Genomic DNA, 71,387 nt, shown 5'->3' on the forward strand with positions numbered 1-71,387 from the left:
TGGAACTGAATATGGAAGGAAGGGGTGAAAGAAAGGGAAGAAAATGGATGGGGGGCACTGGGGAGGGAGGAGGCAGAGACTCGGGCACGAAGGGGGGCGGGTAGTCAGGTGGGGAAGGGGCCTGGGTGTGGGGGGGGGGAGAAGGATAGGGTTTGGAATTAGAATGGAAGTAAGATCAACAAAGACGGGTAGGATGGGAAATCATGAACTGGGAATTAGAATAGTAACGTACTAGACAGAATAAGGGAATGGAAAACAGAAGTGAAGGAAAGTAGTGAACACTAGGCACTAGAATTAGAATGGTAGATGGGTAGAACAAGGAAATAGAAATGAGAAGGAAAGGAGTTACAGGAAATTAGGAATTAAATAAAGAAATTAAGACAAAAGTGTGCTGTGAAATGTGTACTGTGAAAAAAGGCACTGAGAAAAGTGTACTGGGAAATGTGTACTGTGAACAAATAAACAAAGAAGTGGCCATGGGTAGAAAGGGAAATGTGCATGGAGGGACGGTCTCACCCGGCAGGGTCCTCCGGACACAGACGGTGGCAGGGGGGGAGTTCTTAAGAAGCCACACCAGGTGTAGAATATCCTGCGGTGTGGCGGAGAAACGGATCACCTGTAAGTAACTCCTGGCTTTATGCAATAAAGCTGCTGCGCATAGTGACTTGCACCTTGACAACTGGTCTGGCCTCTGTATTCCGAGGAACCTCCTGGAGGTGGATTGGGGGAAGGGGGGTATGAATGTGGTAAGGGTGCCAGCGTCCGGTGAGAAGCAGCTGTGGGATGTCCCCCGTTAAGAGGTTTTGCTTCCCTCAGGGTCCAAAAAGGTGACAAACCGAATACCACTGCAGTTCAGGGAGCTCCACGCATAATGGCCCTAAACATCTACTTCACTATGCCCCAGATGCATTACCAGTCCTTCTGCGCCTTGATCTTATCACGCCTTTGTGTCCATTTCCTGCCTGTTTCCAGTCACGGAGGGCACCTCTTGACCAATAGCAAATAGGGGGTGCTTTGCCTGCGGCTCATTTTCATGCAAACCTAAGTATCGGTTCGATACTTAAGTTTGCATAACAGTGTCCTCGAGGCAAAGCACCCTTTATTTGCTGCCGCCGGGGGTGGGTGTGGGGGGGGTGAGGGGCGTCTACTTGTGCGTGCGCACCCCTTGAGCCGGCGCTGTATAGTCAGGTGGCCAGAAGAAAGGAAGACGTGAGTACGTCATTTTATTTTTTAAATCAGACTGGGCGAGCACACAGTGGGGCTCGTGGCCGGCCCCCGCTTTGGGCAGGCACTGCCAGGTAGGCGGGTCCGGCCAGAGCCCTTGGTAGGGGGGGGGGGGGGGGGGGGGGGGAGGGAAGGGCATCATCTCTACTGGTGGGGGTTTCCTCTTGGGCAGTGCTTTGAGTAGGGTGAGAAATACGGGGGGGGCTGTATCGAGGGGGTGTGGACTAAGTGATGGGTGTGGCCTGAAGTGTGCTGTGAATTTCATTGCAATTTTAAAAAAAATGTAATACTCACCAGCAGTGATCTGCACACATGACCAATTAACTAACAAAACAGCATAAGTGTTAAGCTATATTGAAACCTCGCAAAACAAACAAGTTAGTGCCCAAATCTAGATTTGGGTGCTAGCTCCGATGTTTTTCCATTTCTTTTGTGTTGCTGCACTCCCGTCACCTGCAGGCTATCCGAAGTGGTCAGTGTATATAAAAAAAAAGTAGTGGAACTAACTGCAAGAATGTGTTCATATGACATGCAGTTTTATGCAGCCTCCCATGTGGGGAACAAGCGCACACTAATGGTGGTCATTTCAATGCATAGTCTATTGAATGAAACAAAAGAAATCCAGCGCCTACCAAATAGCTCAGTGCAATGTGACCATGGGTTGTGACTGGCAGGGCTCAGGACAGTGAAGTGGGAAATATACAAAGTGAAAACAATTATTCATTGCTGTTTGGAGTGGAGGGAGCCCTGGCAGGTCCCCAGCCCGATGGACGTTTTGGGAGACTGCTGGGGCTGAGCACCAGCCCACTTAAAGCTGTGCTCTTGGGTGCTGAAGGGAGGAATGGGGGCGTGCGTTCAGTGTTTTTGTAGTGTTTCAGTGCGTTGGAGAGCACAGTGGTTTGGTGTGAGAGGCACGCAGCTGCTTCTGCTAGGTGTTTTGAGCAGGCATTAGGGAGGATTGGCCTGTCTGGTACTTTTGGGGTTTGGTGCCCCCTTTCAGAAACGCTGCCTGTTTGTGGGAGGGGCATCCCTGTGCCCACTGCTGGGTGCTTCTGAAAGTGGTGGGTGAAGGTGCCAGGTTTTCCCAAATTGACTGGAGAAAAATGCTTGTATGGTACATTTGACCGAATTCGGCCAGTACCATTAAAACGAAGTCCAAAATAACGAACATGAGGAGTCTTTCTCCTCCCTTTCTGACCGTGCTGCTTGGAATCTCGGGATTGCTCGTCTGCAAACATAGACTATGGACTTGATCGCTGTTGCATTCCGCTAAGGGATGTAAAACGGGAAATGGATTGATTTGGAGAGTTGGCAGAGATTTTTCTTCCAATGGCTCGGGTGTTTTAAAGCCCTTAGGGTTGGAAATGGTGTTCTCCCTGCCACAGGGTATCACCATTCTCCCGAGTGTAAAAGTGACCTTACCTGTCAAGGATGATGTAGGGATTGTAGCATCATGGTTTCTTGTTGCTATTGGGAAGAAGGTCTCTCTAGATTTTAGGAATTGGGAGGGTTGTTTTTTTCTAATAAGGACTTGCATTTCACCACTACTTCTGGGGAACAAAAGAAAGTTCTGGTATTTGGCACCACTGGGAGTTTTCTATGGGTTACTGCCCTCTCCTATGGTTTTGGAGGGTCCATAGCGTCTCATAAATTGGGTGTCCCACCAACTCCCCCCTGCTAAGCTGAATTGGTCTGTATGCGAGATTAAGGAGGATAAAAGTTATCTCGCCTCCAGAGGCTAGGAGCGGGGTAGTATTATTAGGTGTCTCCCACTGTCTGTTCCCCTAGGGTGCATTATATAGACACATGAGTTGATGGAGACTTCAATCCTGAGTTCTAGGGTTATGACCATTTGATCTCTACTGGGAACCCGATACTCGTAGGGAGAAGACAAATTGTAAGTGTTCACCTCCACATTCTTCCTAGCTGCTAAAATGGCTTAAATTAAGTCGAGGGGAAAATCCTGATTGCCACCCACTGTCCCGGATGGCAAATGGGTTCTTGTGGGACTGGAACTAGTCTTGGTCGTGTTGAAAAATGTTGGGGTCCCCCAGTTTGTATCAGCTCAGCCAGATCCCACTTTTAACACCATATGTGAGGAACCAGGAATGAAACTCTGGCACAGAAGACTTATGTTTCTGGATACAAACCTTTATTGAAATAATAACGGGGGTTGGGAAAGGCCTCATTGTCCCTATGTATTTCCTTACCTCAACCAAAAAACGAAGGGTCTGTCTGTTGTCAAGATGTCCAAAGCAAAAATGTCCTGTGTCTGAAAACCTATCCTCGCCCTCTCACACTAAAAATAACTATAAGGTGCTAAGGGTAATGTCTTTAAATTGAAGAGTGCACAAATATTCAAGTTCAACAAAAGATGAAAATTCAACAGAAATCTCCAATTGATAGTGTTCACGCTCCCTTTTCCAGGTTTCTCTTCACCAAAGTAAAATGTTCACAAAGAATAACCACGTTCCTGTAGCCCAAGGGGGCGACTCCCTTCTCTTGGTGTTGTAATTCCCTCCTGGGGAAATTAGTCCCATCCCCAGACTTTCCCCTCATGCAATGCAGTTCAAACTCCTTAGGGTTTTGTCGTGGCCAAGAGCGGGCCCCTTCCCAAGGGGCAGCCTCAGCCTGTAGCATCTAAGCAATATAAGCAAAAAAGGGGAGGGCCACAGACTGATGGTAAATCAAGCGTCTTGTATTAGGCAGCCAATACACAGCATACCGAGACATTATCAGTGGAGAAGTAGGAACAGAGCATGCAAGTGTGTCACACAAAGCTCTCTCTCTAGGCCCCCACCCTAGAGTGCCGGTTTATATAACACATCAAAGGCAAACACTAACATGTTTCTGTATTTTCACAATGGTGGTGTTACTTGGCATGATATTACAGACGTTTAGCAAGAACTGTCGACATCTTACTTGTGACCTTGTGACGCAGCCTTGCGGGGACATCGTGTTGTATTATGAATAAGCGACATTGGCAGAAACCCCTTCTGTTATCTCCCATGTATGGTGCTAATGCTAAACATATAGAGAATAAGCAGAAGGGAAGGTCTGACGTGTCTGCTGCCTTAGGAGGGGGTTGGGCCTGTCCGGTGTGCTGCGTGTAGAGCAGGCACAGGGAGGTGACATGGAGGGTCTGGGGCCTAACTGTATGGGCGAGCCAAATGTAGCATAACAATAGCATAAGAAGAATCCAACATAATCCTGCCACATCAGTAGAAGTCCTCCTTTGGATTCCCTCTTTAGAATGTCACAGCTTGCTTGCAGGTTTCAGACTGCCACAACACCTGGTATACTCCCCTGCCAGGTCGGCTGTACAGTGATTTCCAAGAAGGGGTATTGCTCTTCCTTTCTGTTTCGTTTAATTTCTCTAGCTTGCCTGCTATATGCTCCTGCCAGGACTTACAATTTCAAGTTTATGGGTGAGAGGCCTAGACTCGCCGTTTGCCTGCTGTACTCTCCTTCCAGGGCTTTCAACACGTCATTCCACGGCTTCAGCACCAAGGGGGGTATTTAGCTTCCCCAAGAACCCCTTTCCATTTGGGGTACTTGTATTTTCCTCCCCCCCCCCCCAAGTATTGGGCCTATGAGGATTAGCCACGCAGCAAGCCATTGGGATTCGCCTTCTATTTGTGCTTAGGAGTGTCGTCTCCCACTCTCACCCGGTGCTCCAGCCTTTTGCCATGGGCTCACCAGTGCTTGAATGGCTTCCGTAGCTCCGCTGACACCCGTTTGATCTTTCTCTCTCTCCTTCTCTCCCACCCATTTCTCTCTCTCCCACCCCTTTCTCTCTCTGCCACCCCCCATTTTGGACGGCTCAGCTCGGCGGCAGATGGCATTTGCATGTCGCCCCAGCTTCTCTAGCAGGCACAAAGCTTCCTCTCTGCGTTGCATCTCTTGTCAGTGCATTGCCAACACAGACGCTGCCTTGCCTGCTCTCTGCTTTGCTCGCTTCCTCCTTTTCCTCTGTGATTCTTTTATGCCTCCGTGCTCGTCTGGCCTCCTGACTAGCCAGTCGGATCTCTCTCCCTCTCCTCCCACAGTAAGAAAGTGAGATGTTCAGAGCCAATCGGATTTTTTCAACTACTGAACTGCTCGATTTGCTTCATTTGAGCAATCTTCATTACTATTTGGCCTTCATATAGCGCACTATATATGATTGGTATGATCTCAAAGTGCTTGTGGGTTGAACGTCTATGGGGACCGTAGTCCAGGTCAGTCGACTGAGTTGGGTGCTTTCAATATCTGAGCATCTGATGTGTTTGCTTAATGGTAGCTGCATCCTAACATTGGGTGCGGTGGTAGTGGGAGATCAATTGAATGTGTGCAGTCTCGTGGTTTTTCTCCAAGACTGCATTCTGGAGACATTCGGCTTGAGTAGGACGTTTCTGTGTGTTTTCCTTTTTAATTATGTTTTAATTTATTTTTTGTGGGGTATAGCTGCATTCTAGCAGGATGTTGGGGTGTCCATGGAGTATGACCAGCAAGGCTGAAATTGATCGAGGGGTATAGCTGCGCTCTATCGTGTGTTGGTGTAAAGTAGAGAGTGAGCATAGTGGTAAGAGAGGTGAGTGTCTGTAGTGGATGTTGTATTCATACGAGCCCAATGTTCCAGGATGACATTCTGGATCTGGATGAGTTGGTAGTGGTCGTCTTCGTGTTTCACGGTAGCTGCACTCTGAGGTAGATCGACAACTAGGAGCAGGGTAAGGTATCTTTGCTCGGTCAGAGGGTTATTATTCTTAGACCCAGCACTATGCATCTCAGGCTTCCGGTTTCCGGTTCACTGGTTGTGGTTTATGGTGGGTTGCAGGATAGGATTAGGCAGGTTATTTGGTTAAAGGGCCGGAGCTATCTTGCAACAATGTAGTCACATTGAGCTCATTTTCCCGGTCTCTGGTTGTCGGTAAATGTGGGTTACAGGGTAGGTCTACGCAGGATATTTTTTTATAGGACAGGAGTCCTTTCACACCAACGTAGTAACATCGAGGCAATGACGCTAAAGGATAGGCTGGACCGAGGCAGTGTAGAGTCTGGGTCTTCTAGCTCTTAGGAGGGATCATATCTTAAGTATATAATTTGGACAAGGTATGGAGCGAAAGGCTATTGGCTAGATGGCGCAAGAGGCTGCTAGGCCTGTGTTGTAGACTCAGGAAGCAGAGAGTCAGCAATTACATATCTTAGCGCCTGCAGGACACTACGGTTGCCATCTGTGGTATCCATTTCCTAATTCTGTCTTGGTGACTTGTTGGTGACTTTCTGTGGTCTCTTTGCTCGGTATCTCTTCGAACATTCGTCCGCAGGCTGTGATTACTTTCCAATGTAGTGTAATTGAAGTCGCAGTCCATGATGTTGTTGGGTTTCAGCGGCCTAGATGGTCCTAGTCAGGTTTTCGGAAAGAGCCAGGTTTTTAGAGCTTTGCAGAAGGCCATGTTTTCTTGGATGTGTCGAATGTGCGGAGGGAGTGAGTTCCACGGAGTTGGAGCCAAGGTTGAGAAGGCGGACCCTCCAATCCTGGCTGAATTAGAGGCTGGAATCACTAGTTAGAGGGCCGTGCTTGATCTTACGGTTCGTGATGGGATGTAGAGTTTAGTCTTCTCTTGTAGGTATTTGTATTTTGTTTACTTGTAACGCGCACCATCCGGCCCAGGGGCATCCATCTTGTGCACTGCTCGGTGGGTAATGCATAGGGTTTTAGTGAAGGGTGCGTAGAGCGGGGGAGCTGTGATCCCTGTGTCCCAGAGCAAGAAGGAGTTTGGCGGCAGCGTTTTGGGATCTTTGGAGTTTAAGTAGGTATGCCGGTGCTCCCAGGTATCAGCAGTTGGCATCATCCAATCTCGACATAACAATGGACATAATAGCGGCAAGTCTATTGGGATGGTTTTGGCCAAAAAGACCGAGTTGAAAAGATCTACAAAACAAAAAGTCCCAAAGAAGGTACCACCAAATGTTCGACCTTCTAAAAGGTCGACTTTTGGTTGGGTAGGTCTTTTCAATTTGTCTAGGGCTGTGAGCGGGGGTTGCCCCCGCAACTGTCCCAAAAATGAAAAGGGCTGCGGGTGTGTCCCCGCGACCCCTGCTCATTATACTGTGAGCGTGGGTTGCGGGGGAGGTGTCCCCTGCAGCTGACACGACAAAAATAAAAAAAGGAAGTATCCTGCAGCGCCTGTTCCCAATCACAGACAGAGTGAGACGGAATGCAAGGTAAGTAGGGGATGTGAGGGGTGGATTGCGGTGTGTTGGGGAGGTGGGTAGGGGTTTGGGTAAGTCAGCAATGTTCAGGGGAGAAAAGACCGAAGATTATTTCGAAAAAATGATCTTCTGTCTTGTCTCCCTCGAACATTTCCACTTTGGGCATTCAACCCTGAATCGTTGGGATAGGTGAGTAAGGGAAAATGCATTTTAGGAGTTGGAGGTGATAGTGACAGGATTTTGATACATTATTGATCTGACGGGAGAGGGTTAGGCCCAAGTCCATAGTGCAGCCAAGGTTTTTGACTTTTGGAGGGGGGGCCGCCAAGAGATGGGTGCCATGGGAGAGGTTGCGGGAGAAGGGAAGTATTAATGCAGACCATGTTCTCAGTTTTATCTGGGTTCAGAAGGAGGTCATCCATCCGTCCATATCACTGAGGCAGCTTCAAGGTCGCGACGTGGGTTGGAGCTTGTTTTGGGAATTCTTAGGATAATTTGGGTATCGTCAGCGTTGTTATAGCAGGTGAGGTTTTGCACGCATATGATTCCTGGTAGAGTGGTTAGATAGAGGTTGAAAAGGAGAGGAGAGAGGCAGGTACCCAAGTATTGACGCTGCAAGCGTTTGAGACACAAGGGGGGAGGAAAGCGATTTGCTTCCTGTTGCTGAGGAAGGAGGCAATCCATGTGAGTGCCGAGCCTCGGATTCCTAGGGAGTGTAGACGTTCAAGGAGGATAGAATGGTTAACAGTGTCAAAGGCTGCTGACAGATCAAGGAGAATCAGTGCTGTGCAACCTTCTGAGTCTGACAAGGCCTTGAGATCATCCCAGATCGAGATCAGAGTGGTTTCTGTTCCATGGCGCGGCCTGAAGCCTGATTGCATGGGGTCGAGTAGTTTGTTGGATTCTACGAAGCGGTTGAGCTGAGAGTACGCAGCACGGTCAATGAGTTTCACGAAAGAATAGGGTGTTGGGGATCGGCCTGTAATTCTAAGGGTCAAGGGGGTAGAGGGATGCCTTTTTAGAAGCGGTTTGCCATGCGCTATTTTGAAGGCCTCTGGAAAGGTGCCAGAGGTGACGTAGTCATTCAGGATGGACTTGCTTGTTCTCCTGCGCAAGTAGAGGAGAATATTTCTTTCAGAAGAGAGGCGCGACGGGGCTCAATGGGGGATGTAGATGGTCTGCTGCTGGATAGTAGATCTAGGATCTCATCTCTCGAGATGGGGTGGAAAGAGTCGAAGGTTGGCATTGCGGGAGGCGGGGCAACGGAATCAGGAGGGGCAAGTGTGGGGCAGGGGGTGAGGATGGAGAGTTTGGCAGGGGTGTTGGTAGGTCTGGAAAAGCCCTGGGCTACGCTAATGTCGGATCTGTCGGGACTGGGGGCTAGCTAGACTTTTGAGTGTAGCTCCCAAGATTCTACCCGGGGCTACAACCAAAAGGCCAGGGTCTATAGCCCCATTAGCCCCCACCTAGCAATGACTCTGGAGTTTGGTATTAAGGTTTACCATCCTGTCTAGTGCTGTGCTGTAGAAATGCAGCGAGGGGAAGTCGCAGAGTGATTGTGTGGGCGTGGTTTGGGCAGAGGTGCAGGTGGGTTTCACGAATTCTGAGATTATCCTGTGGAGTTCTTTGATGCTGCTGCAACAGTTCAGGATTAGTTTATTTTTAATAGGCCTTTTTGGCTTTTCAGACCTCAGATTTGTAATTACGGTGGTGGTGGGCGAACATAGATCTGCTGAGGGTGGTTTTAGATGGTCGCCATTTGTGCGTAAGAGAGTTATTTTGACTTTTGAAAGACTTCAGGCGGGTGTGAACCATTTGGGCGATGGTCCTTTGTGAGAGGCTACAGGGCGTGAGGGTGTCAGAGGAAGTAGTGATTCATTAAGCCAGGGGTCAAAGGATTCAATGGTTAAGGGTCTATCAGAGGTCAGCGTTGCTGGGAGACTGAATAGCAGGGCTTTGGCTAGGTCGGGGAGTATCTTGACTTTGTTCCAGCATTTGTGATCATGTGTGAGGGCAGGGAGAGCCATGGATGGAGGGGCTGGTGTGTGGACAGAGAAAGGGATGGCAGAGTGGTCTGTCCAGATATGGGGTTTGGGACTAGATATAGAGACATGGTCATAGGAGCAGAAGATCGTATTGAGGGTGTGACCACCATAGTGGGTTGGACCTGTGGTATGTTGGGAGGGGTTGAGTGCATGAAGACTGCCGACCAGGGGTTGGGTCATGGGGTTGTTGGGCACATCAAACCAGATATTGAAATGTCCAAGTAGTGTGAGTGTTGGGTGATTTACCTGAACGGTAGCTATTGAGTCAGAGAGATTGTTGGCAAAATGTCTGGCATATTTAGGGGTTCTGTATATGAGTAGGAAGCTGTGACTGAGTGTTGATGGTAACAAGAGTTTTACTAGAAGGGATTCACAGTTAGCATTGCATATCTGGGTTTCGGTGGGTGAGATGGAGAAATGAGGTTTGTAGAGGATTGCCACTCCGCCACCTCTGGAAGGTCTGTTGTGGGAGATAAGCAAGTAGCCGGGGTGGAAGGCCTCATGCGTGACTGGTACAAAATCGTCTGAGAACCAAGTTTCAGTGATAAAAATGAGGTCAGGATTGTCAGAGGATAGGAGGTCAATGATGCTGTCTTTCTCGCCAGGGAGTGGGCATTGAAAATGAGGCATGTGACTTCATGAGGCGAGGTGATTTTCTTGCCGCTCGTGGCTGGGAGTGCTCGGTGCACATAGGTACCCTTTGCCATGCAAGGTGTGGTTGGATCAGTCTGGCTGGGTGAGAGTGACTGAGGGGTGGTAGTGGGGTGTCGAGACGCATGTATTCTTTGGGGGGTGTGAGTGGGTTAGGGCGACGGGGAGCAGGAAGAGTAGGCGGGTGGTGGTAGGTATGCAAGAGATGTGGTGGGGAGGATCAGTGGAGGGGGAGGGTGGTGAGTGGCGTACGTGTGATGTCCGGCAAGTTGTTTGTTGTTTGTGTCTGCAGGGTGCTGGGGGTTTAGGTGTACTGGGTGAGAGGTCGAGCTCAAGGGGGTGGAGATGGGGAGAGAGGGCCTGATGGCATGGGTGGGGAAGGATGGGAGGTTGGACTTCTGAAGATGTGGTGAGGTATGGAGAGTCGAGGTAGAGGGCCGGTCACCTTTTCTGCGTTTTCTGGGTCTGTCTGCCAAATGGGTGTGAAAGGGGGGAGGAGGGTCAGAGGGGAAAGAGGATGAAGCGACAGTTTTAGAAAGGGCAAGACATGCTACTTTGAGAGCGAAGGGAAAGGGTTTGAAGGGGGAGGTCTGTGGGCGGGGGTCGAGTATGAGCGGAGGGTGGGGGAGATGGTGGTGTAGGAGGTAGGGTTTCACAGGTGAAGAGGGAAGGGCTCGAGCTGTGCAGAGTTTGTGGGGTGCGGTTGTCTTTGTGGGACCACTCTTTCAAGGGGAGCTGCGTTTTCGAGGGAGAGGTGTTGGGGTGAGGAAGTGTGGGGACTGATGTGGGGGCGTGGATGGGAGTGCATGTTGGTAGAGTGTTGACGATATTGGTATGATGTGGAGCTTTACACAAGTGGGTGTGTGCTAGTGCAGGTGTCAAAGGGGGTTTGGCAGGGGCTGGGAGGGCTGAGGTGGGGGGGTCTGTCTGGGGGTAGGGGGGGTTCCTGAGTGAGCAAACCGATGCCATGGTATGGGCGAGGGACTTGTGATGTTTTTAGCACCAGAGAGCTCCTCTGGCTTGAGAGTTGGAAATTGCGTGCAGTGTATGGACGGGCAGTCGGGGGTCGGTCTCAATAGATGCCTAGTGAGAGATGGAGAGATGGAGGGCTGGATGGGCTGAACTGTGTGGGATGAGGGTATGAGGTGCATTGTGTTTGGCGAGCCAGAGCGCTCCTTTGATCTCAGAGTTAGAGGCGGAATGGTGATTAGGAGTGTCTGAGGGGGTTGGAGTGTATCAGTGTTTGAGTGCAGGGGTCGGAGGTTGCGAGCTGATGTGGGATGTAGGGGGTTCCTAAAAGGTGCTAGTACGGCGGGCATGCAGCAGGAGGGGTGCATTATGGGCGAAGGGTGTGGTGCAGAAGGAGCAGGGTTGTGGGGGCGGAGCAGCTGTCTTTGTTGTTGAGGTTTCTCCATCAGGGAGGGGAAGTCGGTCATGGTTGTGGGATGGAGCAGTCCGCAGCTGAGCAATGTGGGGGTCAGAGAGTAGCTACACAACCAGAGCGCTAGGAAAGAAGGTATCCGGGTGGAGGCACGAAGACGAAGATGGCAGGAAGTGTAGTGAGCTATAATGCAATAGCAGCACCTACAATTGGAACACCTGGGTAGAGGGAGAAAGGGCCTAACACAGGGGGACAACAGTAAGTGCAATCGCAGCACCTAGGTTAGGGACACCTGTATAGAGGGAGAAAGGGCCTAACACGGGGAAATAACAGTAAGTACAATAGCAGTAGTAACGGTAACACAAAAGGCAGGTAGCAATCAGAAAGACTACGTTTTAGATTCCTGAATAGTGGTAGCTAAACACAAACCCTACAGGCCACACCGCGGATGGCAAAGGATGAAGCCTGGGACACCTGCACCTCGAGCCACAGGATGGAAAAGAGGCATGTGGCGCAGCTGCAGCACGCTGCAGACCCACACAACAACAGTAGCGAGGATAGCCAATTAGGGGCTGTGGAGGGTCAGGGAGGAGGGAACAAGGAGGAAGAGGGAACGAAGTCTGCAGCGCTCCGAGTGCAGGCAGGTAAAAAAAATAATATTAAAAACAAACCCCACAGGCCACACCACGGATAGCAAAGGATGAAGCCTGAGACAACAGCTCCTCGAGCCACAGGATATTAAAGAGGCAAGGGGAGCCTCTGTAGCTCACTACAGACCCACACAACAGTATCAAGGATGGCCAATCGGGGGCGGGGAGGCTCAGGGAGGGGCGAACAAGGAGGGAGAGGGAGCAGGCGATGAAGTCTACAGCGCTCCGAGTGCTGATCGTAAAAAATAACAATATAAAACACAAACCCCACAGGCCTCACCATGGATGGCAAAGGATGAAGCCTGGGTCACCTGCAGCCTCGAGCCACATGTCAGTGTTTGTCAAAATGTTGGTCCCAGAATATTAAAGGATATTGTCAAGATGCTTTGTGGGTTGCTGAGGGGGATTGCAATATGACATCAAAGCATGTGGAATGGAGGGGATATGCCTAAAAGGGAAAGGGGGATACCAGGTCTTACCTGGTGATGATCACCACCCACCACCCACAGGTTGCCCCTCCCCAACCCCCCAGTGATCCTCTCTCAAATAGCCATCTCCAGGGTCAGGATCGGGTATTGGCCGCTGTCCCTTAGCCACATGAGTCGAGGCCATCATCTGATTCATCACAATGCCCTTCACCAGCAATTCTGATGCCCCCAGGGCTTGTTCCTCGCGCCGCATAAAACCACTTGCTGACATGCTAGAGCCCTACGATAATCCTCCGAGCTGGACGACAATGACGCATACATTTCCCTCAAGTTGAGAAAATGAGCCAACTCTTTACAGGATAACACCAAGGGCCTGGTTTTGCTCAGGATTGGATTATGTATAGCCCTCTGTGCTTGAATGCTGCACAAGCTGAGATCCTTTCTCTTAGCAGGAGTGCTCCTTGCCCCTCCCCTTTGCCTGGCCTCTCTCCATGAGGCCTATCCGTACGCCTGTCCTTCAAGCTAGAAAGCCTTGGCATCTTCTTTGACTGCAAACTCTCCTTTGGCAGGAAGTTCAGGGAACTTCCTCCGTCTTCTCAATTCCATCTGCTCCCAACAATTTCTGATCTTCTCAAATGTGCATCACAAAAGGGTGGTTACCATGGTAATGGTCTTAGCCAGGCTTTACTATAGCAAAAGCTTATACCTGGTCCCCCCAAAACAAATACCCACACCCTTCAACCTATCCCCAGGAAAGCAACCAGAGTCATCCTAAACTTTAAAGCGCATGATCGTATCCAACCAGCCCTGAAGGCCTTGCATTGACTTTTTCCAGAAAGAAATAACTAACTTTAGATATCTGTGTCTGATCAAGAAAGCATTGAATGGAAAGGTGCTAAAGTACAAAACTGCTTGCATCTGAAGACAACTATCACTCAAGAAATTCCAAGTCCTCTGCTTCAAGGAATTGACCTCTGCCTTCTACAAAGGTCTGGCCAGTGCTCCGTTAGCATGGGAGGCACCTGTTTGCGGATATCCCCTCCTGTTAACATACAGCAAGAAGCAGTGGCCTTGTGTGAGTTCTGCTGGGGAGGGCCACCGTCCAAAATCCTGAAATCAGCAAGGCCGTGCCACAGCCGCCCAGGCCGGCCTACGACTACACATGCACAACGCGCATGATGATCATACGGACACAGGGGTACGCCAGGCACTGCTCTAGGTGAAGAGGTATGATTTTTTTTTAAAAAATCAAGTCTTACATCTTTCATTTATTAAAGAAATAGGGGGTGAGGTCTGTCCCTGGCACCCAAATGTACACGCTGCCACTGTGTGTGGCCGGTAATAATATAGACGAATGCCAGTGGTGGAGGCAGCTTTTGGTGCTAGGGAGTGGGTGGCTCCTCGCGGGGCCCTTGCATTGTACACAAGTTATGTGGCAGCATAGCAATCTTTTGGTGTAGGTGCATTAGGATCCACCACAAAATAGTGTGAGCGACCGAGCATATGGAGGTACCCCTAGGTAATACAAAGGGAAACGGGGGGTGGGGGGGTCTAACCCTCTTCCGAAAAGGTTTTGAAATGATGGCATTGTGCAGCACAATTCTTGAAAAGAATTGGCTAAAATGCCAAAGAATTTACAGTGGTTCTCTGAAAAAAAGAGCCATAAACACCATTGCGCCAAAAGTGCACAGGAGCAATTTGCAACGTGTTCATGATGCCCAAGTCACTTTCCTGAATCTGGGTCCACAGTATGGTCACTGGGAATCACTTTCATGAAGCTGCAGTCCCAATCAATCCACACCCTTGCCCACACCAAACACATGAACTGCTGCTGCATGCATTACAGTCAGCAGTCTCTCTCTCTCTCTCTCTCTCTCTCTCTCTCTCTCTCTCTCTCTCTCTCTCTCTCTCTCTCTCTCTCTCTCTCTTCTCTCTCTCTCTCTCTCTCTCTCTCTCTCTCTCTCTCTCTCTCTCTCTCTCTCTCTCTCTCTCTCTCTCTCTCTCTCTCTCTCTCTCTCTCTCTCTCTCTCTCTCTCTCTCTCTCTCTCTCTCTCTCTCTCTCTCTCTCTCTCTCTCTCTCTCTCTCTCTCTCTCTCTCTCTCTCTCTCTCTCTCTCTCTCTCTCTCTCTCTCTTTCTCTCTTCCCCCCACCCCTCTCCTCCATACCTTCTAAAAATGCAAGCATACAAACCTTTTTCCGTTAACTTGCTTTGCAGAGGAATATGAGTGTGGCACGGTCTGTCCCTCCCAACCTAGATGGTCTGCTTCAGTGGGTGGACTGTTGCTACCTAGCAACCATTGGAAACATGCCACAGGGCAACGCGGGCTCACTTTTTAAAATTGAATTAAGATTTTTGGATGACCACTGAACCTCTGCAGAGTTTTCCTTTAATTACAAGATATCTTATTAAAAAAAGGGGAGTGTTCTGGCACTGGAACCCCTTGACAAGGTCACGCCACTCCACTACGCAGCTGCAAGAGCAAAAAACTGAAACCATTCCCTTTTTAAACAAGCATACTCACTGAAATGAGTACATTTCCAAGAACGTATCTCTGCCAATCAGCTTCTTCTTTCCTCTTGAATGCACTTGCCCCTGCTTCCTTCTGAATCTTAAACTTCTCTGAATGCACCAGGCCTTTGAGTTAAGTTATGCCCCTCCCTGTCTTTTCTTTCCCTGTCCTTTCCCTCCTCCCACTCGTGGCACCACAAAGTGATCAATGCTGGATAAAGCAACAATAAATTAAAAGCTACTTAAATAAGTTCCCTTTTGAATTATTTGTGCTAATATCAAAATTAAAAAGAGGTATTTCTATATTCATTTCTAATATTTGTTAGAATATGGGAAATTATAATTTACATATTCATTTCTAATGATCCCTTCTGATATACCCAACACAAGAACAATAAACACAGAACACCAACATGCCTTGATACAATAAAGAGAAAGAAACAAAAAAGGAAAACAAAAACGGGAGGGAAATTGCACACCAATAGAACGGAAACCACCCGCATAATTCACAGCAGAATTCTCATGCTACCTCTCCACCAACGACTCAACAGAAAACAAACAACCCACAAGCAAGAACCCAAATAAACCCGAACCCCTTAAAACACAACTCAGAAAACACCTTCAGCAAGACCTCAATAGGAATCAGAGGCAAACTTGAATCGGTAACCATCCACACCCCCTACATAACCAAAGACTGGAAAAAAGCCCCCACACAAATAACCAACCACCACAGACAAACAGACAGAGTCACCAACCACAATCCCAGCAAACAGCATCACCCAAGAGAGAATCCCAAGAAATGAAAGCCCAACAACCATCACCCTGACTGGGATTCATGAACGGATAGGCAACAACTTACAAGGAAAAACAGACATACTACACTGCAGCTTACCCAACGTAGATCCATGGTGAAACACAAAATAGAAATGTATGATCTAAGCGAGGGCAGCACTGACGCACTCTTCTTCACAGGAACATGGCTATCGGACAACTACAAGACAATTGCCCACAAAGCCATACCAGACCGTTTCAAACGAATACATGCCAACAGAGAAAACCAGAGGCAGAATCGCAATGGTGCACAAAGACCACATCTGCGCTACACCGCTCCCCTCAATGGACATAGAAAACTGTAAATCCCTCCTCATCAAAATAAAGCACAAAGACCAAGCCAACGTACTGTTCCTTCTGATCTACAGGCCGTCATCCTAAAACCCGAACCTTGCAACGAAGCTGACTGACCCCATAGCCAACCTTTCCACCTATCATGATGACCTAATCATCCTGGGGGGATTTTAACATCTGGTTTGAAACAGAGAACCAACCCACAGCAAACTCACTCAACGCCTGTCTGGAAACACTCCACTTCAAGCAAATAGTGAACGGTTCAACCCACAACGCTGGACACAAGTTGGCCGCAATCTTCTGCAGAGACGGACTCCCTACCACCACCCCGTTACTGAAGATATGGAGTGATACCACCGGATCCCATTCACTGTCAAACTCCCTACCCTCATACTGCCCAGAAACACAATGCTGCACACTACTGACAAAAGAAACTTGAAGAGTCTTGACCTGGAATCCTTAACAGAACTTCTGGAATCAACTAAACCAAACATCTCCAGACTAGACTGAATGACCCCTGACTCAGCAGTAAAATAACTAGACACCATGATCGGAGGCTCTAGATCAATTAGCACCAGCAAAACCTTTCAAAGCCACAGCAAAAGAAAATGGCAGCAAGGTGGTTCACAGAAGACTGAGGAAACTCCCAAAAACAAAATGCAAACCGGAAAACCATTACAATCAATCTGACAAAATAAAATACAAACAACAACTATGAATATACAAATCAGCAGTCCTTAAAGCAACAACAACAAAAAACATACTATGCCACAGGAATCCAGTTGGCAACAAACCCACAAAAAGACCTCTTCAAAATCATCCAAGAAATCCAAAACCCTACAACATGCAACAAAGGTATCAAAGCACTATGTGACAACATCACCAACTACTAAGAACAAAAGTAGAAACATTACAACAGACCATTGAAGGAAGCCATGCAACAATAAACACAATTACAGAACCACCAACAACCGGCGCCCCACCAGCACTCGACTGATTTGAGCCCATAGATGAAGACGTTTTCTCCACCCTTATAAATTACACCAACCTCGCCGGATCCCCCAGCGACCCATGCCCCCCACGCATCTACAAAAAAATCCTCAACCTCAGCACCCCAGCATCTTACTTTCAGCTACTGATGAACCTGTCCCTAAACACAGAAATAGTACCAAAATCTTTAAAATCAGCTAAAATCAAGGGACTCCTAAAACAGGAAACGGGAAGCATGGAAGACCCCACCAACTACAGACCTCTTATATAATCTACCCTACCTGGTGAAGCTACTGGAGAACCACATATACAAAATCATACTCAACCATGTAGAAACAAACGGATTAAATGAACTCAATACTTGACCACTCGCTAGTCAGCAGCAGACCCATGAGAGGAACAGAAACAGCACTCCTATCCATATGAGCCACAACCTCACATGATTTGCCCTCCTACTTCTGGACATAGCCGCGTTCAACACAATCAGACACAACACTAATTGAGAGATTGGAGGAATTTGGTGTAAAAGACCCTGCTTTACAGTGGCTAAAATATTTCCTCACTTACCAAACTGAAAGAACTTACCTATCGCCATTTACCTCAAACACCAAAAGCATCTCCGGTGGCGTTCCACAAGACTCTAGCCTCTCCCCACTCTGCTTCAACATCTACATGCCTCCCTTAATGAAAATCATTTGAAACCACAGACTGACCACTTACAACTACGCAGATGACACCCAACTCATTGTAAAAATATACACAACCCAAGACCCAAACAGCACCCTCAACAACTGCCTCATAGACATACAACTGGGTGACAACCAACAACCTCAAGCCAAACCCGACCAAAACAGAAATAATGATCTCACCCCTAGAGGATAAAGCAACAGACACCCAACTGAACTGGCCACCTGGCATGGGAACCCAACCGGAAGCATCGGCCATGATAAAAAAATCTGGGAATACTCATGGACAACAGACTCTCACTAGAACCACAAGTGAACCACATATCAGAGACATGCTTCTTCCTCCTGTGAGTACCTAGAGGGATTTGCTTGTTCCCAGACAGAACCCTCAGAATCGCTCTCTCGTATTATCAAGAATCGATCAGGCGAACAGACTCTCCCTTGGAATGCCAGAATGGCTCACTAAAAAACTCCACGGCATACAAAACACTGCGGCAAGGATACTCCTGAGACTAAACAGACAAGACCACATCACTCCAGTCCTGAGAAGCCTACACTGGCTCCCAATAAAAAATGCATTAACTTAAATTCCCTCTGCATCACCCACAAATCACTACACGGACAAGGAGCAGAATTCCTCCAAGCCAAGGTCAACCGCTACCAACCAGGAAGAAACCTTAGATCAAGAGAGGACCTCCAAAACAAAACAATACGAAAAAAGGAAATTTGGAGGGACCGCATTCTCACGTCTAATTGCCAATCTATGGGACTCAATCCCGAAGGATATTATGACAGAAAACAACCACACCTTGAGAAAACGACTGAAAACCTGCCATTCAACTCAGTAATTAGGACGCTTCCAGGAATATCACCAGGAACCCGAGATTATCCAATGACAGTACGGATTCTGGAACCAGCAAACACACTGTACCAACCACTAGCCTTCCCTACTCCTCTCCAGCATACCCCAAACATACCTCATACAATCTAACGGGCCAGTCTCATCTCAGACACACACACACATCCAACATAAGAACATAACTGCTGCAAACAACCATCCCAGTCACTAGACGTTGCCTTTCCAGACACAATAACCACAGTGCTCACAATCCAAAAACACACCTAGAAAGCTGACTCACAGATCCCAGTTTCTCCTGGTTCTACTCACTAACCTACTCGAGCCACTTTCTTACAGAACCACGTGAGCACCTAGAGACAATGGTAACTGTGTGTGATATAAGTCAATTTAACATAACATATATGCTGTAGTAGTCATAGTATAAATGTTACACTTGTCTTACTTAGCAAAGCAAATTCTCAAATCTTAGAATAACCATAAACATAATTTTTTAACAGGAGGCTATCATTCAAAGATGGACAATTTTCAACACGCTTATTGTACTCATCTTACCTCCATGGCGAAGAAGACAAATGGCACTAATGAGGGTTTCTGGCCACTTTGCATAAAATCAAAGAATTTTGGTAACGCAAGAATGACCACTGGTATCCAATGTTAGAATTTACTAATATGTAAGGCTGGTGATGAAATTAAAATGCCCCACTGTGCTAGGCTGTACTCAAAAAGAGATTTTTGTGGCGACACAGTATTTTATTGTTCAAGTGTTAAATCTGGAAAGGATGGAAAAAACTAACATTAAAATTCTTAAAAGATGGTCTGTCCCCTAAACGCCAGTGCTAAGGTGCCTCTCTGCTGGCTATGCTATTTTTGCCACTACCGCCATAAACTGTTAAATAACACAAGACAATGCTTTTGTTTCTTCCAAGAATATTTATTACAAAATAAAAAGGACCTGTTGATGCCAGGTGTACTTTGTTAACTGAACACTTTACAGGCTTTATTGTTGCAGGAAGGTACAGAAATCTGAGGTACATCAGATGGAGTGAGACTTTGCTTGTGAGAGATAATGGTTTCACCCACAAACAAGTCTGACCGAAAACCTCCCTGGTGTTTCAGAGAAAGGAAATATACTAGAACACAAATATAGAGGATATAAAATACAGCACATCCCTTTAGTGGGTAAGAATTGTAACCGGTAAGGTAAAGGCGAAACTGGAAGACCAACTTCAGCAGCCCTACAAGGCCCTGAAACTAAGCTTAGAACCAAGTGCTTGCTGCCAAGTGCATAGAACCAAGTGCCTGCTGCAAGCTGCATAGAACCAAGTGCCTGCTGCTAGGTGCACAGAACCAAGTGCCTGCTGCAAGCTGCATAGAACCAAGTGCCTGCTGCAAGCGGCATAGAACCAAGTGCCTGCTGCCAGGTGCACAGAACGAAGTGCCTGCTGGAAGCTGTATAGAACCAAGTGCCTGTTGGAAGATTAATAGAACCAAGTACATGCTGTAAGGTGCATAGAAATAAATGCCTGCCGGAAGGTGCACAGAACTAAGTGCCTGCCGGAAGGTGCATAGAACTAAGTGCCTGCCGACAGGTGCATAGAACTAAGTGCCTGCCGGAAGGTGCATAGAACTAAGTGCCTGCCGGAAGGTGCATAGAACGAAGTGTCTGCCAGAAGGTGCATAGAACGAAGTGTCTGCCAGAAGGTGCATAGAACGAATTGCCTGCCGGAAGGTGCGTAGAGCGTGCCGGAAGGTGCGTAGAACTAAGTGCCTGCCGGAAGGTGCGTAGAACTAAGTGCCTGCCGGAAGGTGCATAGAACTAAGTGCCTGCTGCTGGAAGCTGCATAGAACGAAGTGCCTGCCAGAAGGTGCATAGAACGAAATGCCTGCTGGAAGGTGTGTAGAGCCTGCCGGAAGGTGCGTAGAACTAAGTGCCTGCCGGAAGGTGCATAGAACTAAGTGCCTGCCGGACGGTTCGTAGAACTAAGTGCCTGCCGGAAAGTGCGCAGAACTAAGTGCCTGCCGGAAGGTGCATAGAACTAAGTGCCTGCCGGAAGGTGCATAGAACTAAGTGCCTGCCGGACGGTGCGTAGAACTAAGTGCCTGCCGGAAAGTGCGCAGAACTAAGTGATTGTTGGAAGGTGCATTGGGGTAAAGGGATGCCGCGAAATAGCCCTTTAAGGGGAATGCCAGTTATTGTGCATTAGACGCTCTGTGCTGTGGCCTTTTAGAACCCGGAGTCTTGTATTTTGAAGGCCTATAAGGAGGAGTTTCCCTAACAATTATAAAAAGCTGTAATGTTGGGGCTGGAGGCCGCAGTGTTAGTGAAGAAGGCAACTTGAGGTCTGCGGCATGGATTCCCACCTTTATAGACGCAGAGCTTGTCTCTGCTTGTCCTTGCAACACTCACTTCTGTGTGGATGATGAGAGGGTAAAGCAAATCCCAATTAAGCTGTCATTAACCAATGTCCATTCAGCACACACTGGCAAACCTGCATCAGATCTGTAGCTGCCCTGCACTTCAGTAACATGGGGACTTCCAGTTGCACACATGAGGCCTCATTCTGACCGTGCCAGTCCAGAAACAAGGGTGCCAGTAAGCTTACCGGCACCGCTGTTTCCAGACCAGCATTTTACCGGTATGCATGCTGGAGCCGCCGTGCCCGACAGGTCTGACCCTGCCGGGCACAGTAGGCAGACCCGTCATAGAAGCCCCAGCACCGTTAACAATGACTGTATGGGAATGGGGAACAACATTTTACCGGCGCTTGACTTTCTGGGCCGCCGCGTTTGTAATCTCCCGGTGGCACTGTGAAGTCGGGTGCCGGTAAATATTTACGGGTCCGGTGGCTCACCGGCACAGTTACCGCCCGACCCGTAATGAGGCACATGGCCTTTTATTAAACAAACTTCTCATGCCAGGCGATAGCTGACCGACACCCTCTCTGCTTTAAGGGTCCATTCTCAAGTCCAAGCACCATTCTTAAGATGCAGATACCTACATGATATAAGTCCTCTACCGGGCCGCAAGAGTGTGTGTTGGTGGGGTGCTCTCTAGGAAGGAGTCTAACAGCCCTAGCCTGTATACACGTGAGTTTTGGCATAGGGGCATGGACCGGGCCAAACGCCCCACCTCCATCCCCAGGGACATTTGTGGTAGCTCTCTTTGCACTACAAATAGAAGCGGTTTAAAAAAGCTGTCCATGGCCAAGCCTGTGTCGCTTCGTACATGCTTCCGGTCAGGCCATTTTTTTTATTGAAGCAGGAAAACAATGCCCAATAAATGTAAAAAATTTCAAAGAAAGAACAGCCTGGAGTGACTTTTTAGGCATCTTACTGTATATTCAGAAAATACACTGGCCCCCTTGAAGGTTCTCCGTTGGGTATTCCTCACCAACTTTCCAATGGCCTTGTTTGGTAGCGAGAACAAAACCGCAAATGAGAGGCGCTGTCAAGCTCTACAATGGACTGGCCCCCCTAACCGACTCTCAACTCCCCCCCCCCCCCACACCATACATTATTCAAAGAATTGCACGCGGAAGCAAACAGCCCCCAAACACACTACACTACCACCACCGCCTTCACCAGAACCAAAGCCCACCAGTCACCAACTGATCACTCTGAGCACTCCCCTCTGGATGAAACACTCTCGCCCCCAGACCATCGCCCACCTAAAATCGCAAACACGCTTAGGGCCTTGGGTAATTCTGGCTTGCAACAGAATTTGCATCGTGTCACCTAATCCCGTTTGCAAATTTTCTTGATCGATTGGCCCCTATCAGCTCTAGACCAGAAAACTCTGCTTGACCAAGTTCTGCCTGGAGATGGGAGAGGGCAGGACCCCAGAAGTGCCACCAACCACCCCGAAGACGCGAGCAAATGAAAACCTTCACAATGTAACAGACTGCATCAAATCATGAGGGCTAGCGGAGAAAAGGGAACGAGGGCGGTGCCAGAAAAATAGAATATTAAAGTCCAGGCGGAGTGTTTGCTACCAATTGCGGCGTTAAGGCCAAGGAGACCTTTTCATGTGGTCCAACCAGTGAAACGTGCTGCATACACCTTACAGAGATGGGACATAAACAGTACTGGTTAAAAAGTGTGGGTGTGGTAGGTTTATAAAGTGCACCTAGGCTTCCATAAATCCATTTATTTGTACTGAGTTAGTGATTGTTATTATTGTTTATTGGTTGTAATACTTAGCATGGCAGTAGTGTATTAACTATTCTTAGACCTGACCCTATCTAACGCCCCTCTACTCATTTCCTACCCGCCCGCCTTCTCCCTGCAGAGCTACCAACCGCTGTACACCCATCAGTTGTTCAACTTGTTATGAAGCTATTGTGCATTAAATGCGTGTGCTTTATCACTGTGATGCAACAGTAAGAACAGTGTGCTTTACAAGGGAAACGAAGACAGTTAAAACGGTGTCAACTGAAGTGACATGCAGACCCAATGGAGCGTTTGAAAAATAATGTGCAGGATTCTACCAAATATGGCTCACCTGTAATTTTGATTAACTAATTACAAATGTGTGCCTTGAGAGAGCCTGAGTATGGGCGAAACTATTGCACGTGCTTCCAAATGGAGAATGTTGGCACTACCTAAATCTTTAGAACTGATCTTTTTTAGACAGCTTAACAATACTATAAGCCACTAACTCAGTACAATTTCTTTGAATTAGGAAGCCTCTGCACAGGCTATAAACATACCAAACCCACACTCTGGAACTCATACCGATCGACTGACTAGTGACTATCAGTCATTGTTAGGTTTTTGCTGCCTGGCAACAACACTAATGAACCATCAATCATATACCCGGGGCAGGCGCACTGAACAATATTCGCTTTTCTTATTTTTGCATAAATCCTTTTTCCAGGAAAGGGACCCGTACTTGGCCAGCAGGAAGTGGGTGCCCTGGTTTAATATCCACCCCAGGGACGCCCAGCAACCAGAGGCCCAACCCACTCCTTCTTATTTAGGTCCGGCTAGATCCTGCTTGGCTCTTACAATCCTACTGATAACCTCTTCTCTAGATACAAGAACTATAAAACATCTGCTTGTCTTTATTTTTACACACAATGTGCTTACAATCTTTAATCGGGGTGTCAATAGAAAACAAGGCAGATACTCTTTTTTTAAGTGCTTCAGGGGAAGGTGGCCAGGAAAGCAGCATCATTGGTCGAAACACATCTAAAAATAACCAGCTCAGCACAAGGACCACACCAGGACCCAAAATGAGAGAGAGAAAGAGAGAGAGAGAGAGAGAGAGAGAGAGAGAGAGAGAGAGAGAGAGAGAGAGAGAGAGAGATATATATATATATATATATATATATATATATGGGATTAATTCCCTGTCCCCATTCTGTGCTTGGCCTCTCGCAGTCATGTACACGAGCTGAAAAAACAGAGAAATACTGTGCTCATTACTTTGATGTCATCTGGGGAGGGCTGAAAGGAGCTCTGGGTGACCTCAATGGATCGAAAAGAGCTCAGACACAATGCCAGCGGGTCACTGGCCTCTCTGTGACATGTTTATCTAACTCCCTCATCCAGCGACACTGGGACAGCATGTTCACAGATGCACCTGGATGGAGTCGGCCGGTGTAGGGCGTGTCATTATAAAGATTATTGCTATTTCTGAACCACTCCCTGTGTGCCCAGTGATGTGGCAGCACCAGCTGCCAACCACGAGATGCGGATCCTGTGCTTGCTGCCAACCTGGAAAAAACACCAGCAACATCCCAGCTGCTTCCTGGTCTGTAGCCAATAGCAGTCGTCGCCAGTGTCACGTGATAGTGGCTCCCAGGAGAGCCCTCCTATCTCACTCTGGCAACCCTCTGTACCTAGGTGGAACTGGGTGCTGCGTGCCTGTTTCTAAAATAAAAACGACATTCTAAAAAATAGCATATATGTGAGCTACTAACTGGTCAATTTGGAGGAGAGAATACAGACCACTCCACTCGCCAAGAGCACTGGCTATAGAATACACACCATCCAGTGAATCACCTATTGGTATCGAGCCAACTTACTGGAAACGTATTTTAATACTGTTGGGAGAATGGACGGGATTCGAACATGAAGCTTGCAAGGTGCACTCAATGCACTGAGCATTCTCTCCAGTGCATGTATTGCAGAAGATGGAAGGACGGACTGCCCAAAAGAACTGGAAGACCATGGTACATGTGGAAGAAGAGACCAACAGACTCTTGGACGCGCCCTCTGCTCCCACACCACTGTCCTGTATGGCTCCCACCCAGCCAGCTGGGTGTGCCCTCCAGTTTGGTTGTCCAGAAGAACCCGGTAAATAATACACACTTTCCATATTCAGCCTCTTAATCAATCCAGGGGCGGACATTTTGGGTTTCTAGCTGAAAATAACACAATGAACCAGACCCAGGCTCCCGGCATTCCCTGACCCTCATCTCCCGAGACCCAACAGCAGTGTCCCCAATGCAAAGCGAGGCGGGCACTGTTCACAAGGGCGGCACATTCCAAAAGCCACAGCCGGGAAGGAGCGGAGGACCGCAGGCTGCGGCGAGTCGGAGAAACTAAGGGCCTAGAGAAATCGACAGGTAATGGGTCCTGCAAGAGGCTACAGAGGAGACCCAGCACTGCCAAGCACTGGAAGGTCCATGAAGAAGATCTACGAAGAGGACTCCCCAAAATCCCAGCGGGGGGTTCAAGAAGAAACAAGGGATCGCAAGCCTCATTCTGAAACCAAGATGGCCGCCAGGTGTGTAAGGTACCACAACGACTAGCAGTTGCACCTCTGCTACAATTCACACCTTCCCATATCAGTTAAACTAAGACAACACAGGCTTAGGTTCTTTTACAGTATGATACTGCCTTAACCGTCTCTATTCTGAAAGACTTTGGTAGAATCTTGGGCCTCACATATTATAGGGTAAAAATTGGGTTACTTTAAAAGGAAATGACCTCACACAAAGAACGCCTCTTGGAGACTGGAAGCACTGGTTTAGAAAGGAAGGCAGAAGGCAGTCCCCTTGCATGCAGCTGTGCCAGGCATGCTGGATTTTACTGGGAGCTCATGTGATGGGCTCCCAAACCCCTAGGCGTACACAGAGTTGCCACTGTTGAATTTACAGTATTCCAGTACCCTGCCACTGAGTGACATCCCAAACCATTGTAGCGGCGGCTCATGTTATCGGAAAGTGTCCACTCAAGGAAGGGCCTGTGGGATGTCGTCTCTCGAATAGCAGTGTTGGATCCATTCACCCACCAACTCTAAAGACTCAAGTGCCATGAAGTGTCACTAAGCTTTCTCCCCCACAAGCTCAGGAAAGCTTACAACAGAATCACCTCCAACTTCTAAAAGTTCAGCCTCTGCCGCCCCAACACCAAGCCAGTCTTCACCCGGCTTAGTCACAAACCGTGTCAGAAATCTATGTGCTGAACCAAGACAGAGGTCAGACTCCAAGGCAAAGTGTCTCTGTGCAGCAGCGCACCCTCGATAAGAGGTATATGTTTCTTCCGGTCCCTCTCCGGGGTCATCGTGCTGAGTCTAAGGCATGGGCTAACTGTTCAGCTTGCCGAATCCACGCTGCCCGCGATGTATCTTCATGTGTTTTGAAAGGTGATCACTGCGGGCAAACCTCTTCTCGCACACCAAACATTGGTAAGGCTTCACTCCCGAATGGGACCTTTTGTGGCGCGACAGCTCATCAGAGCGGGAAAACCTAAAGGAAACGAGAGATATGGTTAAAGGTTCTCTGCTTTGGGCAAAAAGAAACTTTCTTGTTTTTGTTCAAGCCTGGAAGCTCGCATAATGCCATGGGCCCATGTTATAGGAATGATGGCGTTAAACAAAAAAACACATTGCTATCATAATATCCCCCCCATATTTCAGCTGCAGCGAGAACCTCAGGATGATGGGCCGTTCCGATCCAGATCAGGGTTTACAGCACAGACATTAGCCAGGAAAATTATAACAGTAGCTACTCCACGTTGAAGGCGTCTACAAACTGGAGTGTGTGCACGTATGTGCGCACTCTGAAACACTTGTGTACGAGCGCGATAGAAATAAAATATCTATATGTGGGAAGGTCCAATGTTGCACTTGACCTCTGCAGGCACCTCTACGGGATATTATGGTCCTGTCATGGTCTCCTCCCGCTCCCTGTTGCTTCATTGGCAGAGCATTCTTAGTTGCCCATAAGCCAATGGAAGGTACATCCAGCAGACTATATTTGCAGGGTGGCAGAACGTTCCTCCTTGTCTCAGAAGAAGAGCGTAACATTTATATTGCCTACTATCCAAACAATGTATCTGAGCTGATAAACACTTTCTTTATTGTCAAGTTTGTTTTGTAAAGAAATAAACCTCCATGTTGGAAGTTGAGTGAATAGTCAACATCTGAATTTGTTTTAGGTTATGTTAAAGGTTCTTGTGCCGCGCAATGTTGCCACCTGCGCGTTCTCTTGTCGCGCTGGTGGATCTGTCATGCAAGGAGGGTGGCGGGTATGTTAGTAGGATTGAGTGGGAAAAAGAGCAAGAGAGATATGATGTGCTGTTGACAGCTTCAGTTCGGATACACCAGTATTGAGCTTCGGTGTGTTTTTCAGTTGGTGGCCGGCAAGTGGTGTTGGGCGAGATCATGTGTGGCTTGTTTCGTTGTTGTGAAGTATGTGCGGTTTGTGGTGCTGTAGAGGTATGTCCGACATAAGCCGATTGCCATAGGAGTCGGCTGGAGGGCTTCATTAGCCGTGCCACGAGAGGTTAAGGAAGCCCCAGGTAGTCCGCAGATTACTTAGCACTATGAGAACCTGATCTGAAAATGGAAGCAATATTGAACAACACTTAGCAAAACTATGAATCTAAATAAAACCCAACACTTTAGCTTCAAATATTAAACAAGCTCAACCTCTGTGCACGGTGGTCATTGGAATTGAGCGGAGTAAAGAGCTGGCCACTGCTTTATGGCGATAGTATTTCATATGGGGTGGCAGGGATACGCTGTGTGCCATGTTCATGGGGTGGCAGGGATACGCTGTGTGCCATGTTCATGGGGTGGCAGGGATGTGCTGTGTGCCAATAGTCATAGGGTGGCAGGGATACGCTGTGTGCCAATAGTCATAGGGTGGCAGGGATACACTGTGTGCCATGTTCATGGGGTGGCAGGGATGTGCTGTGTGCCAATAGTCATAGGGTGGCAGGGATACGCTGTGTGCCATGTTCATGGGGTGGCAGGGATGTGCTGTGTGCCAATAGTCATAGGGTGGCAGGGATATGCTGCGCGCCAATGTTCATGGGGTGGCAGGGATACGCTGTGTGCCAATAGTCATAGGGTGGCAGGGATATGCTGCGCGCCAATGTTCATGGGGTGGCAGGGATACGCTGTGTGCCAATAGTCATAGGGTGGCAGGGATATGCTGCGCGCCAATGTTCATGGGGTGGCAGGGATACGCTGTGTGGCATGTTCATGGGGCGGCAGGGATGTGCTGTGTGCCAATAGTCATAGGGTGGCAGGGATATGCTGCGCGCCAATGTTCATGGGGTGGCAGGGATACGCTGTGTGCCTTGTTCATCGGGTGACAGGGTTACGCTGTGTGCGATGTTCATGGGGTGGCAGGGATGTGCTGTGTGCCAATAGTCATAGGGTGGCAGGGATATGCTGCGCGCCAATGTTCATGGGGTGGCGGGGATACGCTGTGTGCCATGTTCATGGGGTGGCGGGGATACGCTGTGTGCCAATAGTCATAGGGTGGCAGGGATATGCTGCGCGCCAATGTTCATGGGGAGCCAGGATACGCTGTGTGCCATGTTCATGGGGCGGCAGGGATCTGCTGTGTGCCAATAGTCATAGGGTGGCAGGGATATGCTGCGTGCCAATGTTCATGGGGTGGCAGGGATACGCTGTGTGCCATGTTCATGGGGTGGCAGGGATACGCTGTGTGCCATGTTCATGGGGTGGCAGGGATGTGCTGTGTGCCAATAGTCATAGGGTGGCAGGGATATGCTGCGCGCCAATGTTCATGGGGTGGCAGGGATACGCTGTGTGCCAATGTTCCATCACCCCACTATTTGCGATCCATAAAGGAACTGTTCGGTATACTACCTTGGGGGGCAGGAAGGACACTGAACTCTCTAAACTAAAGAGATTCATTACAAGACAACACTGCTTTTAAAGTAAACCTTTGCTAGTATCCCTGCCAACCCTTTAAAAGTCCACTGGTTTCCCCCAAATTCCTTGTGTCGAAAAGTCTGGCAAAATGAGAAATCAAACTAGCCTTCCTCAGAAACGTGTGCGCGAGTTGAAACCCTTCTACGGTGAGTTTTTTTTTATTTTTTTATTTTTAACCAGAATCTCTAACGTTCAATGGAAACATGGAGCATCAACTGATGGATATATGCAAATATATTTTTGGGGGGACAGAGTGGTGGAGGGAATTAATGGATTATACTAATGTCTGTGCAAATCAAACAATAGGTATGCCCAGATATCACGAAAGATGTCCATTTGAAGTGAACTGCACTTACTTGAGGTCTGTTGAGACTCTCTGCTAGTGTAAAGAATTTCAACAGTGAGGGCTCCAGATAAGATGATGAGGTGCGAGTATTTTACTCCCTATTTTTGAAGTTGGGAGTAAAATAACTTTTTAGGGAGTAAAAAGGTAGATTTCATTCACCATGGGAGTATTTTTTTCAAGCTAGGAACAATATACCTTAATACTCTAAAACGGGCCCCTTTGGTAGCCCAGACTTCTTTACACCAAGTCGTTGATGCAGATGAAAAGATGCACTTGAACTGTAACGTCCTCTTCGGATCACGCAGTAACATTAGTGCTCACTCCTGTGCTATGCTCGCTGGATGCCACGAAAGCAAATACATCCTTCCCCATACTTTGTTGAGAGTATTTTTGCCCCATTATTAAATGTATATGCTGCTTATCTGTTGCTGCCAAATTCTAAAAGCTCCTAGACCTTGGCTTTCCTAATACTCCCATCAATATCCCACCTGTTCGATCTTTGACCTTGCATCACATGACTCACCTCCAGCCACATTCAGGCCACGTGCAGACATAAGGCTTCTCCCCTGTGTGCCGCCGGAAGTGAGCCTTCAGGTGAGAGCTCTTGGTGTACATCTTACCGCAGCCTGGATGGCTGCACTTGTGCACTCGGATGACTGGTGGCAAGACCTTCTGGAACCTCTGAGGACCACCAGTGGCCGCACCGTGCACGCCTCCCATAGTAAGCGGTCGGACCGAGATAGGTAAGGGAGCAATCCGGACGTACTTTGGGTCCCCAGTGGTTTGAGGAGTCTGGGGAACCTGCGGCACAGTCAGGCTCTGGCCCTGGATGCTGATGACCAGTTGGGCAAGACGGATGCCCCCAATGACACTCGGCAGTATATGGCTGCAATTGGTGACCTGAACGGGTTGAATCTGCAGGATCACTGGAATGCTTCCAGTTGCGGTTGGCACACCTGAAGAGGTCCCTATAGCATCTTTAGACTGGATGGGGCCCAACAGTTTTCCTTCTGAAGAAGCTGCCCCAACAGGCTGCCCGCTTGCTTTGAAGCTCTGATTTTCCAGGAGAGTCTCGGATTTCACCTCCGTCTTCATTTCTGACATGATCTCCAACTTTGCTCCAATGGGCTGGTTGTCGTCTAGTTCTGCCTTGAAGAGTTCCATCTTCTCTTTAAGGAACTCCTCAATCTCTTCCAGAGTGGGGGCAAAGTCACCAGAGGAGCTTGAGCAAAAGTCAGGCAGCTTGAGGTGGGCCTCAAACACCGTCGGATGGGCCTCCTCGCGGGGGTCCAGAACGCCAGACAGTACAAAGCCCATTTCCTGGGACGCACTGTCAAATTCTCTAGAGGTGGAGTAGCTGCGTGCCCTGGAAGTCTCCCCAACATAATGGTCCATCAACACTGACGGAGGCATCTCTGCTCTGCTCGAGCCTGTGGGGGACTCCCTGGCACTTGAGGTTGTAGGCAAATAAACAGGAGGCAGCAGTTGACTCTCAAGTACTGAAACCATTTGTTGATGTCTTGTCTTTTGGAATCCCTGCCAAAAATGGCAAAAGGAAGGAAACCACAACGACCAAAGTACCCTGTAAGAAAAGAATGTTGGCAAGAGCATTAGCACACACCCCAATAAAGCCAATCATCACAAGCTTGTGTCCCTAACTGAGTAAGGAATATTGATACCAGGTTTATCTAACCCCTTGGGAATCCGAAGCACCTGGTGGTTGCATTTGGCGTGTAATAACCCTAATTTAAATAAAAGAAGGCTGTCAATCTTTCTTTTCTGGTCTACATAAACACCCTGGGCACCTGAACGAGGGCAATGAGTGCATTTAAAGAAACACAAATAAAAGAAACAAACAGTTTCATCATCAGGGATCGGGACACAATGCAAATCACAGGGTACAGTGCTTTCTTCATCATCAGTCAGCAAAGGCTTTGTCACGATTCAGATGCCTAGACCACTCAGGGGGTGTTTTCTTCTTGTACAGGCCATACGTTGTGTGTGAAATCATAAATGCCTGTTGCATCCTGCATAACATTACAGTGTGCAAATGTGCACATGCAGATCTAGTACCTGACCTCAGGTCGGAGCAACAAGCCAGGCCACCAACCCGGAGGGATGCCAGTGCGACAGAGGGTGCAGCTGTTCAACAGCTTCTTTGCATTAGCATGCATGCTGCCCCAAAGGAAAAGTGACCACATACGCAATGGTGCCCGTTATGAGAGGGTGCAAAGTGCCAGGAAAGGCCTGCACACACTCACTTGCCTAAGACACCCAAGGATCTGAATATGAAAACAACAAGCACACTAATTGATTGGTACTTTCACATTACCATAGACCAACCTGTTATGCGCCACGGTACTTAAAAAAAGATCCTACATCCCCCAAGCAACTCTCTCACACCTACAGAGGAAAGGACATTGATCTGAACAGAAGCTACTGTTTAGGAAGCGCTCAAGCGATGATTCGCTGCAGCTTACTTTTTAAGGTGTCTCATGTTGGACCATTGATGGTATTTATTAGCTGGGACTCATCCTGGCAGCCCATCTTGAATCTTCACAGACACAAATGGCCAGAGTTGTCAACTTTTTTTCATAGAGTGCTTCCTACTAATTCTAAAGGGATTGAAATTGCTGGGAGCTACTTAGCCTAGGAGAGCCGGATGAGCTTGAAACCAACAGCTACCAAGAGTTACTTTTGGTTCCCCAGGCCAATGGGTACCATCCTTCGGGGTTCGAAATTGCTGGGAAGGGACCTATTTAGCTCCTGTTTCTAGTTTAGGAGAGCCCAGTTAACTTTAAACCATCAGCTACCAGGAGCTACTTGTAAATCCCCTGCCGCCATACAAAAATACATATGTGATCCTAACTGTCTGTTTGGTCATTTGAATAAAGTACACATCCAAGGGACATTTAAAGCAGAATGGAACATACATCATGGACAGTCAAGTTCACATGAGGTGCTCATCTGGGGCATTTACCACAGCACTTTCTGCCACAGGATGCCCAGGAATTACATTGGAAACTGTTTCCTCGGTGGGCAGAGAATGGTGAGCAGGAAAAAAATAGAAATAAGAACCAGACACAGGAAAGCAAAATACAAAATCTGAAAACGTTAACCTGGGCACCATCTTGTGTCCGTTTTCCAGGAAATCTGCAGGTTCATTCAGGCTTTTGAGGGACCCACTTTACTGTTGAATACTCAAGCCCCGATCCTCACAGAATTTTTCTTGCGACCAATGGGCGTGCAGCTGCAAGTTGTACCTGGACAAACTGTGTCTGATTCACAAACAATCAACCCACATGCGACCAGTTGCATGACAACATGTATGTGTCGCAGCCATTGCACCAATTTGTGCAGGAGGATGGTGTACAACCGTTATTCCACTGACCCTGATTTACAGAGTGTTTTCAATGGGATTGCGCCATCGTAAAACGCGTTTGTAAATCCGCCTCAGAGTGGGTGTGTGTGGATTGGTGTCAATGGCTGGGCAATGCAAACGAGAGAGCCACCTATGGCAAACAGTGTGACTATTCTATCCTAGCAATGAACCCTCAAAATCCTACCCCAACAGATTCCCGTCCAATTCTAAAATAGCACTCACTACCTGCTGACCTGTCACCAGATAAGCATCACATGAAACAGGCATCAGTTAAACATGTATATCACTCACCTCACCATAACCCTACATGAACCTGCAGGCAGACGTCAGGCTCTGCTTACATAACATCAACATGCAAGCAAAACGCTGTGGCCTGCAACATGCAGGCAAGGATAAAACATTACCTCCTTCACACAGTAGTGACTCTACAGCACAGTATGTGCCAAATAACCTACCTATACCCCCCTTTTACATTTGGCTTTAAGGTGGCACTTTAGCACCTCCTATAAGCCGAAACTAATGCATTGGAGTACAGCTAGAGAGGGAGAGAGATGGCATATGAGCAGGTACACAATGCGTGTAGTTGTTTTTTTGGTTACTTATCAACACATTGACTGCCAATGTCCATGCTAATCCTATAACCATTCCCACCCACTTCCTGCCCCAGACACACACACTACTGGGACATGTTTGAGTTCACTTTAATCAAGCCTTAAAATCGAATGTTGCACTCGAACGGCCTGCCAGGGATTTTTCAAGTGGTCTTCTGCGATCTAATGGTTTAAATGGAGCTGTGAAGGCACTGCTGGTGTAATAAAACTGTCTTAACCAGGTCTGCCTTTAACCATATGATTTATAAACAGTATGCATGTCCTTCAGTGAAATTATGTTAAAAAAAAAATTAGCAAAGCCAACCGTTTCAGCTTGTGTATAGATATTAGCCAGCCACTGCTCTATGCGCAGGAAACTTGCACCATTTTCCAGCTGCTGCCATTAATGGCCAGTTGGTACCATTACAGCTAAGCTTGGCAAACACCTTTCCCATATTTACACAAAAGCCAAAACTGTTGGCATTGCCAATGCTTGTTTTTAGCAAATTATGCTCCCAAGAGGTCATGGGCTTTTTTGTACGGGATCCACACTAAGACTCTGCACACTCCCTCTCAAGGGGTTTACTTCCACTGGCCGTCTCCCATCTTATGATTTAACTGCAGTACTTCTAGATGTCCTCTGCACCTCCCCAGCCCCATGCCTAACTTCTGCACCTCATAGCTCACCCCATCCACCAAGGCCCTCGTGTTCTCCACCCCTTTATCCCCTCCTCTTTCTTGGTCACCCCTCTTTCCTCCAACCCCTTTGGTACCCACAGTTCTAGCTTCCAAACACCTTTGGGGTGCATGCACCCACTTTCCATCCCGTCCGTGAACCCCCCTGCCTCTCCCCCCTCCCCTCCACTTCCCCTTCCGAGCACCCTCACCTTTTCGGGCCGGATCTCTCTTCAGCAAGCTGCCCATGGGCCCCGCTCCGGAGCCGGACTCGCGGCCCCTTCCATGCTGGCACTTCTCCGGGATGTCCTCACGAGACGGACGGGCCCCCCTCGCTCCCTCCCTCCTCCTGGCTCTCCAGGGGAAGGCCCGGCTCTGCGAGGCCCGGGATTGGCTGCTAGCGCGGCTCCGCTCTCCTATTGGACGGCAGCCGGAGGCTCGACTAGATCCCTCGCCTGCCATTGGTCGCGATGCACAGGGGCTCGTCGGCTTGTGGCCGTCTGACGTCATGACGCAAGTAACGCGTGCCATCTGCTGACTCCTGTCTCGGAAAGAATGTGAAGGTTGCGCGCCTCAGTGCGCATGCGCGTCTGACGTCACGCAGCGGTAGCATGGCAGCAGGAAGAGACACGTCGCGGGGTGGCGGAATGTGACAGGCCGGCAAGGTGTTGCCTGGGGGCCGCTGGGAATTTAAAATACAGGGTGTCCAACACACAGCCAGTGGGAGTAAAGGGACACGGCAAAGAAGGTGCAAAGCCAGCCTCAAAACCAGAGCTCTCAGGTTTTCTGTGGCCATGCTGGGAAGGCAACCAGCCCTGTTTCTTCCCTCCAGCTTTGGATTATGGGACTTGTAGTTTTTTATTTCCTTTTTGAAAGTTAGGAAAACTACAAATACCAGAATTTCGAGCGAACTGGATGAACTCACACATATCCATGGGAAACATGAGATCACCAACAACACACCCTGCAACGTTTAAAATATTTATTTTATTTATTTATTGGTTTGCTTGTTATGTGCTTTTACGGGAAATACATTTTGTTTCGAATCGCCCACAGAGCAGCAGGGAGGGAACATGAGATAGCAGTACAATTAAATACAAAAAATACGGGGGAAGGTGACGGCCAAACCGACGAAACATTGTGAGTATTCAGAACGTGCAAGTGCAGGAAGGAAGAGGGCAGTGGGGTAGGTCCTGGGGTGTCTGTGTTCGAGGGTGAGCCACAGATGAAGTGCAAGGTATGGTAAGTGCTATGTCCCCAGGAGTCGTGTCGGGTGGAAAGTGCAAATCTCCATTGCAGAGGGTGTGCCGAGGCAAGTGCTGAAGGAAGACAGATGCTGTGGAGATTGGGTGTGAATGGTCAGAGGCCCAGAGGATGCATAAGGGTCCAAGACACCAATCTCAGCAACTGTGGGATTAGCAGAGGAAGGAAGAAGGGAAGGAGGAAGAAAAGTGGAGTTGAGGTGTTTTCAGAACTTCAGAAGGTCCTGCGTAAAATACAGCGGTAGGGGGAGCATGTTCTAGAGGAGGGGTCCAGCTGAGGAAAGCGAGCAGCCTCCTGCTCTCTGTTTAGCAAAACGCTTTACACACAGAGAGTAAGTGCCAGAGGAGCGTAGAGGTCCAGAAAGAGAGTATTTGGTAAGAGAGAGAGTTGCAGATAGTGTGGTCCCCGGCCCTAGACAGCCTTGTAGATGATGGAGAGGGATTTGAATTTGATCCTTGCAGCAACTGGGAGCCAGTGGAGGCTTTTTAGGGCAGGATAGATGTGGTCCCTGGGCGTAAGGCCAAGGGCAAGTCTTGCGGCTCTATTCTCATTAGCTGAAGGGGTCACAGAGTGGAAGAAGGTAGATTGAGGAGGAGACTATTGCAATAGTCAAGCCTAGAGAGAACCAGGGCTCTGGAAACATTGAGCTTCTGGGGGAAGCGAGAAATTAGAGAATTCCTTTGAGAAGGAAGAGTTGGAAGTGGGACTTCTTGCGTGTGAGGGAGGAAAGATAAAGAGGAGTCCAAGATGACTCCCAAGGTTTCTGGCTTCACAAGAAGGAGCAGGGGGAGAGCCCAAGGTGGGAGGCCAGAGAGAAAGGAGGGAGTAGAGGTCCCAGTTGGAAGGATCTCTATTTTTCTGGCATTGAAGCAGAGATCATTGGAAGAGCACCAAACCTGGATAGCAGACAGGCAGTCCGGGATGAAGGAAGGGCAGCAGGAAGTCTGAAAAAGAGTTGAGTGTCATCTGCATAACACTGGAAGTTGAGGGAGAAGGTGGAGATGAGGCATGGCAGCTGTGCAAGGTAGATGTTAAAGAGCCAGGGGAAAAGGATATTGCTAATAAGAGGCTGAATAGGAAAATCCATGAAACAGGCTTGCTGCTGAGAAAGCCCAGATGCACTACTTTGGGGTATCGGGAGGCGTCAGAGCACCAAGTTCAAACTCTGTCACGCCCCCTTAACCCCCCCCTGGGCTACCCCTCCCCATGGGATCACGCATTAAAATAAATATTTCCAGCACCCTCATATAAATAAATTGCAGGGTTACAAAATGATATGTCACTAGAGCTCTAGGAAGAGCTTTTGCTTTGATTGTTGTTACAGTACCTACTCTTTATTCGTAACTATTCTCGTAGCGTAAATGCATATGGTATGAACAAAAAGGTTGGAGGTTTGAGGCGGCTCTGGGGTGTCTGACAACGTGCTAAAGGGAATTTGGCAGAAGAACGGGTAAACTGTTTGTTATGAAATAAATGTCAGCTTGAATTGTTCCATTTCTGCAGCAGCCACCCCTCCCTTTCCCTAAACTGGGCGTGTTTTTCTAATTAAAAAACCTCTCAGGACGTGAGGACAGCGGGCCTTACTCTGGGACAGTCCCAGCAAAACCAGGTCGTCTGGTCACCCTATATACAGGGCACAAGGAAACATTTCTAGAACATACACCTACTGATCCTGCCCTACAAGTCAGCTGGTGCCAGGCTCAGCCTTTTGTGTTCCAGAGGGCAATAATGTCTTAGAGAGGTGAATAACATTACATTACATTTAATTAATTAAAGATGAGACCGCAACCATTGAAGAACGAGCCCAGAAAGACCAGAAGTGGAAAGCGAGAAATGAGAAGAGTGATCAACTGCATCAAACGCTGCCGAGAGGTCAAAGAGGAAAACATCAGAAGAAGACTACGAGTGTCGAGCTGACAGAAGAGTATTAGAGACATGTAAGAGGGAGGTCGCTGTAGAGTGGGAGGGGCGGAATCCAGACTGAAGAACATAAAGATTAAGATAAGCAGATAATTGAGCATAAGCAGCACACTCAAGAAGTTTATATGGAAATGGAAGAAGAGAAATAGGTCAAAAATGTGCAAGAGTAGAAGGGTCCAAAGATGGCTTTTAGAAGATTACAAGAATGAGTGCATGCTTAAAAAGATAAGGAAAGCAACAATTAGAAAAGGAAGAGTTAATAAGATGATATATATATATGTATATATATATATAAGTGATGTGGTGAATGTTCTCATTTGCATGTTCAACTGTAAAACCACCCATGTTATCCTTTGCGAAACAATGCATCTGTCTGCAGTTGTATATTGGCGAGTACCACCAGACAATTTTACATTCTCATTCAGGAGTATCTAAGTGCTATAAAAAAAGGAGACAAAATGTACCGACTGGCGTGGCATTAGACCAAAGAACATGCAAACTAGGACAAGAACAGTGACAGATGCACTGGATTGGGACAGGGTAACCTACCAGTCAGAGGTGGTCCTCCCCAACAACTTCTGTGTCAACATTCAGCCTGCTGGATCAAGCTCATGGACACATTCCACAGAAGGCTCAACCAGGACAATGAATTGTGGGTGTATACTGACCCCAAAAGAATTTTTTTTTAAATATGTTTTTAAAAAATGTGTTTTTTAATTAGTGAATTGTTTTTTAATTTAAACCTTTTCACAACAGTAAAACAAAATATACAAATATATAAAATGTCCTCAACACACATACAATATGAATACAAAGAAGAAATAATCCATATAAACATCTAAGATCACACAATTCATCATAATTAGTTCTGAATTTCCAACATTGCAAATATCCTTATTAGCATCCAATATAAACTCAGAAGCTTAGTTACACTATTGCCCACCATTAGATCGGACCCTAAGATATTATCTAATTCACAACAGTGGAGATTGATGTATCTAGACGATAATGTCATTTTCCTTGGAAAACAACTATATTTGTCAAAAAGTGAATAGGAGGAGAGTGTATTCATGGTCTCACACCAGTCGTATTCAAAAAGCTTTCTTTTAACAAGAAGAGGATTATCAATGAGAACAGACCTTTCAAAACCTAATATTGCTAAGAGTGATAACATGCATGCACCACATTTAGTTAATTAAGGAATAGAGTCACATTTGATCAGTATGTGCAGAGCCTCAAAGACAGATTTGGGTGGAATAGCTAATATCTTGGCAAACAAACGCCTTTTTGCCCAGAGAACTCCCATTGCCAGCGAAGTTAGTCCAAACTTGTGTCGAATGATGCAGTTTGGAATCGCTAGAAGGTGGCTCAGATTCTGCTTCCAAATAATTCCCTCGAGGGAGTTCAGAAAAGGGCCCATCGGAAGCAAGGAGACCTCCATGCCATACGTTAAAACAGGGACCGCCTTAGCAAGACGAAACGTACTAAAAGGGATCCGAGAAAATATACAGAGACTTGTGTGTATCCCCTTTAACTGAGAAATCAGCGAATGTGACTTGGCTCTCAAATGTTCTCGGATGTCACATTGAGACTCCTTATATGAAATGTTAAAGCCTAGGTACCTTATAGAGTGAGTACATTCCGAATGGGCATTACCAACTGCCCAGCCCATACCAACTGCCCAGCCCATAGTTTGGGGTTTTTGGTTCTGAAAAAAGAGGATGGTGCTTGATTTACTTCCATTGACTAACAAGTTATTATCCGTAGCACAGATGGAAAAAGCTGTGAGTTTGCTTTGCAAACTTATAGGGGTCAGATCAAAGAACATCACATTGTCAGTGAAAGCCAACCAATTTACTTTTTAAGCAATATGCCCCGAGTCGCAAGGGCATTACTGAGTCAGCTAATGCCCCAGGGCCCATAGTTGTAGGCCTGAGCGAAGCTATTAGTACCCTGGCCTGCAGGACGGGGAGGGCCCCACTTCGAGTCTCCTCAGTGGCTGAGGGGCTGCCACGCCCCCTGCTGTGGACAAAGTAGTAGAATCCCGACCGAGGGATTCTCGGCCAGGTAATGCCCCGGTGAGAGCCAATCAGAATGTGTTTTAAATTCTGGTTGACTCTCGCCGGGTACTAATAAAAGATCTAACTTTACTGGAAAGGAATTGATAGAATCCCATAAGGATTCTATATCCGAAATATACGTGTTGAAGAGCAGTGGGGCCAAGACACCTTCCTTGCCTTAGCCCAATATGTTTTAATCGCTCTAGTTAGAGTGCCTTCCCTAGATAACGTGACCTGTACATGGGTATTACGAGAAAGAAGTAAAATTAACTCAACTAAGGATGGAGATCCCCCCGTCCCCCCAAGTTAAAGTTTGTTCCAGAGCCTTTGCCTGATGACTCTTTCAAAAGCACTGGACATGTCCATGGATGCCAAATAGACAGTCCCTATAGCACCATCCGAAACAGAGGCACAGACATGTGCCAGTATAGAGCCATTCTGGGAGGTGCCTACCCGTTTCCGGAAGCCCACTTGGTTATGTGTCATAATGTTTAACTTATCTACCCATGTGTCTAGTTCTTTCAGAATCATTAACATGAAGATCTTACTAGTTGAGTCCAAATGGGCGATTGGTCTATAGCTGGTAGGATTAAACTCTTCCCTTTTTTTTTTAATAAATGTGGATAATATATAATAAACTCCAAGTGGGCGGCAAAGTTCCAGTGACAAAATCTACCAGAAAAGATGTTATAGAGTGTTAGAACATAGGTTAGGATCATGTTTTAGGGTAATAGGAGCCAACATGACAGGGCCGTAGCCCTAAAGGATTTACTCTTAAGAATAGAATCGTTTATATCTGCCAAATCCAAAGTGGTCCATGTCAATGCCCCCCAAACATCATATGTCAAGTTGGGAAACACGTTATTTTGAGGCTCAGTAGAGGTATTCGCATAATACGTGACCCAAAGATCTTCAACCCCTCCCCTGTTGGTTGCTGAATTAGTCAACTTCCAGAACTGTGATACATCTACTTTAATTAAATAGTCTATAATATTTTCTATAACTGTAAGTATACTGACATTAGGGGTACAAACCTCAATTTGCAAGCTACTAGACATCCATAAAAGGTCAAGTGCCACCTCCATTCTACATATACACACAGCCCACCATGTCTTACCAAAAGTCACTAGTCAGTGGTGTGTGCACATTCTGAACTCTGCTGCCATGCTATAACATTTAAATATTCATACAGATGTATCCACTGATCCTAAATGTTAGGAAAGGTTTCCATTTATGGGTAATTTTCCTCCAGTTGTGAACCCCCTCAAGTGTTTGCAGTCTTACCATCCTAGCCTGACTTTTAGCAGTGGAGGCCAGCCTTCTGCTGTACTCCGCTGGGCTTTTGCCCATTCTGTTATGGGGAAACTGACATGCCCTTACGACTGTCAGTACTGGGATGTTTCCTATAGTCTTTCAGTTTGTTGCTATTTCTTAGCAACATTTTATAAGGGCACAATGTACCTTCCAGTACAGTGTGCTGGGGTCTCTTTTTCATTTTTAAGGCCCTAGACGCCCTCGAAGGATTTTTGGTGCATGTACAAGTGTGCCAGGACAGAGCTCATGGCAGCAGTTACTTTTGAAGCATTTTTAACTCTTTTCTATGGTCCAAACCCCATTTACCACGTTGGGCCCAGGACAGTGGCTAGTGCCTAAAATGGCCATGCCATGAGGTCCTTTGTTTTGTCCTTTGGTTATTTTGTCCCTTTGCCTTCCCCAGGTCGAGCAGACCTGGGAAATTCCTTATTTGGTCTTGCAGACCCCTGTGCAAACCGAAGATTTCACGGGCTTGTGCATGCCTGTGGGCGTGGGCCCAGGATGTGGGCTGGAGCTGTCTAGTTCCAATACACATCCTGGGTGCCAGGATGTCTGGTATGCTGGGATGATTGGGACCACTGTGGTCTGTGATTGGTCCACATCTGTGATGGCTGAATGTGAGCAGATCTCTTAATGGTTTCTCTTCGTTTTGGCGTGAAGGAGACTTTGGATAAGAGAAAGCACTCTACACTAATTCCAGGTCGATATTCTGAGTTCACTCTGAACTTAGTAAATGAGCCAAGTATCCTGAACCAACGAAGCAGATCTGTGGAGCCAGTGGTGACGCGCTATTAGGTTTGGCACCCTGACCCCGTTGTCCCTTTTTCTGATCGAACCTAGAAGGCCTGCAAGGGCGCTTCGACCCATTGGAATAGTGGGATCCACTATTTTTGGCGCCTCCTGCTTAACCGACAAACAAGCCTGCTCGGAAGTGTCCCTGGACTGCCCAGTGAACTGTCCAGCTTGCACGGGACGTTTGCCCTGGAACCGCCACCGTCTCGATTTCCGACTTGAGCCTTTGGAGACTATAAGCTCTGGCTATAAGGCACTCTCTAGCCGAGTTGCGTACACCTAGCATTCCTAGGTCTGGAATTAGGAGAGTATGCCTGAACTTGAGCATGCGTGGTCAACGTGTCACCCAGCTGTGGTGACGATCGTCTTGGGTACCTTGCAGCTGTGCCCCCCTGTGCCCTAAGAAACACTGCAGTGGAACTGGCCTGATCTCTTCAACAGAAGCGGAGAAATCGCCACTGTCCTGCCACAGACTGAGGTCACGGAGCACAGCCCCTGAAAGCCGCAGAGATGCACAACTGTGGGTTTAGAACCTGCAAACGAACTGGACTTGACTGGCAAAGTTTGGTCCAGATTGTGCCGAGGGTCGGTAAGTACTTGCAACGCTTACCGGTGGCCCCAGGTGCATCCATTGACTTTTAAGCACAAGTGTCCCGAAAGGGCCACTCTTCTTTGTGTAGGTTGCCTTTGCTACAAAGATATTCCCGATTCTTGGAAATCTCTCTGCCCTCTTGTGGAGACCCTCCTCGAATAATGGGACCTTATTCTTCATCACCTCACACACCTTCCTGAGTCACTACAGCCCCTTGAAGAGACCCTGCTTTGAACTTAACCGCACAACCGCGTGCTCCGGCACTGAATGTACTTTTGAGCTCAAGTCTCCACTCATCGTAGGGACTGGACTGCCTCTTAGTTATGGTTTGCATTGTTGAAGGACTTCCAAAGTGTATTTGCACTGTGACCCCTTTCTTTGCAGGTTGTGGATCTCAACTGTGTAATACCCTTATAGGCAAACTGTTATTTTATATATGTTTCCTAGTTAGTGTTATGTTAGTTTCATTAATATTGCTTTGATTCTGTGTGTTTGATTTAAAAGGCCTTTAATAAATGTATATGTATTTTTGATATATACACCTGACTGAGTAATTTGTAGTGTTGTTTACTCTGTGTGCTCATTGTGGGCTTTCAATCACTCTCTACCCTCCCGAGACCTAGTCTTGACTGCCACCAATGCTACCTGGATTGGTCTGGCTTGTCCAGAAGGTTACCCTGATCCAAGAAACTAGGCTGGCCTTCTGAACCTCTGCCTACCAGGTCAGAGTTCAGAAATGCATGTCACTAACATTATATTTTTGTTACGGAGTTATAGAAATAATTGAGATGACGATGTAACAATAAGAGTCATTGGAATTCAGAAACCTCTTTTCTACTCGAATATTAAGTGCTGAAACAATACGCTCAACTACGACTTGCATGAAAATCTAACAACTGCCGGAATCGCTGCCCTCAATTAAAAGGAGTAAGCATTCAACATGAAGTGGATCCATATTGAAGGAACGGCTGCCATCATGCCCTACAGACCCACACTCGCACAGCAAAGAGGTAGACTATATAACTTTCAAACCTTGGGCCCAAGTCCCATCTCCAGCAATGTATTTGTGAACATACTTTGCCTGCTTTACATTTTCTGTAAAACAGTCAAGCAAAGATCTTATTTTACCAGCAGTACATTTCATTTGACCACCACACAAATGCTATGAATGTTAAACAATAATTATACAGCATTGGTTTTTAGTGCCCATAAGGGGGCTATGTTGATGATGCCGAAGCAAAAGCTGACACCTATTCAATGGCACGCCTGGCGTTTAGGTATACGCAGTGGAAGCCGAAGGGATTGCACTAGCCAAGCCTTGCAGCTCAAGACAAGCCGTGCACGGAAAAGCTGATGTGTACTGAAACTGGTGGCACACGTCGGCGTCTTGATCAGCCGGGGGGATCCAGACGCGCTCGTGTAACCATAAGTAATGGAATTCCCAGATGAAACACAGTTGAAAGTTGGACTCTTGTTTATTTATTTATTTTTGTATTTATAGCAGTGCACAAAGCCCACAGGCATCTTGGATGTGGAACCTAAATATCCTTTACTTCAACAAAAAATCTCCATGCTGCTGTTTCTTTCAAACTTCCCTGCCACTCCACCCCCCCGCCCCCCGCACCTCCCCCGCTTATGATAAAAGAACATTCTTTTAAGGTATGGGGAGGTACCATTGTGCAACTTTTAGAGTAGCGGGCAGATACCATGAGCAATAAAGGCCAAATAAAGGTTAACCTGGCCGGTCCAAATACAGTTCAACTGAGCAGCCGTCATGCTGGGTCAAACGAGGGCAGTGCCCGATACTCCAGCACCCTTCCAAAATGGCACCTTGCATTTACTTCCATGCAACAGAGCCCTTCTAGATCACATTAGCCGAGGCCTCCTAGATCAGGCGGCACACCTCGACTAATGTGTACTTGATAAAGTGGCAAATATGAGCGTTTGTGATGAGTCGTGGAGAGCGATATCCACCCTCACTAGAATTGCAGGCAGTTGAGCGTTTCTTGCAATTCTTCCACAGCCAATGGAGACCATCCTCTCGTACTCCTGGTACAGCAGGCAGACATCCTTATTGGAAGCTTGCAAAGTAAGACCCACTAAAGTCAAAAGTAGCTGGTTCAAGTTAAGCGCTCAAAAAGGAGTACAGTGCTTAATTTGTGGGGGTGCTTGCCCGGGCTCAGCCCTGGCACTTATTTCTAATCCTAGCTTGATTATGTTGTGGTGTTTTGGCAACTTTATTATTTTAACGGTCAGTCATAGTAATATAAAAACAACAGTGTGCACTATCCTGGGTCTATTCATCCTGAGCGTGCTCATCGTTATTCACAAACTCAATAACCTAGGTTGTCAGGGGCATGGCTATTTATCCATTTTCAGGCATAACATTGAGTTGGAAGCTGACTATGTTGGGCACTGATGCTGGCCATGCCCACACACTGCTCGAGTCCACCTGCTTGACATTGCTGTAAATGCTCTACTGTAATAACCAGCAAAGTGGGTTGACAACAACAGGACAGTCAACAGCCAGCAGCCACAACACGGGCAAGGTCAGCAAAAAGGCCAATATGAAAGGGGAGTGCCCAGCATGAGTGCTAAGCCAAGGAAGATGATCTGGATGCAGTGTTTGACGGGCACGTCCATCAGTTCAGTAATGACTTTGCCTGCTTTTGTCCAGTAATTTACCATAGAAGGGAAGCATGGTGGCTCTTATTTTCTGTAGATAGACTGTTAAAGTGTACAACTTGCCACTGATGGCATCGGAGCTAAAGATTAACAATAATGTGTTTTAAAGAAATACTTAAATATTTATATTATTTCAAGACACAATATGTTATGTCGATTGGTATCTGTAAATCACACCATACATCCATCACCCTCAATGGGCCGGTGGCAAGTGCAGCCTTAACACCAATGAGGTTGGTGCTGTATGGAGCAGGCACAGGTGTTGTCAGTGGGCTGGGAGCTACCCGCCCCGATGTGTCAGTGACGTGCAAGAAAATATTTTGGCCCTGGGACTTATTTTCTTATAAATTAAGCACTGGTTGCGCAGCACTGCCATTACCATTGAAAGCGCAGAGCGGACGTATGTAGAATGGACCTGCATATTGTGCATAGAATCATAAACCTATTTCACATTATGTTCTTTGTTTTTGTTCTTGTAGACCTTCGTACTAACGTGACACAATTGTTCTACACGACACCATGATTTTGGAAAGATGCTGTGTTCATAAAATGAAGGTTTGTGTTGGGTGCTTTCCTTTCAGAAATGTCATTTCGGTTTTGCCTGGAATTTCAGCAAATTACAGGGTGTGAAACATTTGGCCCGTTATTTGGCTGAAATTTCAGGCAAAACCATCCCAAAAAAATAAAATGTTGGGTTAGAAAACAAAATGTGCCCAAAAACAGCAGATCTGGGGAAAATCCACTTCTCCTGAGAAGCGAGAACTCCCCTATTTGACTTAATTATCAGTAATGTTGCCGGCCTTTTCTCGCACTTTAGTCACTGGTTTATTGTAAATGAAGGAAGTACGCACGCGTATACATGTAACGACCCTATAGAAATCTCATCCGGTATTTGAAATGTTTAGTGCGTATTGGTCTTTACTGCGTGAACATTTGTTGGAGAATATCTTCACTATTGCATCTTAATAACCCGCCGGAGATGCTAGGAGTTCCCTGGATTAACGCCAAGTTCAGCCATTACCATGAGCCCACAAGCCATTCCAATAACTCTGAATGCCATGGAATGGTTGTCCTATTGGCTGCCAATGCTAAAAATGACTTACGCATTCGGACCGGTGAGAGGATCGGGTGAGTATTGATAGATTGAGTGGCAAGAGAGAAGGCACTTGGCCGAGAAGCAGGTACGTCAGCTGCTACCCCTGGCTCCCTCTCTGCTACCCCTAGACCTGTCCTTGCTACCCCCGGGCCACTGGACAAAGAGGTAGCACCAAGAGCAGATATCTGTGATGCACCTGAAAAGGGCGGTTGTAAATGCAGCTAAATGTGCCACAGCTTTTTTCACTCGGAATCTAGATCTCGTTAGCTAGAAAATAACAGGGATGCAGAAAAATCCATGAAGCCGCCATCACTAGCAGGTTGGCAGTGCATTAGTGACAAATGCCTGAATGGTTGGGTTAACGGAGCCGTAAAAAGGCTGCGGAGCCGTTAACCCATTAGTGCCTGATTACGAGGTCCCTTTGCGGGACCCGCCCTTAACGGCTGGTCTACACCAGCCGTTATAGTAGGGACCCCCAAAGGGACCTTGTTGCTAAGTATTGTACCGCAATTTGCAGCTTCCCCATTCCCATTGAGCCCTATGGGGCAAAAATGGGAATGGGGATGGGCCATGGAGGAAGGGGGAATTACCGCCCCGCCAACCTTGTAATGGGGTGGTAATTCCCCCTTTCTCCATGGCGGAGTCGGTAAGTTACCGGCATGGACCATGGTGCTATTACCACCATGGTTTTCCGCCTGGGTCGTAATGAGGCCCAATGTGTTGTAAGAGAGTTGAAATGCATTGAATACAGATATAAGATTGTGAGGAGAGTAATTGAGATTCCCACTGTTGGGTTGTTGACGGAGGGTACTGCAGACTTAAGTTGCTCGTTTTCTTGAGGGAGATGGTGTTGGAGATTGGAGACTTACGTTTCTTGAGGATTACACTGTGCAAGCATAAAGGTGCTGGAACAAGGCATTGGGGTTGTAAAGTGTTGTAGGGTGGGTGGCAGACATTTAAAGCTATTGACAGAGGGCTCTTAGCAACTCGCAGTGGATGGTGGGGTACCTGTGCTGAACATGGTTGGGGGACATTCAGGCTCTGGGTGACTGCGGGTGTGGGTTGCTGTGCAATGGTTCAAAGTGCACTATTGACGAGGAAATTCCTGCGCGTATTGTCCAAGTGTAAAATCATAAAGTGGTACAGCCTTTATCTTCTGGTTGGACTTGTGTTGGGTCAATTGCTGTTTCCAGTCTGCGGCCAGACACTTGGCAGGAACTTGATGCCTGTGCTTTGGGGTTTAGGCCTCTTCGAGATGCTCTGTTTAGAGTTTAGCCAGAGTGATGTACAATAGTCCAGGTTGTTGTATTGGACACCTGCTTGCAGTCACAGTAATTTGGTAATATGGGCCTATACACACTGATATTAACGCTACACGTGGTGATCCATTCTTGTATGAATGAATATCATGTTATAGTAATATTATAACAATATTTTTCTTAGTGTACCGAGGAACAATGCAATGTAATGCTGCTTCCTGTTTAGTCAAGGGGTGAAAGGTTGTGTGCCATCACTTCCTGTGATGTCACTTGGGGCAAGGGTGAAATGACCACTTTCTGTGGTATCATTAGAGGTCAAGGGTCGTGTGATGTCACTTCTGCTACCCCTGGCAGTATGGTGAAATGACGTCCCTGCCGAGAAGGAATGGGTACGTTTGGAAAACATGGTAGAGGTATGCGATTAAAGTGGAAAGGGCATCAGCAGGATGGGTGGCTGCCCCTGCCCCTTTATTAGGCAGAGAAGAAAATATGCATAAAAGTTACTTTTCAGGAAACTCATTGAGGGCTTTAAAAAATCCAACCAGGCAAACTAGTGTTAAAAGAAAGTGCAAATGTAACCAGTGTTGCATGACAGTTCTGGCTGCGCCCGGTTGCCTCCTGGGCGTTCCTCGTGAATGTTGCAATGCCAATGGACTGGTTATTCCAGTCTTGCAATGTAGCTCTCTCTACATTGCTGGGCACGTTCCCTTTCTTTCGTTTCTGCGTCAATATGTGGTTGCTGGGCGACTCATACTCAGGCGGTCAAGTGTCTTTCCATCAGCACTGGAGGAATGAGGAAAGGAAAGTATAAGGGCTCATCTGACACGCCTGGCCTGATAACACCCCCCGCCCCACCATGCCGCCCCAGGCAGACAGGTTAATACCAGATAGTGTATGTAGGCTGCAGCCACCGGTGTTATTGCTAAAATAGCAGACAGGGGAATGTCCCACACATACTTGCCAGTCTATCCCGGCCTGGCAAAAACCCTGGGGTACAGATTCCCTGAAAAGCTTCTCAAACATCCTGCCTACCCTGTTCGTGTGGGGTACACATCTGAAGGCCCGTCTCTTCACCTAGCACACAAACTAACTACCAGCCATAAGAAAACAAATCGTGACCCACCTGTTCACCCAGCAACCACCTTACCATATCAAGAAAGCAACTCATGACCCACCTGTTCACCCAGCACCAAAACCTACTACCAGCCATAAGAAAGCAACTCATGACCCACCTGTTCCCCCAACACCCAATTTACCACATTACAACTCATGACCCACGACCCACCTGGTCACCCAGCACCCAAACTAACTACCAGCCATAAGAACGCAACGCAACTCGTGACCCACCTGTTAACCCAGCACCCACCTTACCACACCAAGAAAGCAACTCATGACCCACCTGTTCACCCAGCACCCAAACAAACTACCAGCCATAAGAAAGCAACTCATGACCCACCTGTTCACCCAGGACCCAATTTACCACATTACAACTCATGACCCACCTGGTCACCCAGCACCCACCTTACCACACCAGGAAAGCAACTCATGACCCACCTGTTCACCCAGCACCCAAACATACTACCAGCCATAAGAAAGCAACTCATGACCCACCTGTTCCCCCAAAACCCAATTTACCACATTAAGAAAGCAACTCATGACCCGCCTGTTCACCAAGCACCCAACTTGCCACATCAAGAAAGCAACTCATGACCCACCTGTTCACCCAGCACCCAACTTCCCACATCAAGAAAGCACCTCATGACCCACCTGGTCACCCAGCATCCACCTTACCACACCAAGAAAGCAACTCATGACCCACCTGTTCACCCAGCACCCAAACATACTACCAGCCATAAGAAAGCAACTCATGACCCACCTGTTCCCCCAAGACCCAATTTACCACATTAAGAAAGCAACTCATGACCCGCCTGTTCACCAAGCACCCAACTTGCCACATCAAGAAAGCAACTCGTGACCCACCTGTTCGCTCAAGACCCAAGTTACCACATCAAGAAAGCAACTCATGACCCACCTGTTCACCCAGCACCCAACTTCCCACTTCAAGAAAGCAGCTCATGACCCACCTGTTCACCCAGCACCCAACTTACCACATCAAGAAAGCAACTCATGACCCACCTGTTCACCCAGCACCCAGACTAAATACCAGCCACAAGAAAGCAACTCAAGACCCACCTGTTCACCCAGCGCCCAACTTGCCACATCAAGAAAGCAACTCATGACCCACCTGTTCACTCAACACCCAACTTACCACATCAAGAAAGCAACTCATGACCCACCTGTTCACTCAACACCCAACTTACCACATCAAGAAAGCAACTCATGACCCACCTGTTCACACAGCACCCAAACTAAATACCAGCCATAAGAAAGCAACTCAAGACCCACCTGTTCCCACAAGACCCAACTTACCACATTAAGAAAAAGCAACTCATGACCCACCTGTTCACCCAGTACCCTGACTAATGGTATTAAGAAAGCGGCTCATGACCCACCTGTTCCCCCAACACCCAATTTACCACATCAAGAAAGCAACTCATGACCCATCTGTTCACCCAGCACCCACCTTACCAAATCAAGAAAGCAACGCATGACCCACCTGTTCACCCAGCACCCAATTTACCAGCCATAAGAAAGCAAATCGTGACCCACCTGTTCACCCAGCACCCACCTTACCACATCAAGAAAGCAACTCATGACCCACCTGTTCACCCAGCACCCACCTTACCACATCAAGAAAGCAACTCATGACCCACCTGTTCACCCAGCACCCAAACCTACTACCAGCCATAAGAAAGCCACGCGTGACCCACCTGTTCCCCCAACTTACCACATCAAGAAAACCACTCATGGCCCACCTGTTCACCCAGCACCCAACTTCCCACATCAAGAAAGCAACTCACGACCCACCTGTTCACCCAGCACCCACCTTACCACATCAAGAAAGCAAATCATGACACACCTGTTCACCCAGCACCCAAAATAACTACCAGCCATAAGAAAGCAACTCATGACCCACCTGTTCACTCAGCACCCAGACTAAAGGTATTAAGAAAGAAACTCATGACCCACCTGTTCCCCCAACACCCAATTTACCAGCCATAAGAAAGCAACTCATGACCCACCTGTTCACCCAGCACCCAGACTAATGGTATTAAGAAAGCAACTCATGAACCACCTGTTCCCCCAACTTCCCACATCAAGAAAGAAACTCATGACCCACCTGTTCACCCAGCACCCAATTTACCAGCCACAAGAAAGCAAATCGTGACCCACCTGTTCACCCAGCGCCCACCTTACCACATCAAGAAAGCAACTCATGACCCACCTGTTCACCCAGCACCCACCTTACCACATCAAGAAAGCAACTCATGACCCACCTGTTCACCCAGCACCCACCTTACCACATCAAGAAAGAAACTCATGACCCACCTGTTCACCCAGCACCCAAACCTACTACCAGCCATAAGAAAGTAACTCATGACCCACCTGTTCACCCAGCACCAAAATAACTACCAGCCATAAGAAAGCAACTCATGACCCACCTGTTCACCCAGCACCCAATTTACCAGCCATAAGAAAGCAAATCGTTACCCACCTGTTCACCCAGCACCCACCTTACCACATCAAGAAAGCAACTCATGGCCCACCTGTTCACCCAGCATCCAGACTAATGGTATTAAGAAAGCAACTCATGACCCACCTGTTCCCCCAGCACCCAAACTAATGGTATTAAGAAAGCAACTCATGAACCACCTGTTCCCCCAACTTCCCACATCAAGAAAGAAACTCATGACCCACCTGTTCACCCAGCACCCAATTTACCAGCCATAAGAAAGCAACTCATGACCCACCTGTTCACCCAGCACCCAGACTAATGGTATTAAGAAAGCAACTCATGAACCACCTGTTCCCCCAACTTCCCACATCAAGAAAGAAACTTGTGACCCACCTGTTCACCCAGCACCCAATTTACCAGCCACAAGAAAGCAAATCGTGACCCACCTGTTCACCCAGCGCCCACCTTACCACATCAAGAAAGCAACTCATGACCCACCTGTTCACCCAGCACCCACCTTACCACATCAAGAAAGCAACTCATGACCCACCTGTTCACCCAGCACCCACCTTACCACATCAAGAAAGAAACTCATGACCCACCTATTCACCCAGCACCCAAACCTACTACCAGCCATAAGAAAGTAACTCATGACCCACCTGTTCACCCAGCACCCAAAATAACTACCAGCCATAAGAAAGCAACTCATGACCCACCTGTTCACCCAGCACCCAATTTACCAGCCATAAGAAAGCAAATTGTTACCCACCTGTTCACCCAGCACCCACCTTACCACATCAAGAAAGCAACTCATGGCCCACCTGTTCACCCAGCATCCAGACTAATGGTATTAAGAAAGCAACTCATGACCCACCTGTTCCCCCAGCACCCAAACCTACTATCAGCCATAAGAAAGAAACTCATGACTCGCCTGTTCACCCAGCACCCAGATTAATGGCCATAATAAAGCAACTCATGACCCACCTGTTCCCCCAACACCCAAACTAACTACCAGCATAAGAAAGCAACTCATGACCCACCTGTTCACCCAGCACCCAGACTAATGGTATTGAGAAAGCAACTCATGACCCACCTGTTCACCCATCACCCAGATTAATGGCCATAATAAAGCAACTCATGACCCACCTGTTCCCCCAACACCCAAACTAACTACCAGCATAAGAAAGCAACTCATGACCCACCTGTTCACCCAGCACCCAGACTAATGGTATTAAGAAAGCAGCTCATGGCCCACCTGTTGACCCATCACCCAGACTAATGGCCATAATAAAGCAACTCATGACCACCTGTTCCCCCAACACCCAAACTAACTACCAGCCATAAGAAAGCAACTCATGACCCACCTGTTCACCCAGCACCCAAAATAACTACAAACCATAAGAAAGCAACTCATGACCCACCTGTTCACCCAGCACCCAATTTACCACATCAAGAAAACAACTCATGACACATCTGTTCACCCAGCACCCAAACCTACTACCATCCATAAGAAAGCAACTCATGACCCACCTGTTGCCCCGACACCACCATACCACATCAAGAAAGCAACTCATGGGCCACCTGTTCACCCAGCACCCAGACTAATGGTATTAATAAAGCAACTCGTGACCCACCTGTTCTCCCAACACCCAGATTAATGGCCATAATAAAGCAACTCATGACCCACCTGTTCCCCCAACACCCAAACTGACTACCAGCCATAAGAAAGCAACTCATGGCCCACCTGTTCACCCAGCACCCAGACTAATGGTATTAAGAAAGCAGCTCATGGCCCACCTGTTCCCCCAACACCCAATTTACCACATCAAGAAAACAACTCATGACCCACCTGTTCACCCAGCACCCAAACTATCAGCCATAAGAAAGAAACTCATGACTCGCCTGTTCACCCAGCACCCAAACTAACTCTCAGCCATAAGAAAGAAACTCATGACTCGCCTGTTCACCCAGCACCCAAACTAACTCTCAGCCATAAGAAAGCAACTCATGACCCACCTGTTCACCCAGCACCCAACTTACTGCATCAAGAAAACAGCTCATGACCCACCTGTTCACCCAGCACCCAACTTGCCACATCAAGAAAGCAACTCATTTCCCACCTGTTCACCTATCACCCAGACTAATGGCCATAATAAAGGAACTCATGACCCACCTGTTCCCCCAACACCCAAACGAACTACCAGCCATAAGAAAGCAACTCATGACCCACCTTTTCACCCAACACCCAGACTAATGGTATTAAGAAAGCAGCTCATGGCCCACCTGTTCCCCCAACACCCAACTTACCACATCAAGAAAACAACTCATGACACATCTGTTAACCCAGCACCCAAACTAACTATCAGGAATAAGAAAGCAACTCATGACTCGCCTGTTCACCCAGCACCCAAAATAACTACCAGCCATAAGAAAGCAACTCATGACCCACCTGTTGCCCCAGCACCCAAACTAACTATCAGCCATAAGAAAGCAACTCATGACTCGCCTGTTCACCCAGCACCCAAACTAACTACCAGCCATAAGAAAGCAACTCATGACCCACCTGTTGCCCCAACACCAAAGTACCACATCAAGAAAGCAACTCATGACCCACCAGTTCACCCAGCACCCAACTAACTATCAGCCATAAGAAAGCAACGCATGACCCACCTGTTCACCCAGCACCCAACTTACCACATTAAGAAAGCAACTCATGGCCCACCTGTTCAGCCAGCACCCAGACTAATGGTATTAAGAAAGTAACTCATGACCCACCAGTTCACCCAGCACCCAACTATCAGCCATAAGAAAGAAACTCATGACTCGCCTGTTCACCCAGCACCCAACTTACCACATTAAGAAAGCAACTCATGGCCCACCTGTTCAGCCAGCACCCAGACTAATGATATTAAGAAAGAAACTCATGACCCACCTTCTGTGATGGTGAGTGTCTGTAACCATTCGATCCCATGTGCCAAGGTTCCCTCCTCGACATTAAGTGCCGAGCTGCTGCTCCTCGCATCTGTCTTTCCTTCCTCTCTCACTTTTATGTGTGTCACTGTAGTTTTTGTTTCATTTTGGAATCATATTTGCACTGGGTTATGAGTAATCACTGGCTCGTGATCACCAATATCACTAAGAGGATGAATAGGTGCACTAAAGCCACACACGTTCACATGACCTGCCCGTGTGAAAGGGGTAAGGGTGAGGAAACAGCCCCGCGCAGTAAAGTTGCGCACAGCTGTATACTGCGCCTGCAAGACACGGAATCCACTGGACTGGAGTAGAGTGAACAGCATGCCTCACCTGTAAGGACTCTTTCCTGGGATGTCCTGCTCCCCAAATTGGTGAGTGCATCTTTTTTCTGTTTAGGGACTGCACTGTCCCCCCCACTTCTCTAGGTTATTCATCATCAAGGGTCTGTGGAATGGAGTCTCTGTATCTCACCTGTATATCACCCAGCCACACATTCTCCTCTCGATAGGCCCTCGTGCATTACAGATATCCTACTGGCAGACTACACAGGAACGCGCCCCAGGGTGTTACTAGGCCAGCATGCTGCTAGAATACGAGGCGTGGGCCTGAAGCGCCTCGTGCTTTATATAATGGGACATGATACGGCTTCAGTAGCAGATATGATGTGATCACCCAGCAGTTAGCACAGGGGACCAAAATAGCCTTGAACACCCAAATGGATATCCAGATGAGAAACAGTCGTGTTGTTTCAGTGAATCCTGTTATGAAATAACACATATTTTGTGATATGGGGCAGACACAGAGTGCTAGAAACCCACTCGCCATTCATGAGAAGGGTGTTTTTTGTGTGCATTTGCTTCGCTTTTGAAGGGCTGCTAGCAGAAGCTTCCAGGTGGGCCTTGCTGTCAATATTCCATGCAAGTCACAGGAATATATCAACATGACCTTTTGTGTTTTGATTTAAATGCACCTGTGCAATACACACATGACCTGCTGAAGTAGGCGTCCAACTGAATAGATTCTGGCCGATTATACTTTTAAGCAGCTTTTCTGAGCCAGTCTTCTGAGCAATTGCCCACATGTGTCTGTACCTTCATAATTAGGACTTAGTAGAAGCTGTGATTAGTGTGTTGGACCATGCAGGTACCGTCCGTGCATGTGGATTGTGTGTTGTTAACATGCTGATCGCAGTAACAGCTGAGCAGCGAATGATTTCCTGCAAATGTCACACGTTAGCAGGCTGTGTGCAGCACAGGACCTGCCAACGTGGGACATTTGCAAGAGATGTTCCAAAGGGAATAGGGCACTTAGATTTGGCATGCGGGCGTTTAAATACGGCTGTAATGTCAGCCGCGCCTAAACGTCCCTCGCGCCAAATAACCCCCGCCGAATTGTCTTCCACGCCAAAACGACCGGTGACGAAAATATGGTGCCCAAAAGGTGTGTACAGCACCTAGCCTGCTCTTTTCTCGCCCAATGCCACCATCTGGTGGTCGAATATGTGTAGCGTCAAGAGTCACTTTTGCACAAGATGTTCTTTACCATCACGTTTGTAATGTTAGGTCACATTCATAAAACACTATGCTCGCCAAGTGTGTGGCCTTGTTAAACAAAACGTAACCACATATCACAACATAAAATACAATTTACAATTCATACATTTCTATAGTTTTCATATTACATACTTTACAATTATTGTTATATTTTTCAAAAAAAATATTTCTTATTTTGTTTGTGTGTGTTTCAAATTGAAACTTTACAAAAGCTGCGTTTAAGTGCGAATTGTCTTAGCAGGGCGGGACCCTGATCTCGTTAAGGATTTCATTGTCTGATCCAAGATTTTTACTGTCGCTAGGAGCCAGGTTGTTGGATCACCTCCTATCAATCTATGCCACCATTTTTCTTCGTCCCACTCGCGTTCTTCAGCTAGTAGATGTTCGAGGCACGTAGCTCTGAGTCGCTGTTTTTTTGGGCACGACAGAAGCAGGTGTCGAATTGTTTCAGTTTCCGAGTCGCATAGACGACACTTGCTTGTTTCCGAGAGACCTCTACTGCTACGGGTTTCATTTGTCTCCAATAGGTTTAGCCTTGCCCTGAACAGGGAATTGCGTGCCAATCTGCTGGGGGATATCTCATTGGATAGTTTAATTTGCAGAACGATTGAAGAAGTTGGTGGAGCAGTTTGTTTTTTGTAGCTGTCTCTTGTGTTAAGATCCAGTCTAGTTCTTTCAATTTCTTGATCACTCTTAATGGATTAGTGATGAGGTCTTCTTCAGAGCAAGCAACGGACAGTAGTAAAGCCTTGTTGTCGGATTTCCAAGCTGATAGCATTTTTTACCTTATCTGCTTGTATTTCTTTGTTCAAAAGACCGTAGATTTCTTGACTTCCATCCATAATACATTTTCGGTATAGACGTAGTGCGTTAATATTGACTGTTGCCGTGAGGGATAGAAGGCTAAGTTCTTGCCGTATTGCTGCAATGGCCGTAGATTTTGGGAGGGAAAGAACTGCCCTTCTAACTCTAACTTGGGCCAGATTATTTTTGGGATCATGGGAATAGCCTCCACGTTGTAGGTGATTGAAGGGACGACTTCTTTCTTCTAAAATTCGATAACTGGGATGGTTGAAAATTTCCCGAACTTCGTATTGATCGCCTTTCCTTGCGCAGCCAGCTTTTTTATTTTATTTTCGAGATTTTGCTGCATAGAAATTTCTTGTTTCGAGCTGTCCATTATCACTCCAAGGTATTTGTACCCCGTAACCTTTTCGATCTCCGTGTCCTCTAAGAACCATTTGAATGTTTCTGGTCTTTTCTTTGGTCCTCCTTCGAGGATCAACATTTTGGTTTTTTTCTTTATTGACTTTCAGGTTGTTTTTTGAAGTGTAGAGGAGTAGATTGTTTAGCTGTCTTTGAAGACCAATCTGGGTCTGATCAAATAAGATGAAGTTGTCCCCATACAGGAGACGTCTAATTTTAACGGTAGCCAAGGACGGTGGAAATGATCGAGTAAGGTCTTCAGTTTCTCCGTAGTCACCGATATATGCTAAGAACAGCGCTGGGGCTAAGGGACAACCTTGTTTGACCCCTCTTCCAGTTGGTATTTCCGCCGAGAGGTTTCCTAGATGTGACAGTCGCACCCTGAGGGTGGTGGCCGTGTGTAGGGCTTTTATTGGCTGTAAAATTTCTTGCGGACAACTCCAACCCACCAATTTTTCCCAAAGGCGAGACCCGTCCACTAGGTCAAAGGCCTCAATTTGCCTTCAAGTACCTTGCTTTTTTTTTTTTTTAAATTTCACTTTTATTGATTTTTAAAGGCTTGGCAGTCACATAAATGCAGCTTACATCTCTTGGTTACAAAGAAAGCGAGCATGTAAGTAGTATAACAATCACTTATTTCGCATACCTGGAAAAAACCAAACCATTGTTTCCGAACATATCCCACCCCTAATTCCCACCCCCCGCACATGATATCAGACCCGAAATTAGAGAGAGCATTAAACAACACCAATAAACCGTCATTTCAATCATGGCAGTGGGCATAAAAGTCGCGCATTGATTCAACAGACACGTACTCGAGTCAATCCAAGCGTTAAACCTTAATAGCTTTAGATATAGCGTGAGTCAGACACATTTCACAAAGCATATACGGAGCGAAACTCCGACCAGGTGTTCTCTACCGTGGGACGATCCCCATGCAATGCCGCAGTCAGGCACTCCATTCTGTAGATGCTCAATGCGACTGCTCGCCATTCACTCTTGCTAGGGAGCGTGGGTCTCTTCCATGTCATAGTAAGGCATGCTCGAGCAGCCATCAATAGGCCCTGCACCATTTTGCATGCCACCACTATCTTATCCCCGTCCTCAGTTAAGGAAAACAAAACGAGCAGTGGATGCGTCTCTCTTTCCTCCCCGTCAAGGTCCCTGATCCAGCTAAGGACTTCTGACCAATAGAGTTGGACCTTTGCGCATCCCCACCACATATGCCAATAATCGGCCCGCCTCCCACATCCCCTCCAACAATTCGGGCTTACTCCCTGGTACATCTTGGCCAGCCGGGCAGGGTCATATTGCCATCTGTATAGTAGTTTGATAGCATGTAATTTGTATTGACACGATAGGGAAGATCTCGCCGTTCTTCTGCACATTTGTAACCATAGTTTTGGGGAGACTTGCCTGCCCATATCAGCTTCCCATTTGCCCTTGAGTGTCAAGGAGGGTTTAATATCGATTTCAATGAGTGCGAGGTACATAGCACTGATCAAACCTTTGGAGCTAGTGCATAAATCAAGGATCTTTTCAAACGGTGTGAGGTCTCTTTGTAACTGTTGTTTCCATATGGGTCTGGACATTACCCCCTTGAGTCTAAGATACAGGAAGACCGAGAGGCTACCTATGCCGAGGGCTTCCTGCAACTCCTGAATGGTAATAAAGGAGTAATTGCGGCGCAGTTGCCCTGCCCTTTCTAGCCCCGCCTGATATGATAACTCCCTGGCTCAGGAATAGCGTCGCGGATCCCTGGTGACCAGAGATGCCCCAGTGGGGCGGGCCATGTAGTGACACCCACCATTTTCCTCCCTGGTTTCCATATCGACCATATCGTGCCTATGATGGGGTGGCATTTGACAGTGTTACGTAGTTGTGGTCCAGGCACCCATAGCCATTCACTCATAATAAAAGGGACGGAGGTGATAGTTATCAAGCGCTATCCACTGGGGTTCTGACTGCTGCCTGAAATGTGGGACAAGGACCCTAAGCTGAGTGGCTCTGTAGTATGTCTCAATATCTGGGAGACCCACCCCTGCGTTATCCTTTCTAAGTTGAAGGAGGGATCTCGGGATTCTTGGCTTTTGGCCTTGCCATAGAAAGGTTAATATCAATTTCCTTGTGTCTGTAAAGTAGTCTGGGGGCATTTTAATAGGGAGCATTTGAAATAGATACAATAGTTTAGGGAGCAGGACCATTTTTACAGCATTTAGACGCCCTAGCCACGAAATGGTAAGTTTGGACCACCTTTGGACATCTTTCTGGAGAGCAAGGGACATTGGGGGGAAGTTGGCCTCATACAGGGATCCAAGGTCACGGGTGACGTTAATGCCCAGGTACCGGAGCGTAGTGAGGCTGACCTTAACTCCCAGGGGGGCGAAGCGCTCGGCATCCGCGTCTCTGCGGCTATCTATTGGAAGGAGGACAGACTTGCCCGTATTGATTTTCAGTCCCGCAAGCTCTCCATATTCCTCAATAATACTAAATGCTGCCGGGATCGAGTCTAAGGGGTCGGTCACATGTAGCAAAATATCATCAGCGTATAGGCCCAATTTATATTCCCGGTCGCCCACTGTGATACCCTTAACTCTGGTGTCATTTCTCAGTTTTTGTGCCAGTGGTTCCAGAGACATCACAAATAGGATCGCTGACAGTGGGCAACCTTGCCTTGTGCCTCTCTCAAGGGGAAACCAACGAGAGTATCCCCCGTTCACCGCCACGGACGTATAGAGTGCTTTAATGGCACGGGAAAGCTGTGGTCCCAGCCCGTATGAACTCAGTACCCTCTCCAGGAATTCCCAGGAGACCCGGTCAAAGGCCTTCTCGGCATCCAGAGACAGAAGGGATGGGTCTCCCTCCATCTCTTCATGGATTAAATGCAGCGTTTTTCTCATTGTATCCGCGCCCTGTCTGCCAAGGACGAAGCCAACTTGGTCGGAGTTTATCAGTCTGGGGAGGAATGTCTCTAACCGGGCTGCAATCACTCTGGCGTAAATCTTCGCATCGATATTAAGCAAGGAGATGGGGCGGTAAGAGCTACAGTGTCTGGGGTCACGGCCCTCTTTTAGAATGACCGCGAGGAGGGCTTGTGAAAAGGATGGAGGTGCATGGCCTGTGATAAAGATGTGGTTAAACAGTGAAGTAAGAAAAGGAGCAATAAAGGGGGAGAACGTTTTATAGAACCCAGGTGTGAATCCGTCATCCCCTGGAGCTTTCCCTGTTTTCAACCTCTTGATGGCCTCTATGACTTCTTCTTCAAGGACAGGCATGTCTAAGGAATCCGCTTCAGTGGGTGTTAGTGTGGGGATCCGTAATTCTTTCAGATATGTGTCCATACTTCCTACGGGGGGGGCGGGTCACACGTATATAGGTCTTCGTAAAAATAGGCAAATGCTTCCTGTATGTCCTCAGGGGCTGTGACTACCGTGTCTGTGAGAGTGCCATCCAGTCTCTCGATCGTTTCAACCCATCTCTCCGCTTTTTGCGCGCGGAGGCAGGCCGCCAAGAGAGTGTCGGCCCTGTCACCCTTCTCATAGTACTTTTGCTTAAGATATTGCAGGGTCTGGGCCGTCTTACCGGCAATGAGTATTCTCAACTCTTCCCTGAGACGGCGGACTTCGGCAATATGTGCAGACCTCTCGGATGGGGATGACTGTGCCATATCCTGGGCCCTCCCAAGCCTTTCCCTTATATCTGTCTCCACCAGAGCACGTTCACGTTTTTTATCGGCTCCCTCTTTTATTAGTATTCCCCTCAGCGTCGCTTTGGCGGCCTCCCAAACGTGTGTCTTCCCCACCCCCCCCGTATCATTGGTAAGGAAAAACTGTTTGATTTCAGTCTCAAGGTTTTCTCTGAAGACCAAATCGGCCCATAAAGAATCATTACATCTCCATTTGGAGTTTCGTGGGGTTAGATCGTGCCAGGGTATATCCACCATCACCATATCGTGGTCCGTCCAGGCGGAGGTTTGTATACTAGCTGCCTGCATTATACGCAAGAGATGCTCTGAGAGAAAAATGTAATCAATGCGCGTAAGCGTGTCATGGGGGAGGGAATGGAAGGTGAAGCCTCTCTCCAACGGGTGTAAGTGACGCCAGGAATCAGTGAGGCCAAAGAGGTCAAGGGACAGTTTGATGCTTGCCTCGTTTGGGGTACCGGGTGGGTCTGCTGCGTCTGCTTTAGATTGTCTGTCTAAGGAGCTGTCCATCCATATATTAAAATCCCCGCCGAGGACCGTGTGTCCTCTGGCCATTCCAAAGACCTTTTCACTGATTCTATGCAGAAATCTGTTTTGCCCCTGGTTAGGTGCGTAGAGCGTAGCGAGGGTGACTATCGTGCCCCTTATGTTAGCAATGACTATGAGAGCCCTCCCCTCCTGATCTGTCCATGTCTCCATAATTGTGCTCCGCAGGCTTTTGCTGATTATGATTCCGACTCCCGCTTTCTTCAAGGTGCCCGAGCTCCAAAAGGTGGGCCCAACCTCCCGTGATGGGATCATTCTCTCCTCACCCTTCCGATATCTCGTTTCCTGAAGAAGGAGAATGTCGATCTTCGATCTCTTAAATTCCCTGGCCACCATAGATCTCTTGGTGAGGGAGTTCAGCCCCTTAACATTAAGCGTGCAGATACGTATCGTATCCGTGGAGAGTGTGTGTGTCATTTTAGGTCATGTACGTGTATGTGCACCTCGAGTGCGCCTGCGTCAGTGCCATCGCCGTGTGTGGAGCCCTCACATTCATGGGTATTGTGCTATTTCTCCCTTCAAGTCTGAGTTGTGCTCGATGAAATATTGCCCCCCCGCCCCCTCCCATCTTCTTTATGATCGGCGCCCGATCCGCCTGGGTTGACCTCACCCAGTCGAACTCGGACCATCAGTGGGGACCGCAAGAACAAGCAGTCCCATCCCACTACAAGCAAACATAACAGTGAGCCCCCAACAAACAAATCATACAAAAACCTGAGTAAACCGCAGCTTTGAAATGGTACTATCGACTCCCCCCAGAATGTCTATGCTGCGTGGATATTACCTCATATCCTTCACCAAGTTCACCGTGCAAACAGAATCGAGTGCTCAATGCACATAGGTAGGTTGACATATTGCAGTCGTTGAACGCCTTGAGGAAGACGTATGCAACCATGATCCTCAATGAGCAAATATCACCCCAGTCCACACCTCGACCTGGTTTCGGGCGGCCCCGGGCGGGGTCCCAAATGGAGTGATCGGGGAAAAGCGCCCATCTGAAGAAGCCATTTTTTCCAGCAATTGAGCACACACAACCCCTGTCCAAGTTAGTGCTCCATGTCACGCGAGTCATTCATCCTCTGAAATTTCCTGGAACCCTGAATACGCCTCCGACGGGGACCCTTGATGCGCCATTCAGCTTCCTTTATATTTGGATCCCCCTGGGAGGGCTCCCCTACGTGGTCGCCCAGGAGGTCAGCTGTGCAGTCTGTAATTTCCTTCTCCGAAGCGAGCTTTATCGTCAAGCCTTGCCACTCGAAGGTGAGAGAGAACGGGTACCCCCATCGATATCTGCTTCCCTTGTCTTTCAGCATCCTCGTAATTGGGATACATTTTCTCCTCAGGGCAAGCGTGAGGGATGATAAGTCCTGATAAAGAGAGACAGTCACGTCACCGATGGTGAGTGGCGGGGCATTTCTAGCTTTTTCCAAGATGCGGGCCCTATCAGCGTAGTTATGAAATCTGACTAAGACCGAACGCGGGCCTCCTGCCCTGCCTCCTGCTCTGTGGATGCGGTCGATTTTGGGTTCGTCTACCAGGTCATCCTTAAAGAGGAGTTTCAGGATGTTGTGGATGGATTGTTTCAGGTCAAGATCAGTCTCTCCTTCTTTTTCAGGAATGCCGTGAACACGTATGTTGTTACGACGTTCTCTATTTTCAAGATCGTCCACCTTCAGCTTTATTTCCTCTTCCCTATGCTCTAATTCTGCAATACGAAGGTCCATCTGTGTTTCCAGCGTATTTAAGGAGGTTTGATTGTGTTCGAGCTGTTCCACTCTGTCATCCATTTTATCCATCCTTTGCGTAATCTTGTCAATCCGACTCCCTATGTCTGCCCTCATGCTTCTGATTTCCTTGAGTAGATCAGCTACGTCCCCTTTAGTTGCTGCGGCCTCAGATCCTTGGGAGGCCATCATTTGCTCGTCCGGGCCCCGGGGGTCGTCTTGCGATGGGGCAAACTTGTACTTTGCCAGTTTGTCCATAGGGTCCATGGATAGTGGGGTCACAACCACACAATGGAGTGCTCTCAGGGCAGCGTCTGCATGGGGTGGTGCGTCTCGCGGTCCAGATAGGTTCTGTGCCGTTGAGGCCTGCGGCCGCGTCCGGAGATCCCCGGCCAGGCGGAGTGACAGTTCGATGGGACCAGCAGGAGCAGTGGCCGACGACGGGGGCCGAGGAGGGCACACGCCCTGGAGACCAGGGGCCCAACCCTCAGCCCACTGCAGCCTGGAGGGAAGAGAAGTGCGTAGTGCCGGTACCCCGGAATGGGGATGCGTCTGCCCCACGCCGAGTGTGAGGACCCGCGCACCGTCCAAACCCGTGGCGGGCTCACTCCTTGTAGACTTCCTGCAGGTCAGGTGTGGCCTGTGCGTCTTTCAAGTTGCACGCACCTTCTTGCGGGGTTCAGCCGAGTCGAGGGTCCGCGAAGTCGCAGGTTTCCTGGGACCGTGTCAGTGCAACGCGTGCTGGAAGCTTCCAGGCCTCGCGCGTCTTCCTTCGGTATGACGCAGAAGAGTATTTCTCCGGAATGGAAGGTCCGATTTTGATCGGAGTTGGAACCAGACGGTGCCTGGGTGGTTCCGACACCGGGTTCCGACGCTATTTTAGCCGGCGGGGGTCTCGTGGTGGGGGCTCAACCCACTTTTCGGGACCCTTGCGCGGAGCTCACACGGAGAACGTCTCCATCCGTGCGCCCCCTGGTGGCCAGTAGTACCTTGCTTTTTAAGGTGCTGGTTGTTCATATATTTGCGGATGTGCCCACGTGTCTTTTGAAGCCTGTTTGAAAGATGTCATTGCAGGGTGCCAGCTTTGACCAAGTTTGAAATCTTTTTAAGAGCAAGCTCCCGAAGACTTTGCCTATGCAGTCCAAAAGGGCTATAGGGCGCTAGTTTGATGGATCAGCGATGTCGCCCTTCTTATAGATTGGGACAATGGTGGCTTTTGTCCATGATGGCAGAATAGATTTCTGTGAAGCACATCTCTGAAAGATTTTCTTGATGAGAACTGCCCATTCTGTGGGATTTATTTTCAGATCTATATTACATATCCCATCCAGGCCTGCCGCTCGGGAATTTTTCAGCTTTTTAAGGTGGTCTAGGATTTCATTTTGGTCATCCAGAACAGGCCAATCGGAGTCATCTGGCGTCCTTAGAGGTAATTCCAGGAAGGTTAGAGGTTGGAAGAGAGAGGTAAAGTGGAGGATCCATTTCTGTTCGCTCATGCAGTTTAGGATCAAGTTTTTATTCGAGGGTATAGCTGTTTTTAACAGAGAACAGAACTCCTTCACTTTGTTTCCACATATTGCCTTTAGCATATTTTCTGCGTCCTGCTGGTATAGTTGGTGCCAGCGATTTTTCGCCCAACTTCGATATGTTCTTATTGCAATTTTTAGTTCTTTGTTTTGTGGGGATTTCCCTAATCTTCTTTTCATCCTTTGCAATTATCAATGTTTTTCAACCAGAGGGGCATCGTAGGAGTGTTTTGAGACAATGACAGAGGTAGTCGACGCTTTGTTTTTCACCCTATACTGGACTAACAGGGGTGCATAGTCAGGGTTTTCTTTGTTTTCAGGCCCCCCTCCGGGAGCGTACTTTGCGGTTAGTTTTCTGACTGCCTCCGCTGTTAGTTTCAGGTGGTTTCCCCAGGAGTTTGGTTCAACCCCTAGGGTGGGTGGGGTTGGTGGCTTAAAGCTGTTTTGCAAGGACATTATTAGCTGGTGATGGTCACTATCTTTTGTTTTAATGACTTCAAAGTCCCTCGCCTTTTCCAGAAGATGGCGTGAGGCAAAGTTGTAGTCGATGGTAACTTGCAGCGATCCTTGCTCCCAGGTGGGGAGGCGGTACTTTTTTGGAAATATTGTGTCGAGGTTTAATAATTTCCTTGAAGCCATTAAAGATGACCATTGTCGACCTCTTTTAGCCACTGGAGTGAGGGCTGTTTTTGGTCCCGTCTTGTTGGAGAATTCGTGGCAGTGTGCGTTTAGATCACCACAAATTATGACGGAGGGGACTTGGTGGATAGATTGAATCTTGTCTATTGTTTCTTGCATCCTAGTCAAGTAGGTGTTTTGATTTATGGCCGCCGGGTTCCAATATGTGTTCACAAGTGCGATTTGCGCCACCCTGGAATTCTTTGGCTCATCCCAGTCTATGAGCACTGCCTGGATTGAAATGTTTAATTGTATAATGGCCTTGATCTTCAATCCAATTCCTGTCGGCACGCTATAAGAAGGCTCTAAGTTGGACGACCCAATAGGCCTTTGTTGGCGGGAGCTAGGATGATGACGTACCCGTCCAAAACCGGGGTTTTGCATAGCCAGGTCTCTTGGAGACAAAAGATGTCAAAAGAAGCCAATTTAGCATCACCTGGGGACGTCAGATGCAGGTGCTCTCGGGTGTTCCATGAGCAGAGGAGTAAAAGAGTTGGATTGTGGTCGGCAGTCACGTCATCGTTAGCCTTTTAGTGCCGACCTGCGCATTGCTACTTTCTGGTTTGTGTCAACGCTCTTGGGAGCCAAGCCCAAAGGCCCTATAATTTGTCTCTTTTTTGGGACTTTGGCGAAGACCTTTCTTTTTCTATGGTTGATCTGAGGAGCGGCTCCCGGACTTGCTGGTTTTCTGCGTCATTTTTTCGATTTGTCTTTGTGGACGTACGGTGCTCTGTTTATTGCACTTCCATCTGTGTTGTTTTTTCTTTCCCTCGAACTGTGGGCCGGTGGTGCCTTCTGAGTACGTTCTGTGTTTTTTGCTGGGTTCTTGTGGATGATCCTTTCCCTTGGAGTGTGTTTGTGGTTGCCTCTTCTGCTTGATCTAGCTGTTGCTTTACCTTGGTTGTCTTCCTGGGGTGCACTTTGTGCCTTGGCACTTGTTTGATATTTGTTTTGCGGTTTCCGACTTTGGTCCTCCAAAATATAGCCCAAGGTTAATAGGTCATCATTTGCACGAGATATTTCCTTTTTTGCACTTGTAGAAGAGATGTATAAATAAGCTTTGGCTCTTTGGTTTGAGTGGTATGGATCCACTATTTCCAAATCTTCTGACCTAATCCGACGGAGGGCTGGGATGAGATCGAACAAGGTGAGTATGCCCCTTCTGTTGAGGATTATGTCATACTTGTTTTCAACATGTTGTTCCAGTTTTATAGGTGTCGGCTTTGGTTGACGTGTCTTCTTGTGATGTTTCTCAGTTTTGGAGATATAATGCTTTTGAAGATGGTACTGGTCTTCTTCTTTTTTTTTTCATTTTTGCTTTGCCTCGGGCTTTGCTGTTTTCTTGTCCTCGAAGTGCGGTCTAACCCACACCCTCAACTCTTCTGGTGTGGAGACTGGTGGCAGTCCACCCTTCTGCTGGTTAGGGATGGTGTGTGCCCCCCGGTTGAGAAAGAGACTAACCGAAAGCTGGAAGGAATAGGCGACTTCTTTTTTTGATTCTGATGTAACTTTGTCCTTCATTCTTCCAGGTTATAAAAGGGCGGAGAAGCTTCATCTTCAATAGGTTGAAGTTGTGCCTGGCAGAAGGGTGTCACAGGCATCGCTGTGACTTTTGCCGTTTGGGCTTGTTGTCCCTCATCAGGTGACGAGGGTAAATGAACAATATCAATATGTTGGGAAATATTCATCAGATGTTCCTCCGCAAGAAAATCTTCCGTGGTTTTAGGTGAGGATTTGTTATCCTTTTCCTTTGCCAGTTGGAGGACAAGGATTTGCTCCGATGTATCTGTCAAGACATCCTTTTTATTGGGGCGTGAGTCCGTTTTTCACAATTTTCTTCCCCGACGTTTTTTGAACTTGAGGCTGGTTTTCAGTTTTGTCGTTTGTGGCTGTGAAGAACATTGGATAAGCACAATCATTTTCCTCTGAGATCGTTTTTTGATGTGGAAGACTGGGCGGGAGGTCATCTGTAATGTAGATGACGTCTCGATGTGCCGGTCTGCTGTTTTCCTCACGTGGAGCGCACCGAGAGTCTAAAGTGACGTCTGGTGATAGTAATTGTGGGAGTGCTTTCCTCCAGGCATTGGACCCATAGGAGATTTTCCTTTGACTTGGGGTGGACCTCCTTCCGACCATTTTCACCGTTGTTGTTATGGTCCTTTAGTCGTTCATCAAGGGCGGTGATGTAACCTTCTAAAAAGATTAATTTTGTATGCATCATCGCTTGTATGGTGGTGTGGTCTTTTAGATTTTCATTTATCCCTTCATAGAGTTTGGTGAATGGCGCCAGGGCGATTGTTACGGCAAACATAATGGACAAAATGTCCAGCTTTCTTTTTGAAGGAGACTCATTTGGAGTGTCAGTTCGCTGGGAGAGTCTTTTTGACAATGGAGTTATTATATGGCTCTCGTTTGGCTGCCTTCTGGGTGTAGGTGCATTTGGTAAGTCTAGTGACCCTCGCGTTTCCCGATCTGAGGTCCGCTTTTTGTTTGTGAGGTCAGAAGGCGCCCCACCACAGAAATTCGAAGTAACATCCGATTTTCAATGCCAGTTGGGCATGCTTCTTGGTTTAGGATTCTGGGCGATTGGACCGTTTTAGCTCCTTTGGCCATGGTCAGATCTTGGATGCCTGGGGACAGAGTATATGGTAAGTGTTCAGGTTGTAATGGGCACGTCTCATGGTTATCGAGCAGCTTCATCATACGATTTGGACTTCCGTTTTCCCCTTGGTTGGTGTTTTGGTCAGGAGTTATTTTTCCCTGATGATCCTCACTTTCCTCCCAAATTCTATGACTATTTGGTGTCGGCATTCTGTAGCCCTAATCGATGGAGCTGAGGGTAAAGACCCAGTTTTGTGGGAGATAGATTTGATCAAGGAGTTGGGTGTCAAGGGACACGAAAGTGGTCTGTGTGACGCCTTAAGAGCCTTGGCGTCTTCACAGTCCTTTAAGGTCGGCTCTATGGCCGGAGCCCTTCTTCTGGCTTTTTGTGGTGGTTGGATTATCATAACTGCCTCTAAGATTTCCTCATCTGTGAGGTCTACTTGTTGACCTTGTGGATCAGGCGCAAATGCGTTACAAGCATCAGTAACAGACTAGCCACTGACGGCTTTCTTGATTCTGGCTTCCAAGGATTTTCATTTGATTTTTGGCCTGAGATTTTGGCTGTAGAAGTCGGCGTGGCTGTGGTTGATTTTTTCTGTGGTTTAGATTTCATATTTTCTTTCATTTTTAAGTACCGTTTTTTCTGTTTGTCAGGTGACACCATCTCACTCCAACGTCGTTTTTTTGATTTCGAGAGTCGTGGAGGTTCAGGTGCCTCTGTGTGGTAAACATCTGTGGAGCTTTGATCTTTCGTGGCTAGCTGGTCTTTTTCTATGGCGACGTCTTGTGGCGGTGCTGGCGGCCCGCAGGGAGAAAATAGGGCTTTTTGAAGTGGTCCCAGGTGGACTTCCGCAACTGTTTGTATTTGATTTTTATAGCCGCATGAATTTGGTGCCAGCTGGACTTCCGTGTTTATTTTGCACTGTGTGCTGTTTTCCCCCTCGTGTATATTTCTCTTTTGTGAGGTTGTGGCCAGCTCTGTGAAAGAGTTCGTAATTGCAAGGGGGCTTGGCGTGGCTTCTTCCTGATATTCTAGCTCCGTCCTCTGTTCAGCCACGATGGAAGCGGCAGTGTCTGCGTCGGGGGCCGCCCCCGACCCAACTCGAGGCTGCAGTTTCGCTGACCGGCCTCCTGCGGGTCCCCCCACCCCCGCTCACGGAGCTCGGTCCTCCCTCCGGAGGCCACCGGGGACCAGAGCTGTTGGGAGAGTAGCTGCGACGGAGATGCCGGGGGTGGGAGGCGCCTCCAAAGGTGAGCAGTCTCCTTCCTCATTTAGGTCAGCGCTCCCTCGGTCCTTGAGGGAGGGAGGCTTTGTAGAGACCATGGATTTGTAATCCCCCCCGTTCCGGCAGGGCTTGCACAGCGGGAAAAAGGGGTAGATCAGCGCCTCTTTGGATCAAATTTGAGGCGGGAGTTTTCAGAGGCAAGCGATTTTGCAGTTGTTGGTTTTGGGGTAAACAGGGGCACGCGCTTCGTAGCAGGCGGCCTTCTTCCTTACCCGTAATGTCAGGTTCATTTTCCGGGATCAGCGGGTTTGCAGGGTCTGGAGCCATGGCAGCCATGCACAGACTGCAAAAGACTGCACACGCAAAGCCACACAGCGCGGCCCACTCTGCGGTGTGGTGGATATCTTGTAGCACACAGCAGCAGTAGCAGCAGCTCCTCCCACAGGAGCAATGGAAACTGGAGAGTGACTGCAAAAGACTGCACACTCACAGCCACAATTATCATATTCCCTTATTTAAAGCATATTACCGCATACATGTATTCAATGTTCCTATTTCATTAAATGTATCACCATTTTAAAAGATTAAACATCTCTTTATATAATTGTCATGTTACTTTTTACCAAACAAATCTCAATAAGATCCTAAAAATCATTGTATTACTATAAAATATCCGAATTCGTCAACTCACTGGAATCCTAAAATACATAATATTTTTTTAAAATCTTTAAAAATATCCAAATACCTCTCATAAGGTACTTACGTTATATCAGCTTCAGTGCCTCTTTCCATACATAAAAAGCCGCTGATGTGCCAACAATTGATCTCGCACAATATACATGGTTCCAAAATTGATCCCTTCTTATGAACCCCATGTGGTTTCGTTCCACTATGTAGCCTTTCTTATAAAAATCTGTCATGCTCGTAGAACTCTTGCGTAGGCGACGAGAAGTCTCTAATTACTGTTTACACAGCCTGCACAGTCTTTCTACACGAGGAATACCACTCCACCCACCTAGATGTTCAGTAGGTAGAATGTTAAACCTTAAATATTTAATCAAGCTCTTTATTTGTGGGTTACCAACTTTCATCAAGTATGTGCAGGGTTTATTGGTAGTGAAACTCTGGCTTGAGTAGAGAGAATACATTTTTTCCCTGCCATCCTTGTCTGGCATACATCTCTATCTCACACCACTGTTTTCTTTTTTAAAAGCTCTACACCCTTAGGGTTTTCCATAACCTCATTAAGTGTCATACCGATAGAATATAAATGATTTTTTACAGAATTCTGCAGGTCTATAATAAAATCATTATGGGCTGAGACTTTTTTAACACGCAGATAGTGAAATTAGGAAACCCTGCTCCGAGGACAGGATAGAGCACAACAATTTATATCTGGCAAATGTCCATGTCGATCTTATAGATTGTACCCCTAGTTCCAGTCTAAGGGCCTCCAACGGTACTGACTGGGATACTTTTAGAATCGAGCTCAGAATTTTCCCTTCCACTGTTTCTATCCAGGCAATTATCTGTGTATTTAGAAATACTGCTCCGTATAATATCCCCGGGCCAATGGATGTATTGTATACCGTAATCATACCGTCTACATTCGAACCCCCATTTTTACATATGAATTTCTTTACAATCGACCATTTGCTCATAGTTTTGGGTATTCAGAAATCCCTAAGGAACCTATTATTTTTGTGTAGCCTAATAGGAAAAACCAGATACACATAATTACTAACGACTTCAATCGGGGTGTATTGAGTCTCCAAACAAAGCATGGATCCCGCGTTGCTCTCCTGCTTAAATGTAAGATTTTTGTTTTATCGATTTAATTACTAACTCACTCTGATTAGCCTAGGTACTTATTGCTTCGATCGATCGCTGTAAACCGATCTGTGTATGGTCCATTATAATGGTGTCATCTGTGTAACCTAACCAGGGAATCAGAACACCTTCCAAGGAAGGAGGGACATTTCATACCTTATTTATCGCCTGTCCCATATCAGCTGTGTACAAATTAAATAGTATTGGGGCAAGCGCCCAACCCTGTTTTAATCCCACATTGGTCTCAATGCACTGTGTCAATAGTCCCTCGCAATTCATGCAAATTGTGACTGGTATCCATGTATAAAGATACAATAAGATGTATTAAATGCAGGTCAATATTCCAATTATGTTATTTGTCCCATAGCACCGCTCGGTTTACATTGTCAAAAGCCCTCAAAAAATCTATAAAGCATATATAGGTGTGCTTACTTTTGGTATTCTCGGCCTTTGCTTTTATGCTTAGTAGTGCACAGATGTTGTTCTCAGTTGAATATGTTTTTCGGAATCCAGGTTGACACATGTGTAAAAGTTCATTTTCCTCTACCCAAGCATTACGTTTCTTTCGAAGCAAGGAGGCAAAGATTTTCCCACTACTGTCTAACATGGCTAGAAGCCGATAGTTACATGGGTTGTTCCTACAACACCTTCTTAAACACAGCAACCAAAATCGAGTTCACCAGCTGAGGGGAATTATACCAGTTCTCCATACCTCTGCCAATAGTTCAAACAGGGCACTTGACTACATGTCTGGATTCACTCTAATCACTATGTTTGCCAATCCATCTGGTCCTGGGGCTCTTGAATTTTTTAGGGATTTGACAATCAGGAGGATATCTGTCTGATCAAAATCAATCACCCTTTTCCCCTTACAGAGAGTCTCTTTATAGTTATTCTCCCAGGTAAGAGCCTTAGAGAATAGTCCCCTCATAAAGGTCACCCAGTCCTTTTCAGTGACCGCAACATCGTCGCTACTAGATTTTTCATTTAGGGATTGTCTGATAAATGACCAAAACCTCTTATCATTCAATTTGAGTAGGTCAATACATTTTCACCCAATTTTTTTATTTGGTTGCCAATTTATTAAGTATCTTTTACTTCTCCTGTTCATTCAGTCCTGAATGTTTTAAAATGGCCATTCTAGTGGTTCTAAACTCACCTTTTCTGTTTTGTATAGCCCCGTCAAATTGTGCACTTCTTGTGCTCACACATGAAAAATTCCTCCGATGCATACCAAAATGGTACCCCAGCAAAGTCATCAAGGCTTCAAAATCCCATTCATTACTCCTTAGCCAATTTACGGTGGCTATACCATGTTCTGAGAAAAAACGAGTTAGTCTTTCTACGTTTATATCTGAACAAATAATACGACTACTT

The 71,387-nt window shown here is 47.4% G+C and overlaps 1 protein-coding gene across 1 annotated transcript; it reads right to left on the minus strand.

Annotated features, from left to right (window-relative positions):
- Positions 1 to 19,656: 19,656 nt before the first annotated feature.
- LOC138520817 (Krueppel-like factor 15) lies at positions 19,657 to 34,210 on the minus strand. The gene is made up of 3 exons (XM_069633155.1): positions 34,093 to 34,210; positions 29,757 to 30,815; positions 19,657 to 26,443 (listed from the first exon to the last, which is right to left on the minus strand). The coding sequence occupies exons 2-3, from the start codon at positions 30,740 to 30,742 to the stop codon at positions 26,281 to 26,283; spliced, it is 1,149 nt and encodes a 382-aa protein (XP_069489256.1). The 5' UTR covers positions 30,743 to 30,815; positions 34,093 to 34,210; the 3' UTR covers positions 19,657 to 26,280.
- Between the last annotated feature and the right edge of the window lie 37,177 nt (positions 34,211 to 71,387).

This window comes from Ambystoma mexicanum, chromosome 13 (genome assembly GCF_040938575.1).
Source record: "Ambystoma mexicanum isolate Mex_15411 chromosome 13, UKY_AmexF1_1, whole genome shotgun sequence".
NCBI classification, from domain to species: domain Eukaryota; kingdom Metazoa; phylum Chordata; class Amphibia; order Caudata; family Ambystomatidae; genus Ambystoma; species Ambystoma mexicanum.

Bases quoted from the DNA above. Each gene is read 5' to 3' on its own strand.
- LOC138520817 (XM_069633155.1), bottom strand. From the start codon at position 30,742: ATGGTTTCAGTACTTGAGAGTCAACTGCTGCCTCCTGTTTATTTGCCT. The intron at 26,444-29,756 runs GTGAGTCATGTG...CGTTTCCTTTAG, and splicing joins TGGCCTGAATGTGGCTGGAG to GTTTTCCCGCTCTGATGAGC.